A 72,089-nucleotide genomic window follows, 5' to 3' on the forward strand; every position below is an offset into this window, starting at 1 on the left:
AGGCTAATAAGAAAGATATTTCTACTAAAACTAAGCCAGGAGCCAGGCGCCAGTGGCTCACACCTGTAATCCTAACCACTCAGGAGACCGATCTTGAGGATCGTGGTTCAAAACCAGCCCAGGTAGCAAAGTCCGTGAGACTCTTATCTTCAATAAACAGCTAGAAAACCAGAAGTGGTGCTGGGGCTCAAGAGGTAGAGAGCAGTCACCTTGAGCTAAAGAGCACAGGGACAGTGCCCAAGCCCAGAATTCAAGCTCCACAACCGGAAAGAAAGAAAGGAGAAAAAAAAAAAACTAAGCCGGGGCATTAGGAGGCAAAAGAGAATGAGTTTGCTTTTAAAATGTCAGCAATTTGCGCACATGACATCACAAAATACTGGCAGCACGGAATTGTGAAAGTAAAAATCTATCCAATACTGCATTTTGCTGGTGTCTGGGTCATTTTGCTGCATATCAAAGAAAGAGAATGTGCACTTTGGGAGTGGAGTGTATGAGAAAGATGTCCAGGCACTCTGATTAATTGACTTTCCCACTAATATCCATAAACTGTTGAGTGCTGGTGGCTCACACCTATAATCCTAGCTACTCAGGAAGCTGAGATTTGAGGATCACAATTTAGAATCAGCTTGAGAAGGCAACTAACAAATAAAAAACCAGAAATGGAGCTAAGCAAGAACATTCAGGGCCCAGAGTTCAAGCCCTAGAACTAACACAAAATTAATTAAATCATAACTTAATGCACATTGTAAGTGGAAGCAAAAGATATAAAACATTAAACCTGTTAATTCCCACTGTAACCTACTTTTTCAACCCAACATCAAGGCATCTCCAATTCCATCAGCAGCCATCAAAGCAGTGCTGAATATTGGCATTCATAAGGAGCATTCTAAGAGTTTTCATTTACTTTTTTTCCAAAGAGTTTAAGAAGTATTCATTATTTATACCAATGCTGCAGGGAATAAACTGAGCGAGAGTATGTAAGCCATTTAACCAAATCTACTGGACCCCAGAGGCCAGACAGAGGCTTCATCAGGCCTATCTGATACAAACATCTCCTAGGCTGGCATGTGGCGGGGCCTTGGGACCCCAAGGCTAGGTATAACTCACAGTCACACCACAGATTTCTAACCAAAATTGTTTGGATGGCCCAAAATTGCCCATAAACGATACAGCGTCTAAATATTAAGGTACAGTAATATTTTAGAAGTAGTCCTTTATAGAAGAAAACTCAAAATTCTGATTTTCCTATATTTCTTTTTTAAGTCCTTTTTCTACTGCCTGCAGCTAACTGCTTTGTTGCAGAACAGCTTAAAACAAAAACAAAAACAAAAGCAAAGCAATCTGTAGCTACTAGGTTGGTGGCTCAAGCCTATAATCCTAGCTATTTGGGAGATAATGATCAGGGAATCATGAGTTGAGCCCTGCCTGGGAAAATAGAAGCCATCTCAACCTATGGCTTGAGAATAGTGTTTTGTGCCTATTAAACCAGCTACAAGGGAAGCACAATGGCTTGGTAGAGTGGCGTGCACTCAACATCCCCAGTGACACAGGTAAGAACAAGTAGGAACAAGATATTACCTTCTAGATAACTAATGCAAAAGGGACCAACCAGGGCCATGGCCTAAGTGGTAGAATGCCTGTTTATCCCTGAGTTTGATCCTCAGTACTGCCAGCAAAAGCTTAATATGAAACTTCAATTTCCCTCTACTTGCAGGTGAGTAAGAGTTCCTGTGCAATTTCACTGCAAAGGACCAGACACTGGCAAAAGTGTCTGCGCATAGGCCTACCCACTGACAGATCAGGAAAAAGCACATCACTCTCAGACACATAATCCATGGCAATCTAGTAAACCTGGCCCGTGACATGCACACAGTACAGGACACCCAGCCAGCAGCGTATGCCATTCAAGTCACTAGGAACTTAGCAGGCCTACCCTTCACAAAAGCCCAGTCCACTGGGGATCTCCTACCCCATTTCCCCCATCCCATCCCTACACACAGCACCAGTGACTCACGACTAAGACATTTTCCACTATACCCAAGGCAATGATAGCACAAGAATCCAGAACAGGATTTACCTTCCTGAAGTCTGTGAGACTTTTGGCACCATTTCTGGCAGCTCTGAGAAGACTTTTCACAGCTATGCTATCTATTTCATGGTAAAAAACTAAGCACAGCCTAGAGCAATCCTGAGAGAGGATTTAGAAGGCAAACATGAGCAGCCGTCAGCAAACACCTTCTTAAAAGAGTGTTTCAAGCCTGAAGCGCCTACAGATTGACAAGTGCGGTTGTGCCTTCTGCTCAAGCAGATGTTTTCCTCGGCATTACCTCCTTGTAATACATGATCACTTGGTTCTACATGCAGGGGCCAGAATGCACCAACCAAGCTGGCTCCCTCTGCCTCTGTGCTTTAACAGGCTGGAAGTAGGTGCCCATGTGGTGATCCTGTATGTCTGTGACCTTCAGTGTTAGCGGTGGTACAACTTACTCCATGACCTGGTGTGCAGCAGCAGATGGCCTTGAAATTCAAGTTCAAATAGTAGAGTCACACAGAACACCGGTCTGCTTACAGAACACTCAAGAATAAAAGCTGGCATGTGAATTCTGGTTACAGCCCCAAGAGCCTGGTCTGAGCTGCCAGATGTGACCTGCACAGAAGGGCTGCATTGACCTTTAACCCCATCTCTTGGATATTCAGAGAGGCCCAACAAATTCCACGTTGGCTAAGTCTGCTAACTGGTATTACCATGCAGTCGACATACATAGAACTGTGTCTCTGCTGAGGGGCCTGAGCAGTGTCCACACTGCACTGTGAAGAGGAACAGGCATGGCCCATTTAGGCTGCCCGGGGCTGACATAGATCAAGACCTAATCCCTTACCCCTACTGCCTGGCATAGGGAGCAGGGTGGTCCCTACCTTGTTTAGGGCCCACTGAGAAGTGTGGGTGATGAAATGGCAGGAGAGACAAGCTACGTGGGAGGCTGAGAGCTGAGGATCAAGGTCCAAAACCAGCCTGGTGGAGATGAACTGTGAGACTCTCCTCTCCAAGTAACTACCAAAAAACCAGAAGTATAGCTTGGCTCAAGTAGTAGAGTACCAGCCTTGAGCAAAAAAGCTAAGGAAGACCTCCCAGGCCTTTACTTTAAGCCTAAGTATCCCTACCTACACACACACACACACACACACACACACTCAATTCTAAATTCTAGACACATTTTAAAATAGGTCCATAGGTCCCCACTGAGAGAGAAACTCCCTACAGGGGTCTAAGCATCCTCTTTCTCTCTTACACTGGGTTGGCATGTCTTAGTGTTCAGATCACTTTATTTCTGCTCAAGTCTACACAATTCCTTCGACTCTGTTTATGGATGCTTGTGTGCCATTTGCTTGTGTCCCCTGGAAGTAAAAAATCTAGAAGAAAATGAGTAGTTGAAGTCACACAGTCCTTACATTTCCCTAATGTAGGTAATCTTAAAACAAACAGTCTCAAGCTCCTGTTCTTAAGCGGGGAGGTTAGAGAAAGGGAAGGTCAGAGAGACCTTAGAAATTAATCCATGGATTCACAGTAACTGTGAAAACCAAGGGCCAATGTTATTTCCAAACATAAGACAGGATCAGCACCTCTGGAGGTCAGGCACATACATGTGTGCGGCTTGTCCCATGCACACTTGTGTGGGCCATTTTGCACACCGGGGGCTCTCAACCAAGATTTGGAATGGGGCCGGGGTATGTGTGAACTATGATGTGGGTCAAGAGAGGCCCAGTAATCCTTCACACCCATGTGACTCCCTGCCTTGCCCCTTTCTCCTTGTAAAGAAACATACTTAATTTTATAGGTCTACAGATAATTCCCACCTCGGCTAAAAAGTAAAAAGAGAGAGCCTTCAGACTACCCTTTTGCCAGGGAAGTGCAGCTGGAGGCTAGGCTGACCTACAAAGCTCCGCTACCTGGGCTCTGAAAGCTGGAGGATACTGGGCTCCATGTGTTCAGGCAGAAAGTAGTTCTGTCTCAAGTATCCCTCTGCCCACACAGTACTGAATTCACCTTCATCAAAGGCCTTTGTGCTTTTATCCCTTTTTGTGTGTGTGTGCCCATTTGGGGGCTTGAATTCAGGGCCTGGACATGTTCCTAAGCTTTTTTGTTCCAGGTTAACACTCTACCACTTGAGCCACAACTCCATTTGTGGCTTTTTTTTTTTTTTTTTGGTAGTTAATTGAAGCTAAGAGTCTCATAGACCTTCTGCCTAAGCTGGGTTTGCACCTCAATTCTCAGATCTCAGGCTCCTGAGTAGCTAGGATTACAGGGGTGAGCCACCCACCCAGTCTGGACTAGGCTGTTGCATTCTAGCCACCACACCTTCACTTCTGGCCAAAAAAAAATTTTTTTTAATAAATAAACAATAAACATCTCCTGGTATGTCATACCTCCTGGAGAAACTAATTCACAGTAAAGGAAATAGAACACACTTGGCCTCCTGGCACAATGACAAAATATACATCAACAAAATGTCGGCTTTCTACAGTTTACATCACTCACACCCCTCACACTAGAAGGACCTACAAATTACAGCTGTTGATGTTTTCATATAACCTAAACTTTCACTCTACAGAACTCCGACTTGTCTAAATGTATTTATACTCTCCGTCAGGGAGGGCTCATTATGAACACCGGTTGTTTAAACAGTAACCAGATTGTTTGGGGCTGTAGTGGCTGGGTCAGGACGGGTTTGCTGTCTGTGGTGCACTCTCTAGAACCCACAGGGTGAAAGGAACCAAAGAAACTGGTAAAATGAAAATCGAGACATAAGAAAAGGTCTTTGTGAAATGTAAACAAGCCCAAATTGTGGGGCTGGTTTTCTGGACCCTGGAGGAACCACACAGTAACGAGATGTCAAAGAATAACCCACCCTCAGAAACCCAACTACTCTGATACTGGAGCCCAGAGTAGCCTTCTACAAGATTCTATTGTGCCCCAGCCCCTGAACCACTTGGTTGGAATTCAGGGTATTCTTTGAGAGGCTTTTCTGACATTCCCTTCACCTATGCAGTGCTTGGGAAACAGTATTTTCAGCCTAGGGAAGTGGGGCTTTCCCCCAGCAAGCGCAGAAGGGCCTCAGACACCAAGAAGGAGCAAAAGATACAGTAGAAACTTTAAGGCAGAAAGCTGAGGGCCGGGAAACTGAAAGGGTGCTGAACTGTCTCCAGGAGAAGAAATTGCAAAGTAAGATGTATTATCAAGAGGAAAAAAAATAAATGGTTCATGCCTTAATCCTAGCTACTCAGGTGGCTAAGATCTGAGGATCACATTTTGAAGCCAACCCACTTAAAATCTTATCACCTATTAACCAGCAAAAAAAAGCTAGAGCTGTGGCTCTTAAGTGAAAAAGTTTAGGAACAGTGGCCCAACTGTGGGCTCAAGCTCCAGTACTGGCAGGAGGTGCTGGGGGGCAGAAGAAAGATGGGGAGATTGAAAAAGTAGTGGGGAGGGAGAGAGAGAGAGAGAGAGAGAGAGAGAGAGAGAGAGAGAGAGAGAGAGAGAGAGAGAGAGAGAGAGATGAGAGGTGAGAGAGAGATTGAGGGGGGGAAATCACAGTAAAAGAAAAGAAATCTTGACATAATGCTAACCTTCCACCTCTTGAGAACAGCATGGATCTATCATCTCCCCAGAGGATGCTGGTCTCTGTCTTTAACCTGTGCTCATGCTAGGATGAAGGTTGTTGCCTTGAAGTGTAAACTGATGTATGAACAGACTATACCTATTTTAATAAGTAGCAGACTTTTGGCCAATCAGAAGTCACCAACTAGTTAGTATTCAAACAAGACAGGCATGATGCAACCCATTTGGGATGTCTCTGGTCTTGTTTTCTGTATGTTACTTCCTTTTCTCTGGTTATAAGTATATATACTACCTGGTTATTCTGACCCATTTTTAGTCTAGTAGGATACCTGACTCAAGAATGGATATAAAACTTGTTGAGATGTGGAAAATGGGGTTAGTTGTTAGCTCAGTCGTAGAGTGCTTGCCTAGCATGCACAGGGTTCCAGGCAGAATTTCTAGCACCTCTCATAAACAGTGTTTTGTTTTGTTTTGTTTAATTTTTGGCAAAAGTAGATTTATTGTAATTTTATTTTTCAGAGATATTTAGAAATAATTCACAGGAAGATATATATAGGTCATTCAGAAATACTACACCATTTTATATAAGGGTCTTGAAAACCTGCAGGTTTATGAGGTAGGGTTCAAGAACAAGCCTCTTTGGACACACCCATAGCATGGTCTATATACTTTAAAACACAAAACAGAAAATTAGGTTAAAGCCCAAACTCTGCTTGTATCCACTAGCTTAGCTAAACTGTCTGGGAATCCCTTTCCTCATTAGAGAGGCATGGCTGACACTTTTGTGACAATCTTGCAGAGCACCAACAATGATTCAGAAGTGTGCCCTCTGGCTGCCTGATCAGAAAAGGGAACAGAAAACAGATAGCAGGTCCAAAGCAGAACTGGTAAATACAAGCAATTTAATTCTTCTAGTAAATTGTGATGGTCTACTTAGATACATTTACAAAAAAAAAAAGTTCATGATTATATAGATTATATTTCGAGAGGGAAGTCCAATAATGTCAACTACCCTTTACCATAGTAAATCATATACGTGACATTTTTAAGTATTCTATGGCTTTCAGTATACAGATCCATGGCTTATATAAAATGATTTTCCTCTGATGAGTAGTCATTACAATTTCCTCTCAATAGTTAGAAACCACAGGCATTTTCATTCGTAATACCAGTTATCACATAGTTTCTGGAAAAAAAAACTTTAAAGGCAATTAAAATACATAGGTCAAAAGAAAGTGCTAAAAAGAGTATTAAATATTTATAGGTAGAATGGGTACAACTAGCAGGAGGTATTACTTTGAGCTCCTCTTGCTTTTGACAGGCTCATAGTAAATTACAGGATTTTCACTAATCCTCAAATAAACAGTGTAAATACTGTTCTTACCTCAGAAATTGCCTGCTGGCTATTAAGGGGTATTCTTAAGGAAGAATTGACAGTATGTCAACTGTCAGCCTTTGATAGGCCTCTAGGTAAATTCCCCACAAAATGAAAGTATTTGATGGGAAGGAAAATCAAAAGAAAAACAAAAGATGACTGATTAGGACATCATCAAATAATGTGGTAACACCCAGATGTCTAAAGATGGGTAGGTTTCTAAACTTGAATAACACACAAAGAACCACTACCCACAGGCAAGTACTGTGCAGGAGTTTACTTTAATGTATAGCACGTTTAACACTTTGGACCATTATAAATAGCTTTATTTATTTACTTTATTATTTTGGTGCTAGTATTGGGGCTTCAACTAAGGACTGGGCATTTAGTGTCTCTTAGCTTTTTCACTCAAGACTGGTATCTACCACTTGAGCCAAAGCTCTACTTCCAGTTCTTTTGTGGTTAATTGGAGATAAGAGTCTTGTGGGCTTGCCTGACTAGGCTTGCTTTGAACTGTGATCCTTAGATCTGACCCCCTGAATAGTTAGGATATCCAATGTAAGCCACTACCGAGTATACTGATAATCAGTGTTCTTAAAGTCTGTGCATTCCCTATGGCACCACACTCCTCTCCATAAATGGTAACTATTATCACTTTCTATCTAGTTGCTCAAACACCAGGAACTATCTAGCTCCCTCTTGCCCTAACTCTTCATGGTCAATAAATCAGTCACCAGAAGACAAGTCCTAAATCCTACTCTAAGAGCAGCCATCTTGCTCACTGCTGAGATTCTCCTCTGACCCCCTATCCAAGGCCCACTTCTATGTGTATGTATAGCCCATTTGTTTGCATGAAGTTAGAGAAAAGCAGGAGATCCTTCAAGAGAAAAACTGAGCTTTGTTGCTCCTTTACTTAAAACCTTTCAGACCACCTCCCACGCACTCCAACCAATGCTTTGAATCCTCCCCACCACTAAAAGGGTCTGTCTCCTCTCTCAGGGAGGCCTCACCTCTTACCAGACAGTGACCCTCACTCTACTGCCAACCTTGGTCCATCCAAGTTCTTTCTTGCCCTGAAATGCAGACATGTCTATTTATTGTGGTTTCCCCAAGGCTTCATCTCTAGGTCAGTTTCCTTACAGTAGCCATCTTCTCAGACAGGCCTTCTGTGCCACTTCTCAAAAGTGTCCCCACCCACCACACTCTACCACAATTCTTCCCATTACAGTTTTGCTACCAGCTAAAAATCCCTCTTTATGTATGTGTTACTTTGTGTGCGCGTGTGTGAATGTGAGTGCACGTGTATGTCAGAGTTTGAACTCAGGGCCTGGCTACTGTTCCTTAGCTTTTTCGCTCAAGACTGGCATTCTACTACTTGAACGACAGCTCTTCTTCCAACTTTTGGCTGGAAACTGGAGATAAAATTTTGATGGACTTTTGCACCTAGCCTTGCTTTGAACTGAGATCCTCAGATACCAGCCTCCTGAGTAGCTAGAATACAAGTATAAGCCACCAGCACCTGCCTCATATGTGTTACATTTTTACTGTCCATCCCCACTAAGTGTCTGATTCCTTGTATTTCCTAAGAAATGATATCACAGTCACCCATGGTTTTGATGTGGGGTTTGTTCCTTTCAAAGCTCATATTGAGGTTTGATCAGCATGTGTAACATGGCTGAAAGGTAGATGGCCTTCAAAAGAGGGCTAATGCTTATCTTGAGGGACTGGATTCACTATCTTTAGAGCAGGTTCTTATAAAGCTAGTTTATGACTTGGTGTTTTTCCTTTTCCAAACATGTTTTGCTCTCCTACTATTTTGCCGTATGTTGAAATAGCACAATGCCATCACAAGCCAAGCAAATACATGTGCTATGCTCTTAGACTTACTAAGACTCCACAGCCAAGAGCCAAAGTAAATTTCTTTTCCTTATAAATCATCCAGTGTCAAGTATTCTGTTATAGGAACAAGAAAATGGACTAGGACCCAAACTACAAAGGATTTAGAAAAGAGGTAAAGAAGCACAGGACTGGAAAATACAGCAAAGACCATCACTGGACATGTATTGCTGTGTGTGTGTGTGTGTGTGTGTGTGTGTGTGTGTGTGTGTGTGTGTGTGAGAGAGAGAGAGAGAGAGAGAGAGAGAGAGAGAAAGAGAGAGAGAAGGGAGAGAGAGGAGGGAGAGAGAAGGGGAGGGAGGGAGAACTGGGGTATGAACTCAGGGTCTCTAGTTTTTGCTTTTTCACTCAAGGCTGGTACTATACCACTTGAGCCATACCTCCACTTGCAGTTTTTTGTTGGTTTAACTGGAGATGAGTCTTTTGAGTTTATCTGCCCAGACTAGCTTTGAACTATGATCTTCAGACCTCAGGCTCCTGAGTAGCTAGAATTACAGGAGTGAGCAATCGGTATCTAGCTTATTACTGATTTTGAACCTAACTTCAAAAAATACTTGCAAACAGGACGGGAGGAGAATTTATATCTATTACATAAGCAAATTGCACTACTTTGACACTATCTTAAATCACCTAAAAGTAGACAAAACATTGGAAGAAGTATAGTTTATCTGACCATTGATGCTTTTATTTAATGACTTGGAAGACACTGAGCATTTCTGAAAGAAGGATATACAATTCCTGGAAGTTAGCGAAGGCTCCTGCCTCCTGGGTGCTTCCTCCCTCCCAGCCTCTAGGGCCTTGAGACAAGCAGCAGAAAATGTCAGCAGCTGCCACTTCAAATGTATCAGGCCCACATGGTGAGGCCATGAGCTTCACTTCTGAAACAGAGTTTATGAGAAGGAAGGCTGGGCCCCACCTGTGAGGAGCAGAACTAACCTGACTCCTGCCTACTGTCGGTGACATGCAGGGTGGGAGATACTCTGGGGTGTTACCCAGTCCACAGGGGCTGTGGCACAGGCATTTCAGAATGACATAAATAAGCCCATCAAGAGTCAGGGCAAGCCAGGAACCTGTGGCTCATGCTTGGAATCCTAGCTACTAAGGAATTTGAGATCTGAGCATCCAGATCCTAGCCTAGCCAGGAAACCTGGTGAGACTCTTATTTCCAGTTAGCCACCAAAAGAAGGCAAACATGGAGGTGTGGTTCAAGTGGTAGAGTATTACTCTTGTATGAAAAATCTAATCAAGAGCTGAAGGCCCTGAGTTCACCTAGTACCAGCACCCAAAAAAGTTGTGGGTTTTTTTTTGTTTGTTTGTTTTGTTAAAGTCAGGACACGCTCACCTATAGCCTCTGGATGTGTTGGCATGTCTGAAGACAGACTGTCTACCATGAGGAGCCAGAAAAGGAGTTCTGCTTCTTGGGTCAAACTCTGATGGCTGAGGCTACCCAGTTATGATCATTACTCCTTGAAGGCTCTAGCCTGACACCTGTGAGGGTCCCACTCCAGTACAGGGAGCCTCTTGTGGGAGCACACTAGTCCAAGCACTGGTGTCCATTGGCCATTAGCCACTAAGGTCAAGGAGGTCCTTCTGGATCCGAAGTTCCCAAGGCCATTTTGTGAAAAATAGGCCCCATCTGGTATCCATAGCAACAGAAAGTCAAGACTGGGTTTAATGATCATGATTAAGATTTACTTAGGGAATAAAAGCAGAAAGAACACAAAGGGCCAGCTAGTTGTAAATGGGAGGGAGAGGGGCCATGGGCTGTTTGAGGGTCTCTAGCTTTTGTTTATAGCTGTTCCAGACGATCTTAAAATTATCAGGTTGGGGAGAGTCAACCTCAACACACCCTGGTCTTCGATGCAATTGGTAAAGCATTTCCTCTTCTCTGGGGCCAGATCAGCAATCACATGAGCTTTTGCTTTTCTAAACTCCATGTTTGTTTTTGTAGTCACTGCCAAACTAAATCAATTCAGCTTGTGGCAACTTTAAAGAATCATGACTTGCGCAAACAGTCTCCGTCTTTGACTCCTTTCCAAGGACGTCGCGCAACATTTATATAAGTTTCACATGCCTGGTGATCAAATCCTCTAATTACTCAAATCTGTGTCACAGAACTGCAAATTACAGACTTCTAAGATGACAGATTTCTATTAGGTGATATGCTTGGCTAAAGTTCTTTCTTTTATTCAAATAGGAGAGCAACACTAAACTTTTCTTGCAACAGCAGGTTCCATGTATGAATAGCTCTTTTCATCTTTAGCTACAACAAAATCACTCACACACACACACACACACACACACACACACACACACACACACACACACACACACACACACGACCGAAGGCCTGAGTGTTGTCCCTTAGCTTTTTCTGCTCATGGCTAGTATTCTACCACTTGAGCCATAGCTCCACTTCCAGCTTTTTGCTAGTTAATTGAAGATTAGAGCCTCACATACTTTTCTGCCTATGCTGGCTTTGAACCATGATCTGTAAGCATGAGCCACCAGCATACCAGCTCCTAGCTGGACCTTTCAGTCCAACAGCAATGATTATGAGGTCTAAATCATTCCTAACAGCCTTCTGGGGTGACTGAGTAAAGCATTTGCTACCAAAAAAAAGCTTTTGTGGCTCTGTGTGGATGGACCAGAAATCAAACAAGCAAACAAACAAAAAGACAGAAAGAACCAAGTAGGCTCAGGGAGGCCTAGCCTCTGACCCAAACAGCAAGAGCACAAGAACATCACCTCTGATCTCTCAACTAAGCAACTCAACTCTTACTGCACAGATGACTTCCTCCTGCAGAGCCTGTGAATGGTTCTGTGAAGCCCTGGCTCTCCTATCCTTCAGAATCCTGCCTCTAATCCTGCCGCTCAGTCCTTCCCTGGGATGAATATGGCTAAAAAGTAGACCCGCTAAGCTGGGGAATGTGACTCAGTGGTAGAGTGCCTATCTAGCATGCACAAGGCCCTGAGTTTCTATCCGCAGCACCAAAAAAACAAAACAAACAAAATAAATGAGGAATGGTACTCTTTTCTGCTCCAGAAAGATCACTTAATTCTGGGGTCAATCTGAAATCTTTATTCCATATCAGCCTGGAGCCTGCTGGATCTGACCTAGGGAAAGTGCCCAGAGCTGGCCCCAAATCGCTTCTACCCTAAGACAAGGATGACACAGCCACAGGGTGACAGGGAGAGATGGGAGTGAGAGGAGATATCTACAGAGCAGTAATATATGTCTTTTGAACAAAATATTTCCACCACAGATGCCCAAACACTACTCCTGGGCTGCTGACTTTGTCACCCCTGGGTTTGCACAGATCAGCACTTAATCATAGCTGTTGCTGATTCTGTCACCCTTGGGTCTGCACAAAGCTGCCCCTACACCCAGCTGCCCTGACTCTCAGATTTCTCCCCAAAAGGTGCCCAGGCAAGGCAGGCACTAACCTTTGAGCACGTGTCTGTAAGTACACATCTATATCTCTGTGAATGTGTGTCTTTGTGTGCATGCCTATGTGTGTCTACATCTGTGGTTGTGGAAAAAAAGGAAGGGCCAGCTAGATCAAGGGATGCTGAAGCAATGTAGGTCTAAACACAGGAATTGTTTTTGCAATTTGCTTCATTTTTACTAAAAAAAAAAAATACCTAACTGTTACATTCTTTTCTTATGTTTGCTTTGGTGCACTTAAAATCCATTATCTACCAACTATGAAATAAAAGCAAACCCAGTGTCTGGTAAGATGGATGTGTTTTCCTGGCCTCAGTCTCGTCTACAAAATGGACCTCATCGGAGGGCCACCAACAGGAGGGTGAGTCAGAAAATGCAGTCTCACTCAACAAAGAGCTCTGGCCACAGACATTCAAGCACAAGAGAGAAAAATCCAAGAGCAAGGATGCCAGGAAGTCACTGGAGGGAGCAGTGGAATGAACTCACAATATGCACCTTCAAGAAAACTGCCCATGCTTCACAAATAGGCAATGTCGCACTGCTAAGAAGACAAGGCATGGCTCCTTTAGAGCCCAAAATTTTAACAACCACTTTTGCCTGAGTGGATGCCTATGGGAACCCTGGTCTGAGGAGGAAAACATAAAATACAGATTCTGGGTAAGATTACAGGAAGATAAATATCAAATAATCCTTAGATAATATCATGGAATGACTATAAATTTTCCATATAGGAATGACTATGTCATCAGGGAGACAAAGTCATCAATCTTAGAAGCTAGATAAACAGCAATTTGGGGTGAGGAAGCATTAAGATGTCAATGTTTTTTCAAAGTGCTCAAGAAAATATGTCTGGTGCTGGAGTCCTATGACTGTAATCCAAGCCACTCAAGAGGCTGAGATCTGAGAATTGGGATTCAAAGCCAGCCTGGGCAAAAATCGTTTTATGAGATTTTTATCTCCAGATAACACCAGCATCTGGCTGACTTCCATCTGGCTGGAAGTCAACCAGATACTAGTGGCTCATCCAAGTACTCTTAGCTCCTCAAGAGGCTGAGATCTGAGGATCAGATCTCAGGAAAGTCTATGAGACACTTATCTCCAATTAACCACCAAAATTAACCACTTAAACTGTGGTTCAAGTAGTAGGGTGCTAGCTTTGAAGGAGGAAAAAAAACAAAACCTTAGGGACAGAGCCCAGGTCCTGAGTTCAAGTTCCAAGATAGGAACCAAAACAAACAAACAACGAAACAAAAACAGCTGAAGTGGAGGTGTAGCTCAACTGATAGAGCACCCACATTGAGGGAACATGCCAAGTAAGAACAAGAGGCCCTGACTTCAAGCTCCAGTACCAGCACCAAAAACAAACAATAAAAATTTTTTAAAAAGGAAAAGAATTAATAAAATGTATAGCTTGGGGGGGGGGGCAAAGAAAACCAATGCAATATTTTAATAATAGTTTAGTCTGAGTATATAGTATTTTTTGTTGATCTGCCTACCAACTCTTTTACATTTGAAATTTTTCTCCATCAAAAGATAGACATTCAGGAACCCACATCCTCAAAATAACAAGGAATGACAGGAGTACATTTAGTTAAGTCTGGGCCTGGAGAAAGGCACTCACAGAACTCCAAATCAGTGTGGCTTCACATCTCTTAACTTCTCTAACTATGGACCCATGTGGGACTCAACTGAGGGTCCCTAAGAGATCCTCAAGCCTTGTTACCATTCATCCTCACCTGGCTTCAGTCACTTTCAGCCTAACTCTACCTTCCCAAGCTAAGCTCAGAATACCCAAGACTGGGTGATTTGCAATGAATAAAACTTAACTTTGGCTCAGGGTTCTGGAGGATAGAAAGGTAAAAGCACAGCATCACCAACAGTCCAACGCCTTCTCCCCATGGTAGAAGGAGAAAGGAAGAGAGGGACAGCAAGAACTTTCAGCCTCAAACCTGTATATCCGCATTAATGTTATCATACCTACAGGAGACCTAACAGACTCTGAACCTCACATATTTCCCAAGTAACCTTGCCTAGCTCCCTTGCCAGAGAGACCTTGTAACTGGCATTTACAGATAGAAGACGGCACTTTGGCAGGTAAACAAATGCACAGAGCCACAAGGAAAATGGCAGACCTAGGAATTCAATCTGAGTTGTTCATAGTGCAGGCATGTGGCAGGTGCAGGTGGCTCAAGTCTGTAATCCTAGGGTCTTAGCCAGCCCATGCAGGAAAGTCCATGAGACTCTTATCTCCAATTAACCACCAAAAAAAAAACTGAAGTGGAGGTCTGGCTCAAGTGGTAGAGCACCAGCCTTTACCTGAAGAAGGTAAGGAACAACTGTGCCCAGGCTCTGAGTTCAACTCATAGTATTAGAGCATGTTGCACACACTTTTGCATGCAGAGGCACACACCCACACCAAAAAGAAGAACAGAAAGGCAAGGGAGACGTCTATCAAGTTGCAGTAGGAAACAGAAACAGATGAACTCTAACCAAATCCCAAGGTTCCAACTTTGGAAACATTTCCAGCAGGCACACTTGGGAGGGGCCAAGGGTCACCCACCTGAGATGGCTGTCCTCTGGGCTGCTATATGTCACACTAGTTTCCTTGATGAGAAACAGGGCATTGGGGGCGGGGTGTACACAGCTCTCATCCACAGGACAAGGAATGGCCCATGTGTTTGTAATTAGGAGTCAGCCAGCTCTGGCAAGCAGAAGAGATCTGTAAGGCCTCTTGCCAGGAGTAATTTCTTTTCTGCCTAAATAAGGCCTCTCCTCACTCAGTGACCAGTGACCAGCACTGCCCACAGGGCAGCCCAGCTCTGGCTTCAAGGAAATGGAGGAAAAAGGGAGCTCTGAGTTTCAATCATGTTCGCTGAGTCAGGCCACATGGCTAAGACCCACAGAGTTTTCTTTGTAGCCTCAAGGAAGCCAGTGATAAATAACATGTGTCGTTCAGACTGGGGGGAAGGGGCAACACACGCACACGCACACACACGCACATGCGTGTGCACACACACACACAAACACATTTCCTCCACTGGCAATGAGTGTATAATACACAGAAGCCCTGAAAACAACGCTGTCCTCCCCTGACACACAAGGAAACCTAAGTAACCAGAGAGAGGACTTGTGATTAGTAATAAAGTAAAACTCATGCAAGGCCCCTTCCCCCACTCAAGAGCAGATGTGGCTGGTGCCAGGCATGCCGTGTAAGGAGAAGCCACTTCAGGAAGCACAGGCAAGCTGTGGTCAGTCTCCCCCTGGACACCCAAAGTGCTGGAGTCACATGAATATCAAACGGGCTGGGTGACCCATCTTCTGGCTTCCCAGAATAAAAACACAAACCAGATAATGAATTCCTGAACCTTGACATCTTCAAGATCTGGATGGTTGCACAGTCTCAGGGGTTTACAAAGAGTTTTGTTTTTTGTTTTTTTTTACAAAAATACCTGGCCTAAGACCTGGGCAGGAGGAGAAAAGGGCCTGGGCAGAACTCTCTCAACTTCCGTATTTTGTTGGAGTATCCTGGGGGAACAGAGTACTTACTCATCAAGAGAACAGAGGCATCAGCTAATGTTAAGTTCACAGGACTTATTTTTCTGCATTGGTTTTACCCAAAAGAAAGAAATAATTCTTTTTTTTTAAATAAGATTTTATTGTGAAAATACTATACAGAAAGGTTACAATTACGTGAGCAAGGTAATGATTACATTTCTTACCAAGCATTTGAGAAATGCGATCAGTCATTTAGCTGAAAAATGGGAGGAGGGAAAGACCATGGAGAAGCCTCAATTTAACAAGCCGCAGAGGGAATCCTCAGCCCTTCTTCCATCTTCTCAAACTGCTGACTCGAATAAACTCACTAATTGTCACAAGGACAAGAGGAGATGGTCCTTCCAGGAGCAAATAAACCAATATAAAGCTTTATTGCTGATTTAAATTAGCCTTGATCCAGCACAACTTCCAAGCCTGCTTCCTAATGGCTCTTTACCACCATCCTAATGGGGCTGGGCTCAGGAGGGCTCATGGTAGCTCTGACCCCTAGCTGCTGGTCAAACAGCTGCTTTATGGATAGGAAATGTCTGTGTCTTACTATACATGTCACATGGTTTTGTGATTAACAGCCCAAGAACCTGGCTTTAAATCCCAACTCATTCACAGCTACCAGGGACATGTCTAAGAAGCACAATTATTAATCCTAAATCAGTTTTTTCAAAAATTGAGAAAGCACTAGAAAGCATGATGAAGAAACAAAAATATATGTCATGCTTTTAACTCAGACAAAACTACCATTGAAATATTAGTACATTTCTTTCTGACTTCCTAAATAATATATACACTCTACATATTGACACAAACACTATTTGTTACTAGATTAGAGTCATTTAGCATGTTGGGCCTTTCATTATTAATAATAACATACTGGCCTAAGAGCATGGCTTAGTGGTAGTGTGCTTGCCTAGCATGCATGAAGCTCTGGGTTCAATTCCTCAGTACCACATAAATGGAAAAATCCAGAAGTGGCACTGTGGCTAAAGTGGTAGAGCACTAGCCTTGAGCAAAAGAAGCTCAGAGGCAGTGCTCAGGACCTGAGTTCAAGCCCCAGAACTGTCAAAAAATAAGTAAATAAAAAATAATAACATACTATTGTATTAATAATATATTACAACTCCCTGGAACTATACACTTCCTCCACATAGTGAAAAACATCCCATGCATTTGGCCCACTTTCTGGTTTTTAATAAGCACTTAGTATATATCTTGGTTGAACAGGCAAAAATTATATTATAAAAAAATTTCCCTAAGCCGCGCACCGATGGCTCACGCCTGTAATCCTAGCTACTCAGGAGGCTGAGATCTGAGGATCACGGTTCAAAGTCAGCCCGGGCACTAAAGTCAGTGAGACTCATCTCCAATAAACCACTAGAAAACCAGAAGTGGCACTGTGGCTCAAGCAGTAGAGCACTCTTGAGCTAAAGAGCGCAGGGACAGCGCCCAAGCCCAGAGTTCAAGCCCCATGACCAACCAAAACAAAAAACAACAACGACAACAAAATTGCCATATCCTTATACATAAATATCACATCAAGAAGGTTTTGCTAAATCACTACTTACTTAATATAGGGTGTGTGCATGTACGTATGTGCACATGTGTATGCATGCACTCAGGGCCTCAACCCTCTTTCTTGACTTACTCAACAAGATTGGATTTCTACCACTTGAGCCACACCTTCATTTGATCTTTGTGCTTGTTAATTGGAGATAGGACTCTCCTAGATTTGTCTGCCTGGTATGATAATAGAACCATGATCTTTAGACCTCAAACTCCTAAGCAGCTAGGGTTACAGGTATGATCAACCAGTGTCCAGTGAAAAGGTGATATTTTCAGATAAACAAAATATATTTTTGAATAACTTTCAAAATGTACTAAAGAATTCCCTGTTATTCAGCACTTGGATTATTTCTAACTGTGCATCAAATAAAACCACCAGTAACAGCCTTATGTGTAAATTTTTCTCTTTTCTCAGGAAAGAGTCCTAGAAGTGAATATCCTAGGCTACAAAGGTTGCAAGATAACTTTTGTATTCATTGCTAAGAATATAAACTATTTTTCATTTCCTTAAGTGTTGGTCAGCTTGTCATCACTGTGGCAAAATATCTTTAATACGCATTTTTTTAAAGAAGATTTTGCTCAGAACTTCTGATTCCAGTGCACAGTCTCTTGCTCACAATGTGCTAGGCCTGTAGCAGCCAAGTTTATTATGACAGGAGTCCACGGTGAAGGAAGATGCTGACCTTATAATGGCTAGGAAGTACAAAGCAGGCAGAGACATGGGTTCCAGAATTCCCTTCAGGGGCACATCCCCAATGATCAAACTTCCTCCTCTTAAGGTCCTAACTTCCTCTTAAGGACCATCCCCTTCTCAATAGTTCCATTGTCTGCGAACTAAGACCCTAACATATAAGAGCTAGGGAAACATTTACATTCCAAACTAGTGAAGCATGGTGGTTGAAACCTAAATTCTAGCACTACTGAAGATGAAGCAGGATTTGGAGTTCAAGGCCAGCCTAGGCTTCATCATGCATAATACCTTGCATAACAATATGCAAGGTTAACAATACTGAAACTTTTAAATTTACTTACCATCTATAAGCATTTTTCAGGAAATTCATTTGTCTCATTCCTCTTCTATTCATATTCATCATTTTGGAGCAGGAGCATATATATTTAGCACTGTAGCTCCCACTCCCTTCCTGGTCGTGGGGCTTGAACTCAGGGCCTGGGCTCTGTCCCTGAGCTCTTTTGCTCAAGCAGTCTACCGCTACAACTCCACATCTGGTTTTTGAGTGGCTCAGTGGAGATAAGAGTCTCACAGGGACTTTTCTGACTGTGCTGGCTTTGAACTCAGATCTCAGCCTCATGAATAACTAAGATTACAGGTATAAGCCACTGGCGCCCAACCTGCTTTGTAGCTTTTTAACATACATATACATATACATGCACGCGCGTGCGAACACGCACACATACACACACACACACTTCACACTTTGGCTTGAACCCAGGACCTGTACCTTGAACTATTTTGCTCAAGGTTGGTGATCTACCACCAGCTCGAGTTCCGGCTTTTGGATGGCTAATTGGAGATAATAATCTCATGGACCTTCCATTTGGGCTGGCCTCAAACCACAATTTTCAGACTCAGCTTCCTGAGCAGCTAGTCTTTCAGGCATGACACACCAGTATATATATTTTAAAACATAATAGATATCTTCTTTTACCACATATCATACTCAAAACTTTACTTACTATACCTTTGTTTTTTCCTATGCTCCTGTAAGATCTTAGCGGATCATTTTTGTCCAAAGACACTCAACAAGTCCCTCTGAGATACTGATTGAGGTGATTTGAAAAGTTGGGCACTTTGGGAAAATCTGGTATCTTTAAAACATTTTGTCTTCCAGAGAACATATTACTGCACTTCAAGGTTTATATTATCCTAACATCCTTTCATATTGGTTGGTAAAGTGTTCAGGTTACTTCAGCTGCACCTATGTATGTTTTGATAGTGTGGTGATATTGTTTATGGTTCTTTGTTCTTTGTTATGGGATCCCCTGCTCCCACCACATCTTTCCATTATAGTCACATGCACAAGAGATTTTTCCAAAGTATTTCATCTAAATTCATCAATGAATCCACATATTAACTCTAAATGGTTTTAAAGTACATAGTGCCTTAAAAGCAGTAACAGCATCTTATCCAACTGAAGTTCTCCCTGTGTTTCAACTTCATTTCCTGTATTCTTAAAGACTCACAGAGCAATCTCATGCAAGGATGTTTAATTGACTGCAAAATTAATAGGAATATTTAGGCTGTATGACTAATGTTTATTTTTAGACATAGATATTAACTAATTAATCATAGCTAATTAAAATGCTATCTTGCTAGGTGTCGGTAACTCATGACTATAATCCTAGCTATTCAGGAGGCTGAGATCATGGTTTGAAGGTAGTCCGGGCAGGAAAGTCCATGAAACTCGTTATCTCTACTTAACCACCAGAAAACCAGAAGTGGCACTGTGGTTCAAAGTGGTAGACTGCTAGCTTTAAATAAGGGGGGGGAGGGGGGGAAGAGGTAAGAAAGAAGCTTAAGAAAAAACACTCAGGCCCTGAGTTCAAGCCTCATGACCAACAATAATAGCAATAACACACACAAAATATGTTATCCTACCTCTAGTGGTGTCCTTAAAGTTTAATAGGTATTTTATTATCTCTGTATTTCAAATGTCTAAGTGACTTCAGTCATCTAAAGGATCTGGTGCCTCAAGTCTATAATCCTAGCCATTTGGGAGGCTAAGATCTGAGGATCTCAGTTAGAAGCCAGCCTGGACAGGAAAGTCCATGAGACTCTTCCCCAATTAGCCACCAAAAGATAGAAGTAGAGGTGTAGCTCAAGTGGTAGAGGCTATCCTTGAGTGAAAATTCCAAGCAAAAATGTGAGTCTCTGAGTTAAAGTCCCTTTTTACTCTCTCATTCTCTCTCTCACACATACACATGCATGAATACACCCCACAAAAAGTCAACATGAGGGAAAATTTAATTTTAAATGCCATCAGGTATAGTTTCATAAACATGAACTAGATACCATGATACTGTCATGTCTCCAAACAAATCCCTGTCCCCAAGGTTGAGTGACCTCGGCGTCTAGACACAGTGAGACAGACAAATGGGTACTCTGTATAAGAGATCTATGGATACATTGGTCAGTTATTAAACACAGGCATCCCTCAAGAGCCAGCCTTCTCAGGTGTAGTCAGTACTTCCAAACTGCATGAGACTAAGTGAGCTCTTAAATATTAACAGCAATCTGGGCGTCAACGGCTCACAGCTGTAATCCTAGCTACTCAGGAGGCTGAGATCTGAGGATGGCAGTTCATACCCAGCCTGGGCAGTAAAGTCTCTAAAACTCTTAGCTCCAATTAACCACCAAAAAAATACCCCCCGAAATGGAGCTGTGGCTCAAGTGGTAGAGCACTAGCCTTGAGCAAAAACTCTTAGGGACAGCACCCAGGCCATGAGTTCAAGTCCCAGGACACACACACACACACACACACACATACACACACACACACACACACACACACACACACACACACACACACACACACACTTCAAGTAAAAATGAGAAAATGAAGACAGAGCTGTAGTCTGGAATGTAGGCCTATTATGCTTTCTTACCAAGGCACCATGGTTCACAGATGGCCAGCAGTTTCATTAATGGTGGCAGACCATTTAAAAGTTAGAAATCATAAAACAAGATACACTCTTAACAAATACTAAAATATACATATGTAGTACCACCAATGTATCAATGAAGATACTAGGCCCTTTCTATTTAGTAAAAATATCTGGTTGATATTTTGATATTTGTATTACTTCTTCATAAATCACCCACATTATATAATCTATTTCCTGGTTTGATTCTTTCAACAGTGAGGTATTCAAATGCATCTAGGAACCCAAATATGAAATATTGATCCATTCATTAGAAGTCAACAGGATTATTTTAAGAGGTTTTCTTCATTCTGTATTTTTCAGGTATTAAACTTGAGGAGCTTTTTCTTTCTTCTCATTCATACTACTTACAGATTGTGTAAAGTTATGCCTGTTTAAATAAGCACAACTTCCATGAGCAGGTTTGGGAAAACACAGCTCTCAATATTAAATACTGTTATTATTAGATAATCAGTCCTCAAACAGAAGACTTAATCTGTTGCCATATTAAGAGAAAAACAAATTTCAAATAAAGTCTGGCTCACACATTTAATCCTAGCTACTCAGTAGACTTCAGGTCTGTGGGATTGTGGTTCAAGACAAGCCCAGGCAGAAAGCCCCCAGACTCCATCTTCAAAATAATCAGCAAAGAAGGAAAGAAAGAAGGAAAGGAAGGAAGGAAGGAAGGAAGGAAAACCAAAATACAAAAAAAAAAAAAACAAAAACAGGTGGCAAGCAATCGAAGTGGTAGCAAGGCTCTAAATTCAAGCAAACTACCATACTGGCAAAAAAAAAAAAAAAAAAAAAAAAGGGGCTGGGAAGGTGGCTCAGTGGTAGAGCGCTTGCCTTGCACGCATGAGGCCCTGGGTTCGATTCCTCAGCACCATATAAGCAAAAAGAAAAAAAGCCGGAAGTGGCGCTGTGGCTCAAGTGGTAGAGCGCTAGCCTTGAGCTGAAGAGCTGAGGGACAGCGCCCAGGCCCAGAGTTCAGGCCCCACAACCGGACCCAAAAAAAAAAAAAAAAAAAAAAAGTTTTAAGGTTAAAGTAGCTTAGAAAAAGACATCAAACTTGTCTTAGAGAAGTGGAAGGAACTGACAGTTTAACAATATTCATTCTATGGTTTAAATTGTCTAAAAACTTTGTAAAATTGAACTGAGAACTGGTGGCTTATCCCCATATTCCTTGCTACTCAGGAGGCTGAGAGCTGAGGACTGCATTTGAAGTCAGTCCAAGCAGAAAAGTCTGTGAGAATCTTACCAGCAATTAACTAGAAAGTGGGGGGGAGGGGGGGAGGGGGGGGGGAGAAAGCCAGAAGTGGAGCTGAGGCTCAGTAGTAGAGTACTAATTTTGAGCAAAAAGCAATAAGAGCATGAGGCCTTGAGTTCAACCCCCAGTACCAGAACAAGAAAATATTGTATTATTACTTTTAAAATGTAAGCTTGTTGCCACTTCTATGGAATATAATGCAAGCATGAGGTTATGTTTGGGAGATGGATGGACCTAATGACTTCCTGAAAGGGACCAGTGGGGTATGGAAGGGAGTCAAGCAAGAACTTTGTGCTACTTGGACTTAAAAAATATCTCTGAAGCCGGGCGCTGGTGGCTCACGCCTGTAATCCTAGCTACTCAGGAGGCTGAGGTCTGAGGATCGCGGTTCAAAGCCAGCCCGGGCAGGAAAGACCGTGAGACTTCTATCTCCAATAAACCACCAGAAAACCGGAAGTGGTGCTGTAGCTCAAGTGGTAGAGCATTAGCCTTGAGCTGAAGAGCTGAGGGACAGCGCCCAGGCCCAGAGTTCAAGCCCCACAACCGACCAAAAAAAAAAAAAATCTCTGAATCTGAATACCAAATCCTGGTGGCTGTCCATCAGATCTCATTCCTAATTCCACAGAAGGTGTTTTAATAGTGACAGATAGCTATGTGCTTATCTTTACCCCTTTCAAAAAGGAGATGTGAGAACTGGAGACATGGGCCTACCCTAGCTGGAGAAGGAACTGTCTGCCACCCCGTTTAAAAGGTAAATGCAAACCATACTGTCTCTGGCCCAAGAAAAACAAAGATACACTAAGGACTCTCTCATTAAAGGGGTCTGAAGGTGTCCCATCCTGTTTAGACATGTATGCTGACCTATGGTGACCTTGACTATACAAAGCCATCACAGTGTTGACCTTGTAGAACTCAGGCTGAAAACAAAAATAATCTACATGAATCTTTCAGAGCCCAGATCAGTCAGCAGTCCAAAAACACCAGCCACTTTTCATTTACTGTCCCTCCAACGTGGGGGTAGGAAGCAGTGATGAAGGAAGAGGTAGGAAAGGGGAAGAAAGGGAGGAGAAGGAAGCAGGGGAGGTAATGTAAACATAATCATTTGCTAGAGAAGAAAACACAGATGTGTGTGCACACATGCACACAGGCACACATGTTAGTACTGGAGTTTGAACTAAGGATCTCACATTCCCACTGGGCTTTTTAAACTGATTAAGGTTGGTGCTCTACCACTAGAGGCACACCTCAATTTTCTGGCTTTTAGCTAGTTAATTAGAGATAACCCTAGGTCTCCTTGGGGCAGGCCGAAATTTTCTTAATAGAGACCCGGAAACACAACAAATCAAAGAAAGGTTGGACAAATGGGATTGCATGAAGTTGCAGAGCTTCTGCATGGCAAAGGACATAGCTAGCAAGATCAATAGAAAGCCCACGGATTGGGAGAAGATCTTCACTAGCCATACAACAGACAAGGGTCTCGTATCTAAAATATACTTGGAACTCAAAAAATTAAATCCCCCAACAACAAATCCTCAAAGAAACAACTGCCCAATAAATAAGTGGGCTAAAGACTTAAAGAGAAACTTCTCTGAAGAGGAAAGAAGGATGGCCAATAGACACATGAAGAAATGCTCAACCTCCCTAGCCATAAAAGAAATGCAAATCAAAACAACATTGAGATACCACCTCACTCCAGTTAGAATTGCTATAATCAAGAACTCCAACAACAACAGATGCTGGAGGGGATGTAGACAGAAGGGAACCTTACTGCATTGTTGGTGGGAGTGTAAACTTGTTCAACCACTTTGGAAAGCAGTATGGAGGTTCCTCAAAAGACTTCACATAGAGCTCCCCTATGACTCAGCAATCCCACTTTTGGGCATTTACCCAAAGATTTACAAACAAGACCACACTAAAGCTACCAGAACAACTATGTTTATTGTAATATTATTTACCATAGCTAAGATATGGAACCAACCCAGATGCCCCTCAGTAGATGAATGGATCAAGAAAATGTGGTATATATACACAATGGAATTCTATGCCTCCATCAGAAAGAATGACATTGCCCCATTTGTTAGGAAATGGAAAGACGTGGAAAAAATTATATTAAGTGAAGTAAGCCAGGCCCAAAGAAACATAGGTCCCATGGTTTCCCTTACTTGCAATATCTAGTATATGTATGAGTCAAGCAGAAAAGGTCAGATAATGTGATGTTAGGAAAATGAACCCTAAGATATGTATTTAAATGTTTTTTTCTTTCATGCATTTGTTTCTAACGCATTTATAAGATTATTTCTTTGTTGCTTTGTATGTCCCTCCCCCACAGTATATCCCCTGCTTTCACTGTATTTGATGTCGGTATAATCTGTGGAGGAGAAGGGGAAAAATAAGTCCTTTAAGGATACAGGTGGACCCGTTACAACAATGGGAAGTACAAGTTGTCATGTCGAAAACGAACTTTACAACTTTGTTGGGGGGGGGGGGGGCAGGGGGAGGCTGGGAAGGGATGTGAAGGATAAACAAAGGAGGAGGCTGCAATGCTTGATAAGAAATGTACTCATTATCTTGCTCATGTAATTGTAACCACTCTGTACAGTATGTTCACAATAAAAAATAAAAAAAAAGAATCTCATGGACTTTTCTGGCTAGGCTAGCTTCAAACTGTGACTCTCAGATCTTAGCCTCCTTAGAAGCTAGGATTATGAGTGTGAACTACTGTTGCCCAATACACAGATTATTATTATTATTATTATTATTATACCACCTGTTGGATACTAGGGCCCATTTGTAGAATCACTCAGACAAGAGAAAAGCTGGCTAGACGCCCTCTCTCATGGTCCATAGCCCAGTCTTAACTCAAAGAGATCTAGTATCCTTTGGCATGCACTGTGATATAATTGAAAGTCTTCCTCCAGGGACTTTTAGTAGGAAAGACTATCCAAAGTGATCTGATGGCTTGTTCAGAAGAAAGACTTCAGAGGCATAGCATAGTCTTTCCCAGGGAGAAGAATCCACATTTGGACATTTGCCTCAATGCATGAGCCAGAGTTCCAGCCCACCTTTCCCCACCACCTTCAACCTTCCTGATGGGACTTGCCTAGGGTTGTGGCCTTCTTAAAACTCAAGTTAGGCTTGGTCCCAGTGTTGGGAACTGGGCTTTACAGGAAGTGTTTGGATCATGGAGGCAGAGCACTCATGAATGGATGAATATCTTTTTCTCCTGAGTCCTGGCTCTCCTGGGAGCAGCTTAGTTACATTGTAACACAGACAACCTATACTGCAGGTATCTACTTACCCTTAGGCTTCCTGCCATTGTTGAAGCAGTATGAAAACCGTCACCAGATGTGGTCACCCATCATAGATTTCCCAGCCACCAGTACTATGAACCAAATAAACCATTTTCATTTTATCCTCCTCTTCCATTTTTTTTCCCTCCAATAGTGAATATCAAAACCAGAGTCTTGAAAAATGAACTACACAATGTTGCCCTCCAGCTCTTGGATTTTGTTTGAGGTAGAGGTGTGTGTGTGTGTGTGTGTGTGTGTGTGTGTGTGTGTGTGTGTGTGTGTGTGTGTGTGTGTGTGTGTGTGTCCATCCATCATCCATACTGGGGCTTGAACACGATTCAGGGCCTAAGCATGGTCCTTAGTTTTTTCTCTTACGCTGGTGCTCTACCACTGAAGCCACACCTCTACTTCTAGCTCTTTGGTGGTTACTTGCAAGATAAGAATCTCAAAGTCTTTCTTTCTCAATCCCACTTCAAAAACCAGTTCTGACATCTCAGCCTCTAGAGTAGCTAGGATAACAGGTATTGAGACATTGGTGCCCAGCTTTATTTTGTTTTTGAATTAAAGTCTGACTAATTTTTCTCAAGCTAATCTCAAACTCCTGCCACTACCTCCCAAGTGTCCAGTGTCTCACCATTGTAATTCTGGCTACTCAGGAGATTGAGATATGAGGATGAAGGTTCGAAGCTAAACTAGGAAGGAAAGACCAGGAGACTTTCCTCTGTGTGTGTGTGTGTGTGTGTGTGTGTGTGTGTGTGTGTGTGTGTGTGTGTGTGTGTGTGTGTGTGTGTGTGTGTGTGTGTGTGTGTGTGTGTCCAAGGGGGTGAGGGTGGTCATGGGGCTTGAACTCTGGGCCTAGGTGCTGCCCCTTAGCTCTTTTTTCTCAGGTTTAGTGCTCTGCCACTTTGAGCAAGAGTACCACTTCCAGTTTTCTGATTGTTATTTGGAGAGAAGAGTCTCACAGACTTTACTGCCCAGGCTGACTTTGAACCCTGATCAGCAGATCTCAGCCTCCTGAGTAACTAGGTTTACAGGCATGAGCCACCAGTGCCCAGCACTATTTCTTATCTCTAATTAACCATTAAAAAGCAAGAAATGGAGATGTGGCTCAAGTCACAGAGCCCCAGCCTTGAGTGGAAAAAAATTAAGGTACAGCACCCAGGCCCTTAGTTCAAGCCTCCGTATTGGCACAAAGCATAACAAAACAAATAAGAGGAAACCAGGTACACAGGCTCAGTGTGCACTCTGCCTAGACATGCAACAGCCTATTAGAGGAAGGGGGCTGATGGGCTGAAAGACAAGACTCGTGAGTGCTATTTTCAAAAGATGGAGAGAACCCATGCTTTCACTCAGCCCAGCCATCCATCCACATCAGGCTTCTATACCCAGCAATGCCTTGATCTACATGCTTCTCCTTTCCCAGCCACTCCAGCAGGGTGTCTATGTGGCATGCAGAGGGCATGGTGCTCACATTGATGCTCTAAGCTTTGACCCAACCCACTAAATGGCCCTCCTAATGAATGGCAGCCACATGCTTCCAGGTGCCCAGGCCCAAAGTCTGTAGCTCATTCTTGTATAACTCCATGTAAAGGAATTCAGAAGCTTGAGTTCTTTTATCTGAGTTTCTTTACATGGACACAACTAGTCTACACACATCTCTCTGTAACTCTCCTCGACAGATTGCAGACCTGAATAAGCCGACCCCTTGTTCTCCTCCTGTTCTCCCTCCAGCTTTCCCTTCAACAGCTCTGCACAGCCCGGTGTCCTTAGGACCCAACACACAGAACTGAGTCATCTGGACTGTTCAAAGTTTCCTCTATTACTGGAAGACAGCCAGAGTCCTGATCCAGCCTTGCTGGAGGGTCAGCTTGATCCAAGCTAGACAGATGCCCCTCATTGTGTGTTTAAAGTAGCTTGACACTGGGCACTGGTGGTTTGTGCCTATAATCCTAGCTACTATTTCCAATTTACCAGCAAAAAACAAAAGTAGAGCTGTGGCTCAAGTGGTAGAGCACCAACCTTAAGCAAAAAATGCCAAGGGACAATGTTCATCTCAGTACCGGGACACATACACAAGTACAAGCACACACGCACATGTGCATACACACACACACACACACACACACACACACACACACACACACACACACACACACACACACACACACACACACAGCTTTACCCCAGTCCAACTCTTTGAGAAAATCCAAAGCACAGGCAGGCAAGTGATTTCTAACCCCAAGCATCAGAAGCACCAGCTGAGGTCAAAGAAGGTCCAAGGAAAGTTCAGTGCAGAATGAGGCTGACCAGGGCTCAAAGTGTATCCATGCTTGAGTTCCCTCAGATGAATGCAAAGGACCTATGGAGGAGGATCCGGGGTTAAGACAAGGAGCATGGGGTACAGAAGCTCAAAGAGGGCATTCCTCTCAGTATCTCCTGGGAATCCACTTTTGGGTGAAGCCATATGGGGCCCGAGCACTGTGCTCCCTCTCCTCATTTCTTGGCTCCACAGTCACCTTAAAGGTCAACATCCCATCATTCAACCCTACCTCCTACAACCAGGTGACAGTTGCTGATTCTTAAAGCCAGCCTAGCTAGGACAATGAGTTGAGGGTTTGTTGTCATTGTTGTTTTTGGTGCTGGTACTGGGGCCTGAACTCAGGGCCTCCTACCCTCACATGGCTTTTTCACTCAAGGCTGCTAGTCTACCACTTGTGCAACAGCTTTTTGCTGCTTACAGCTAAAAGCCCACTCTGGCTTTGAACTAAGATTCTCAGACCTTAGCCTCCTGAGTAGCTAGAATTACAGGTGTGAACCACTGGGACCTGGCCAACAATTGTGTTTTGTGGCTTCTTTTCTCCAACTAGTGACAGAGCAAGTGTCAGTCCTTAAATCAGCCTGGCACAAGTCCATCTGAACTCTCTTTACCTCACACTCCATCTGAGACAGGAAAGACACAGTCTGAGGCCTGAGAATGGACAACAGGGACACATGCTCTGTCTCATGGTCACCATCAACCCAAACAGAGCTCCACCTTGCAATCACATACTACCATCCCACAGGAAAAACCTCTGTGCAATCAATTTCCAAGATCTTCTGAGGATGTGAATCCCCAAGGAAAGCACGTGAAATTTTAGCATGGGGCCTCAAGAAAAGCACATGCAATTTTATTTACTTATTTTCTGACAGAATTAGGGCTTGAACAGGGGCCTGGCTGCTGCCCCTTAGTTTTTCCACTCAAGGCTGTCCCTCTACCACTCAAGCCACAGCTCTACTTCTGGCTTTTTGCTGATTAACTGGAGACTTTTCATCTCTGGCTTTGAATTTTGATCCTCACATCTCAGCCGCCTGAACAGTTAGGATTTCCAAGCATGAACTGGCACCTGATGCACTTGTAATTTTAAACTTCCATAGGTCCTGAAAACATAGTCCACTGTATATATACAATCCACTGAAAAGGCCCATTTGCAAGTGAGCTAGCTGCAGATTCCCAAGGGCTCCAGATAAACAGAGCACCAATAAAACTTGATAGCATGGGCTCTGTTCAAGGGAGAACATTTTACAACTCAACCGAGGTCTCTTCCAGGAAATGATTGCTTTCCCAGTCTGGCCCAGGAAAGTGTCCAGCCTTATGTCTCTGGGCACAAATGTCACTATAAGATGGGGGGGGGGGGGGGAGGGGGCAGGGAAGAAGGGACTAAGGCCGGTGAACTTGCATCCCACAACATAACACAACACCATGGTGCAGGAACTGAGGATGATCAAAGAGAACCCTGCAATCTCACAGTTCCTGGGGTCCTATGGAAAGAGACAAAAATGGAAGTCTTGCTCCCCAACAATCCAAAGACCAGGCTCCCATCAGTTCCCAGCAGAGCTGTTGGTTAATTCAAAGATGTTCCTCACTCTCCAAACCTACCGCCACCCCCCAAAACATTCCTCCTCCATCTATCCTAAAGCAATGTCAGTGGCTTCTTTAAGACAACCTGGAATTTCCTCAGGATGGGAGCACTGGCTGTTAAGCTCCATCGCTCTCCCATCTACACACTCTCCCAGGCCCCAAACACACTCATTCAGAGCCCCAAGAGGAAGGAGGGCCACAATATGCTTCCAGCTACATCTTGGAACACAGTTCTACCTGATTCATCCCCTACCAGGAACATGTCCTCAGTATAAGGAGCTAAAGAATCATAAGGGCGGTGAAGCACCCCCTCCCAACATAGGAGAGGAATCCCCTAAGACCTCTTTCTCAAGAGGTCACTTCCTTTACCTGTTCCTCTTCTCCTCCAAAAGTATCCACTTAGCTTGTCAACACCAAAAGTTGCATTTCTGATCATCCCTCTTTTTTATCTATTTACTTTTGCTTCCTACCAGGCACCCTGAGCAACAATGTTCAGTTTCCACTGCTTTATAACAGCCAAACACCAGTGGCTCATGCTTGTAATCTTACTTACTCGGGAGGTTGAGATCTGAGGATTGTAGTCTAAAGCAACTTAGGCAGAAAAGTCCATGTGACTGTTATCTTCAACTAACTAGCAATATACCAGAAGTGAAGCTGTGGCTCAAGTAGTAGAGCACTATCCTTGAGCAGAAAGCTCAGGGATAGCTCCCAGGCATGGTGTGCGCATGCGCGTGCGAGCGTGTGTGTGTGTGTGTGTGTGTGTGTGTGTGTGTGTGTGTGTGTGTGTGTGTGTGTGTTACACTCAGGCACGGTGTGTGTGTGCGTGTGTATGTGTGTGTTACATTCAGGCACGGTGTGTGTGTGCGCGTGTGCGTGTGTATGCGTGTGCGTGTTTGGTTCACAAGTTGAACCAGTGGCTCATACCTGTAATCCTGTAATCTTAGCTACTCCAGTGGCTGAGATTTAAGGATTGAGATTCAAAGCTGGCTAGGGGAGGAAAATCCATAAGATTCTTATTTTCAGTTAACTATCAAAAAGCTGGAAATGGAGCAGTAGCACAAGCGGTAAAGCACTATCCTTGAGCAAAAAAGCTAAGGAACAGCCCCTAGGCTCTGAGTTCAAGCCCCAGGACTGACACTAGGAAGAAGAAATAGTAGAGGTAAAGGAGGAGGGGTGGAGGAAGAAGATGACAGAAGAGGGAAGAAGGAAGAAGGAAGAATCCTAGCAAGCCTTTGTGCAGTCTCCTTCTTTGCTGGTAGAGGGCCTGGCCTACAATACTTGTTGAAACTAAAGTGTATTTGTTTGGACTGTTTTACAAAGAAACCTCATTTGCTGATCAAGGCTGAAGTCCATGGGTGTTTACAAGGAACACTACTACATGGACAATGCTGCTGACTGTCACCCCTATTGCCTGCCCTGCCCTTCCTGTGCTATCCCCCACCACTTTGCCCTCACCCCTGAACATGTCTTGCTTCCTGGTATTTATTTTGTTATGTTTAACAAAATGAATTACACCATTGTACTTCTCCCCTAAGTAGGCTATCCTTTAGTCAGTTTGTTTGTATATGTATAAAATCCTGTATGTGTTGTCTTGTACGTATGTATGTATGTATTTTAGATCTAGCTTCCACATATGAAAAAAAAGTGCTATTTGTCTTTCTGAGCCTGACTTACTAAACACATACTTTTTTTTCTAGGGCTGTCTATTTCTCTGCAAATGACATAATGTTTTTCTTTCTGTGGATGAGTAAAATTACATTGTTTATATATAGCACATCTGCTTGATCTACTACTCATCCATTGTAGGGCATCTGGGCTATTTCCATACCTTGTCTATTGTAAATAGTTCAGCAAAGAACATAGATGTCTTTATCATATCTTGACTTGCAATACTCTAGATAAATGCCCAGGAATGGATATTGCTGGATCATAGAATAGTTCTATGTTTAATTTTCTGAAGAATCTCCAAACTATCTTCCGAAATGGTTGCACTAGTTTACATTCTCACTAAGAGTACAATAGGATTCCCTATCCCCTATATACCGGCCAGCATTTGATATTGTTTGTATTCATAATAATGGCTAATCTTACTGGTTGTGATGGGATTTCAATGTTGTTTTGATTTGCATTTCCTTTATGGCTAGGAAAGTAGAGTATTTCCTCATGTGTTTATTGGCCATTCTTACTTCTGAAAAGTCTTTATTTCGCTCATTTCCCCATTTATTGTTTTATTATTTTCTTGGGGCGGGGGGAGCAGTTAGCTTCTTGAGCTTCTTGTACATTCTAGATATTAGGCCCTTGTCAGAAGTATAGCTGATAAAGATCTCTCAATCTGCAGATGGTCTTTTTTAGTTTAGTAACTACATCCTTTGCTATGCAAAATCTTTTTAGTTTGACGCAATCCCATTTGTTGAATCTCTTACTTGCTGAGACCCTGGAAGTCTACTCACAAAGTTCTTGCTTATGCCAGTAAGTTCTAATGTTTGTCCTATTTCCTTTCTGTAGTAGTTTCAAAGTTTCAGGTCTGATGCTGAGGTATTTGATCCATTTTGAGTTGATATTAATTAGTGCAATATGACAGACAGGGATCCAATTTCAGTCTTCTACATATGGGTGTCCAATTTTCCCAAAACCATTTGCTGGAGAAGTTGCCACTTTTCCAACATATATTTTTAGCTCCTTTATCAAATGACTGCAAATATCTAGATTTATTTCTGGGTCTTCCAGCTATTTCCACTGGTCTTTGAGCCCATTTTTATACCAGTACCAAGCTGTTTTTGTTATTATAGTTCTGTAGTTCAAGTTTGAGGTATGGAATTGTGATATTGTGATACCTCTGTATTGCTTTTTTTGCCTACAATTTCTTTGGCTATTCAAGGTCTTTTATGATTCCACGTGAATATTTGGATTATTTTATCTATCTTGTTGAAAAATGACACGGATGGGTATTACACTGATTTTGTAGATTACCTTTGGCAATATGGACATTTTCATTATATTAATTCTGCCAATCCATAAACCTGAGAGGTCTTTCTATTTCCTGATATCTTCTTTAATTTCTTTCTTCAGAGTTTTATTTTTTTCCCTATAAGATCCTTCATGTCCTTGGTCAGGTTTATTCCTACTTTGCCCGGGGGAGAGGTGGAAGGGGTGGGGGTCGGGGGGAGAGGGTTGGTCATGGGTCTTGAATTCATGGCCTGGGTGCTGTCCCTGAGCTCTTTTGCTCAAGGCTAGTGCTCTACCACTTTGAGCCATAGTGCCACTTCAGTTTTTTAGTGGTTAATTGGAGATAAGGGTGTCACTGATTTTCCTGCTCAGGCTGGTTTTGAACTGTAATTCTCAGATCTCAGCCTCCTAAGTAGCTAGGATCATAGGCCTGAGCTGCCAGTGCACAGCTCCTACTTTTTTTTTTTTGAGGCTATTATAGATGGAATTGTTTCCCTGATTTCTCTTTCTGCTCATTGTTGGTAAACAGAAAAGCTACTGGTTTTTGTGGGTTAAGTTTGTGTCCTACTACTTTGCCACTTATTAATCAGCTCTAGAAGCTTGGAGGTGGAGTCTCTAGGGTCCTTAAGTATAGAATTATGTTATTTGACTTCCTTCATCAGGCGTCCTCGTGAAAGTGACATCATCTTTAAACCCTACATGGCAATCCCGGACACACCGTCGTGATGCCCAGGGAAGACAGGGAGACCTGGAAGTCCAACTACTTCCTTAAGATCATCCAACTTCTGGATGATTATCCAAAATGCTTCACTGTGGGAGCAGACAATGTGGGGTCCAAGCAAATGCAGCAGTTCCACATGTCCCTCCGAGGGAAGGCTGTGGTGCTGATGGACAAGAACACCATGATGCGCAAGGCCATCCGAGGGCACCTGGAAAACAACCCAGCTCTGGAGAAACTGCTGCCTCGTATCCGCGGGAATGTGGGCTTTGTGTTCACCAAGGAGGACCTTACTGAGATGAGAGACATGCTGCTGGTCAATCAAGTACCTGCTGCTGCCCGTGCTGGTGCCACTGCCCCATGTGAAGTCACTGTGCCAGCTCAAAACACTGGTCTGGGGCCCAAGAAGACTTCCTTCTTCCAGGCTCTGGGCATCACCACCAAGCTCTCCAGGGGCACCATTGAAATTCTGAGTGATGTGCAGCTGATAAAGACCGGAGACAAAGTGGGAGCCAGTGAAGCCACACTGCTGAACATGCTGAACATCTCTCCCTTCTCCTTTGGGCTGATCATCCAGCAGGTGTTTGACAATGGCAGCATCTACAACCCCGAAGTGCTTGACATCACTGAGGATGCTCTGCATTCTCGCTTCCTGGAGGGTGTGCGCAACGTAGCCAGTGTCTGTCTGCAGACCCCGTGCCTCATTCTATCATCAATGGGTACAAGCAGGTCCTGGCTTTGTCTGTGGAGACTGACTACACTTTCCCGCTTGCTGAAAAGGTCAAGGCCTTCTTGGCTGATCCATCTGCCTTTGTGGCTGCTGCTCCTGTGGCTGCTGCCACCACTGCTGCTTCTGCTGCTGCCACGGCTTCAGCCAAGGCTGAAGCCAAGAGTCGAAGGAATCAGATGAGGATATGGGATTCAGTCTTTTTGACTAATTTCCCAGAAGCAGTCAACTCAGATTTATTTGCAAAACAAAATAAAGGCTTACTACTTTCTCTTAAAAAAAAAATTGTTATCTGCAAATAAGGATAGCTTTATTTCTTTAGATCCCCTTTTATTTTTTCTCTCATCTTACTGCTCTGGCTAGGAATTTCATTATTATACTGAAGAGAAGAGTGGACATCCTTGTCTTGCTTCTGATTTTAGAGGAAATGGTTTCAGTTTTTCACCATTTAGTATGATGTTGGCTGTTTGTCTGTCATAGATAGCCTTGATTATGTTGAGGTATATTCCTTTTACTCCTAGCTTCTCCAGAGCTTTTATCATAAGTGGATGTTGCATTTTGTCAAAGGCTTTTTCACATCTATTAAGATGGTCATGTGACTCATATTACATTTATTGATTTATGTATATTGCAACTCTTTTCTTTATATATACATTACTAAATCTTACCTTAAAGATTACAGCCTGGCCACGTGCCAGTGGATCACAGGTATCATCTTAATTACTTTACACAATAGTCAGAGATAAGGAGGATCAAGGTTTAAGGCCAGCTCAGACGTGGGATCCAATTTCCACTAGTAGCTGGGCATGGTGATGTAAATCACACAATGTCAGAAAGTATCTATAAGAGGATTGTGATCCAGGCCAGCCTGGGAGGAAAAGCAATATTCTATTTCAAAAATAACAAGGATAGAAAGAGCTCAAGAAGTCAAGCAACTATATAGCAAAGCTCCAAGTTCATATACAGTATCAAGCTGGGTGCTGGTGGCTCACACTTGTAATCCTAGCTCTTCAGAAGGCTGAGATCTGAGAAGCAAGGTTCAAAGCCATCCTGAGTAAACAATTAGAGAGCTAATCTCCAAATAATCAGCAAAAAAGTGGAAGTGTGGCTCAAGTGGTCAAGTGTCAGCCTTGAGCAAAATAAAAAAGCCAAGCAAAAGCACAGGGCCCTGAGTTTAGTACCAACACAAAAAAAGCAAAACAAACAAAAAACTAAACAACAACAAAAGACAAAAACTATCACCAAAAAAAATTTTTAAGACAAAAAAGCATTTCTACACCGTTTCTTGGTCTTAAAAATCCAGGTAAAAGATGGGCACCAATAGCTCACCCCAGTAATCCTAGCTACTAAGGAGACTGAGATCTGAGGATCATGGTTCAAAGCCAGCCTGGGCAGGAAAATCCATGAGACTCTCATCTCCAATTAATCACCAGAAAACAGGAAGTGGCACTGTGGCTCAAGTGGTAGAGTGCTCACCTTGAGCTGAAGAACTCAGGGACAGAGTCCAGGCCCAGAGTTCAAGCCCCACAACTGACAACAAAACAAACAAAAAAATCCATGTAAAAAATCACATGGTAATAACAAAAATTATAACAATAAATTAAATCTGCAAATATCATAAGCAGAAACTTCACTTTACAACAGAAGGAAGGTTCCTATATGAAAACAACCCCATCTCTTTGCAGTAAGAGATCTTAAAGGGTTGGGGGAGGGGTGAGTCAATTACAAGGTTGGCTTTTATTCTCAAAACCACATCTCATAAATTTTCCATTTCCCAGTTGTCTCATTTTCAAGATATTTAAAGTGTTTTAGAAAAAGAAGAAAAATTCCAGTTGTACACCAAAACTGTATCTTAAGGCATGGGGAAGGGGGGTTCCTTAAATAAATTAACACACATTTAGTAGGTAAGAATAGAGTATATTTTAATCACTATGGTAGTTTCTCTTAATTTTCCCCAGACTTTGCGTTTCAACTCCAAGGGAAAAGTAAAAGACTAATAGATATCAATGAACATGCCACGTGCCCACAAGTTCTAACTGGAACATATAAAAGAAAAATTATAGTTTTCATTGTCAAACTGCCACTTTAAATACATATTTTTAGTTAAAAAAGAGAAATTACACACATTTTCCCTCTACCCTCACAAAACTGGTTTCATTTTTGCATGTTGATGTCTAACTTTTACTGCCTTGTTCCAGGAGTCTATTTGGGGATTTATAGTTTAATAGGCAGTTAAAATCATGGCCATATTCCTTAACTTGGCATACCTATGGGACAGTTTCCTGCTTTGGATTCTGAAGGATGTATTTATTACAACTTACACACACACACACACACACACACACGCGCGCGCGCGCGCGCGCGCACGTACGCACGTACGCACGCACGCACAATCAAAAATAACATTGCAGAACTAGGGACCAGTGGCTTGTGCCTGTAATCCTAGCTACTCAGGAGGCTGAAATTTGAGGATCATGGTCCAAAGCCAGCCCAGGTATTAAAGTCTGTGAGATTCTTATCTTTGATTAACCATAGGAGGAGGAGGAGGAGGAGGAAGAGGAAGGGGAAGAGGAAGAGGAAGGGGAAGAGGAAGAGGAAGGGGAAGAGGAAGAGGTGGTGGTGGAGGGAGGGAGGGAAGGAGGGAGGGAGAGAGGGAGGGAGGGAGGGAGGGAGGGAGGGAGGGAGGGAGGGAGGGAGGGAGGGAGGAAGGAAGGAAGGAAGGAAGGAAGGAAGGAAGGGAAGGGAGGGAGGGAGGGAGGGAGGGAGGGAGGGAGGGAGGAAGGAAAGAAAGAAAGAAAGAAAGAAAGAAAGAAAGAAAGAAAGAAAGAAAGAAAGAAAGAAAGAAAGAAAGAAAGAAAGAAAGAAAGAAAGAAAGAAAGAAAGAAAGAAAGAAAGAAAGAAAGAAAGAAAAGGAAGGAAGGAAAGAAAGAAGGAAAATAAGAAAGCCAAAAGTGGAGGTAGGTGCTCAAGTGGTAGAATACCAATTTCAAGCAGAAAAAACTAAGGGATAGCCCCTTGGCCCTGAGTTCGAACTCCAGAACGGACACAAAACAAAACCCAGCAAGACACAGCAAGACATCCAAACCACCAGGTTTGTTTGAGACTGGGTTATCCTAAAGGCTGAGAGGCCAGGCCAAGACCAGCACCAGCTCTGACCTGCAACCCTTAGGCTGCAGTCCTACAAGGCCATCTTTGTCCCGGATGTGGAGAAGTGAGCTACAGCAGTCCTCTGCTCCCAGCCCATCTGCAAAATCTCCGTGACTCTTAGACAAGCACAAGAGAGACACAGAAACACTAAGATCAAAACAAAGAGCCTTGCCCCTCAGGACTCTGCTTCTCATTCATTTATTTTATGATGCTGGAGGTGGAGCCCAGAGCCTCAGGCATGCTGGACAAGCCTTGTCCGTAAGCCACAGCTGTAGCCCTCTTTTGTGCCTCAAAACAGGGCAGGACAGAACCAAACTTCCACCTGCCACACAAACACCCCTATGCACCAGCAGGCTTCAGTTCTTTCCAGAAGGGAAGGACCACACTCCTGGTGACACGGACCCCAAAGCATAGCCAGCAGACTCCACTACAGCCTAAAAATGCTGTCTCTCCTGTCAGTCCCTTTAAAACAAGCAAAGCAGGCAATGTGTGTCTAAGCATTTAGCCCTCACAGACGTTAGGAATTCTGTGAAACCCAGCATTCATAAAAGCCAGGGCTGCCAGAATTAGTCTTAAAAACAAAGAACAAGAGAAGCATTTCTCAGTATACAGCAGATGAATGCTTCAGCAGAAACTTCAGTGAAGGTTGCTTTATAAACTCTAAAAGGAAACTGGACAAACTTCATTTTGTGAGTGGACAGCAAACCCTAATAACTAAAACCTGGGCAAAGAGGCAAAAGTGACATTACAATAAAGTACAGGGTGCACACACCGCACAAGGTGCAGGGCCCTCTGCTGCTGACCTGTTTCATGGTGGTCATTTGGATGTGGAATAAGAAGCCTTAGCAATTAAATCCCTCATAAGGACAGGAGACTCACCGCTCTGCAGGACAGGGTTACAGTTGTAGTGATCTTCTGTTTTGTGTTTTATTTTTGGGTGGTGCTAGGGTTAGAACTTCGAGGGCCGGGTTTGCTAGACAGATGCTCTACTGCTTCCTGACCCATGCTTTCACCTCTTTTTTGTTTTGTTGTTTTTGAGATGGGAATCTCAGTTTTCTTCAAGGGAAGCCTGGATCATGATTCTCCTATTTACGCTTCATGCTGTAGCCAGAAAGAGAGGTGCATGCCACCATATTTAGTTTTGTCTAGGGAGCTTTTTCTGCCTGGACTGGCCTAAAACTGGGATAACAGGCTGGGATAATTGGCTGAGATGGAGATCTACTGAACCTTTTCACTTGGGCTGGCCTCAAATCACAATCATCCAGATCTATCTCCCAGTAGGTATAATTATAGAAATGAGCCATTGGTGGCTGTCTATTGGTAGTTCTTAAATTCCTGGGTATGTGTAGTTGTCCTAGGAAGACAAGATGGCAGGCATGGGAGATGGGGTGAGTAATGTTGAATTTATTTTCCTTATCAAAACACTCTCCTCTTCTAAACCAGAGTACTGATGCTTGTACTCCTAGCTACTCAGGAGGCTGAGATTTGAGGACTACAGTTTGAGGCCAGCCTGTATAGGAAAATCTGTGTCTCTTCTCTCCAACAAACTCCCCCAAAAAATTGAAAATGGAGCTGTGGCTCAAGTGTTAGAGTGCTGGCCTTGAGCAAAAAAGCTAAGGGACAGCATTCAGGTCCTGAGTTCAAGCCGTAGGACCACCACACACATCCTCATCATTTCCTATGGTATTCACAACAGATTCCTGGTATCCGATGGTACCAGATCAATGTGTAGTGTGGGTGTGGGAGAGTATCAGTCTGGTGCAATGTGTATAATGTGTGTAGTGTATATGATCAGTATACTGGGTATGTGATGGTTTGTATACATGCACCGTGTGTGTGTGGTGTGTATGGTATGTGGTGTGAATGTGTATATGTGATGAGTATATTGTACATGCATGTGTCCTGTGTGGTATGTATGCAGAGAATGTCTGGGTATGTAGTGTATAAAGGTAGTGTGAGTGTGTAGTGTGTGTTGTGGATGTGTTTTGGTTAATGTGTGTTGATGTCTGTGAGCATGTTAGTTAAGTGTGTTTATCCTGTGAAAGGTGGCTTGTGTGGACCACTGCAAAAGCCAGGACCAGTTTTCTCAGAGGACGCCACAGACTACCTGGACATTATGATCTATTTAATGCAATTTCTCTTTCTCTTTTGGACACAATACTAAAAGTGTACTCTCCTTTATTCATAATTGTGTTTCTTTCAAATGGCTTTGGTGATTTGGCCACACCCACATCATGATGGCTGAGAGGCCCCATGGCACCTGCCAAGATGTGCCAGCCTGTCCTCAACATTTAAGACACCCACTGCCCACCAAAGTGCCCAGGATTTTCATGAACATTCCTGAATGGGTCCAGCCATCCTGAAGGTGAGGTGGCAGGCATGGGTAATAAATAATGGTACTTTCATGGTAGCATATAGAAATTAGAAAAGATATGTCTACTGTAAAACCCACTGGCTGCACTTGTGTAACCTCATTAAAATGACCCAACAGCCCAGGGTAACATGATCACATTCTTCCTCGTTTTTCTAGTTTTGTCCTTTTATGAATGAGGGGAGCCAGAGCTCCACAGCTCACTGAAAGCCCATGGATTCCACACAGCAGGCCCAGAACAAAAACACACTTCTGCATACCCTACACCCATCCACCACCTAAACTGCCTCTGGGAGTCACTTTCTCATGGGAAAAAAAAATCTTCATGGGTGACAATTTCCCTCCAGTTTTTATAACAACCTGCCCCTATTTTTCAGACCTGGCCTACACAAAAGGCTGGGTCGCAAAGGGGAACCTACTTGGGGCTGGGATGGGCCCAACAAGCAGTCAGCCTATTCCATAGACGTCACAGTCATTGCCCTATATTCTTTTTTGTGTGGGGGTGGGGGGGTGGGGGTGGGGGGGGAGTCAGCTGTGGGCCTGAACACTGGGCCTGGGTGCTGTCCCTCAGCTCTTCAGCTCAAGGCTAGCGCTCTATCACTTGAGCCACAGCACCACTTCCGGCTTTTTCTGCTTATGTGGTGCTAAGGAATTGAACCCAGGGCTTTATGCATGCAAGGCAAGCACTCTACCACTGAGCCACCTTCCCAGCCCCAATTGCCCTATATTCTTCTTGTTATTTTGTGCCATTATTGGGGCATGAACTCAAGGCCTAGATACTGTCTCTCTTAGCTTTTTCCACTCAAGACTGGTGCTCTCCACTTCTGGCTTTTTAGTGGTTAATTGAAGATAAGAATCTTACAGACTTTCTTGCTTGAGCTGGCTTTGAACCCAGATCCTCGTTTCTTAACCTCCTGAGTAGCTAGATTACAGGCATGAGCCACTGGCACCCAGCTCCTTTATACTCCTAACAGTTAGCATTTGCTACAAACAGGGAGTAAGAAAGGTAAACATGATAATAATCAAAATTATTAAAGAGGTTAATGACTAGGATGCTTCTACTATACCTCTATCCACTCATCTAGGTAAGTGCTCAGAAGCCTGGTGCTCCTGAACCCAAGCTGATATGCTCAGCTTAAGAGTCAATAGATTCTCCATTTTATTGTATTTCATGCAGTATTGATAAGCTGGAACAGCTCCTTAAATACAACATAGCAAATAATGTTCATCCACAGACAGAACAAAGCCTAAGCAGGCATTATCCCCTGGGTCTGATCACCCATCTCCAACCATTTGCCAATTTGCTGAAGGTTTCCAGCTCACAGATGCTCCCTCTAACCTGTCTATAAGACACAACAGAATGCAGACGAGTCTGCACAAATGACCTGGGATTTTATGGCTTAGTTAACATATTTAGTCCCTCCTTTCTAGGTCAAGAGAAAGATTTCCTGGAGCGCAAACAAAAACTTTTTAAAACTTACAGTGATCCTTTTAAAAAAAAATAAAAATAAACTACATATTTCTTCAGGGCCACATCCACACTTTAAAAGCTCTTCCATGAAGCAAATGTTAATAAAATGTGTAGGCCTCCAAATGTCACTTCAGCCAAATTCCCACATGACAGACTAACTGACAAAGCTGAGGTCCTAGCCACAGACTGGCACAGGCCTGAAGCTAGTCCAGAGATTAATTGGGGTGGGATGGGGAAAGTGCTTCAGTGGCAGAGGCCTTGCCTAATAGGTACAAGGCCCTGGGTTTGATCCCTAGCACTGCAAAAATTCAATTTTAAAAAGCATTGTTTTATTTTTTTTAAAAAGCTTTCAAAAATATATTATTGTAAAATGAATCCCACTCTTTAGTGCTTTACTCAAAGTGATGACAATAAAATCTAAATAGCAGGTGAGTTACAAAATGCCAGGTTATGGATAAGCCTGCAAATGTCTATTTCCATGAAGGGCTAGTGCTCAGAGACATTGTCAAGGGCTCCTAGACAGTCTCCCTCTCCTCTGGCACTCATGAGGCTCATAAATGCAATCCTGACCATGGTCCCTGGGCACTCCTGCACTGTTCTGAATGCTCTCAGATAGTGGTCAGCCCACTCTTTTGGACATCAGCCTCATGGGCTCCTTTATCCCCACAGGATTTCCTCTTCTGTTTATGGTGCTTCACATGCTTGTGCATTTCCTGCACATTCTGTGTGTGGCCCTAATAGCCACCCTGAGAAGCATCTGAGTTTACATTTTCCAAAGGGAAAACCTTCCAAACATCTTCCAAAACAGAGACCTTTCCCAGACAGTGAGGGTCAGGGAGGACGTAGACCTCTGATGGACCGCCCCTCTGGCCCTGCCACCTGCTCTGGGACTCAGAGCCAAGTTGCTGCTACAGAGGCCTCTGGCTGCAATGTCTGTATGCATAAAAGAAGAAAGATAGAGAAAAGATAAAGACAAGAAGTAGCAAGAGCAAGGCTTTTCAAAAGCCATGGACACAGTGGTCTCTTTTTATCCATAAGGGATACCTTCCAAGGCCCCTGAAATGCCCGAACCAGCAGATAGTTACTGGACTCCATGTGGACTATGTCTTCCTGTACACAAATACATAGGATCAGATTTCATTTATATTAGGTATAGTATGAGATAAATAGTAATTAGTAATAAAATAGAACAGATAAATAGTAAATAGATAAACAGATAGATAAATAGTAACCAGTAATAGAACAATTAGAACAAGACTGTGTAAAAACAGTTACTTAACACTTATAAATTATTTACCCTTGTAATTTTCCATTTAATATTTTTAGACTGTGGTTGACTAGAACAACTGAAACCACACACACACACACAAAAAAAAAAAAACCTGCAGACAGGGAGAACAGCAGTAGTAGGAATTACCAAAACATATTCATATTCTCATTTCTCTGTCTCTGTCTCTGTCTCTCTCTCTCTGTCTCTCTCTCTCTCTCTCTCTCTCACACACACACACACACACACACACACAACACACACACACAACACACACACACACACACACACACAGAGTCTTCCACCCTCCCTCTCCCAATTTTTTTGTTTGAACTCAGGTATTTGAACTTCCTACTGAGCAGGCACTTTATGGCTTTAGCCACATATCCAGACTACTTTTTTCCTTTAGAATCTCAAGGTTATGCCCCAGGCCAGCCTCAGACCTTGATCCTCCTGCCTGTACCTCCCACAGAGCTGAGATCACAGATATAAATCAACAGGCTCATCTTTAATAAGATGGGAATCTCACTGACTGGATGCCTAAGCTGACCACAAATCACAAAATTATCCCCCAAGTTCTGCCTCTCAAATAACTGGGATTACAGGTATGAGCCTCCATGTCCAGTCATAAACATAATTCTTGGTCCCCCAAGTACATGATTATCTATTTTTAATACTGCTGTAAATTAGATTACAATGAGTGTACTTAATAAAAAAGCTAGTGCATACATGCCAGTCTCTGCATGTATATTATCTCCTTTAATCCCCCAAATGACAGCATTACTACACTGTAAACAGTTGAGAAAACTAAAGCAAGCCAGCAGCCCAGACATAGTCACTGCACAGTAGCCCCTAGTGTAGTGACACCTCACATTGTACACCAGCTTCTCAGGCCAGAGAGAGGCAGATCTGACTCCACCTGGGCTGGCCTACTCTACCCACTGGCATGTCAGGGGCAGAACAGAGATCAAGTCCCACCTCTAACTACCTACAACTTCTTTGAAACCCCCAAATGGACAGCTTTCCAGTCTGTCAATCCAAAGCACTAATTATCTTTTTGTTGTGGTTGCTATTCTGGTATTGGAGCTTAAACTGAGGGCCTCATTCTCTCCTTTGGCTTTTTGTTCAAGGTTGATGCTCTACCAATTGAGCCACAGCTCCACTTCTGGTTTTTTGCTGATTAATTGGAGATAAGACTCTCATGGACTTCCTAGTCTGGCTTTGAACCACAATCCTCAGACCTCAGCCTTCTAAGTAGCTAGTATTAAATTAAGCACTCGTTATCTTAATTCAGCTGGGTAAGGATTTGAACCATGGCCCATGGTAATGGAATGAACAATGTTCCACGGTAACCAAAGAGACAAGACCTCAGCAGCTGGAGGGAAGCCAGGGAGACATGGCAGGATTTCTGCCATCTAAAGCCTCTTTCAGACATAAGTCTTGGGTGCACCATCCAGACAGAAAAGCCAAAAATGTCACCTCATTCTCTCTACAGTAGGCAACTCCCTGAGAGAAAGCATGGGACACCCCCAATGATAGGTACCTGAATGCCCCTATTCATGATGCCTCTCAGATTAGCAGGGGGTGGGTTTGACATTTCTATTTATGCCCACATTCATGTGCTGGGAGGATCTGAATTTATTTATTTATTTATTTGTTGGCCATGGGGTCTGAACTCTGGGCCTGGGCCTCAGCTCTTCAGCTCAAGGCTAGTGCTCTACCACTTGAGCCACAGCGCCACTTCCAGCTTTTTCTGCTTATGTGGTGCTGAGGAATCGAACCCAGGGCCTCAAGCCTGCAAGGTAAGCACTCTACCACTGAGCCACCTTCCCAGCCCATGGATGTGAACTTTAAAAGAACTCATCATAGGAAATGGAAATGCATGCAAAGCAGAGGGGAATGAATGGAACAACCATGGTACACAGATACCCCAGAAGGCTATGCAAGCCTGCAAAGGAAAACCTCATGGTTGACACAGCACCTAGAGGGTATCCAGGAACCTTGCACAACTCCTAAGCAGTAGTTTCCAAGTTCACACAGGTCCAGTTCACAAAGGCCAAGGTTAATGAGGATTGGACAAGTATCAATGCCCCCTTCTGGAACAGGCCAGGTGTACCAGCTTGAAAATGTGTCAAAATAGTTGACTTTTTCTGTACTTACTTCCTGAGAAATGCTTTTCTGCTCCTCCTAATATATCTCTGTGTCTAGATTAGAGGCTGGGCAAGGGTGGGACCAGTGATTACTGATCTCAATCTTATTTCATTGGGAGAAAATAGATATCCGCTAAAAAGCTGTGACCCCCCCCCCCCCCATTACTTCCCACCAGCTTGCTCACACTGGAAATGATGTCTTAAGCCAGCACTAGTGGCTCAAACCCATAATCCTAGCTACTAAGGAGGCTGAGATCTGAGGACTGGGGTTTGAAGCTAGCCAAGGCAGGAAAGTCCAATTAACCACAAAAAAGCCATAAGTGAAGATATGGCTGAAATGGCAGAGCAACCAGCCTTGAGTAAAATAGTCAACTGAGCGTATGAGGCCCTGAGTTCAAGCCCTAGTACCAGCATACGTGCACACACATACACACAAAGACAACAACTGAGTAGCCTGTGGAGCAAGTTGCTGGCAGAAAGTAGGCACCAGAAACATAATTTGCAGGCCCCAAACTGGCTACTACCCCTGAGTGCCCAGCCCTAGATTTCTTTCTCATTAAAAAGGTCAATCTTCCAAAATGTATCCAAATAGACTTTGTCAGTTAGAGGTACTTTTCAGTTCTGTTTTTTTAAAATCTCAATTCCAAGCCAACCAACCCAGTGATATATCCAGCTGCTTCTAGGCCAGGCCGCCAGGTCGGGCTGTCTGCACATCTCCCCTCTGATCGCCACTTCCCTGCAGACCAGGCCTTTCAACAGCCACTCTCTGGCACTGAAGGCCTTCCAGAAACTCCCCCTCTTAAGCCCTTTTTCATTCCTGGAGCAGGCGGCTGTAACAGCTCCACACGTTTCAGCAAGCTGCCAAGCCAACAGCATAAATCAGAGTATGTTTTAGTGTTTCAGGCCAAAGGAAATGGTTCTCCAGTTAGGTTCCCTACCGTTTCTTAAAGTGATTATTTTGATTTAAACCATTGCCTGGTGGCAAGACTGCTGGCTACTAGCTTTAGTTCGTTTGTCCTGGAAGCTGGGAGTACAAAGAAACTCTGTTTGCTGGCTCCCAGGGGCTCCTCCAGGCAGCACTGAGGTGGGCTGTGAGAGCCTGCCCCCTCCACAGACCAGAGCTTGTTCCTTGCCCCAGAGAAGCTGCCAGCCCCAAAGACATCGCCTGCTTCCTGCCAAATGCTGTCATATAAGCTGCTGTGCTTGAAATGGTCAAACTATCTGCAGAATATCAGGATCTCTCCACATCTAGAAAAAACACACGTTTGGAAGGAACATAACTCAGTCCATAACAAGATGCATTTTTAAGGTAGACAGGACCATCTCAGCTGCCATGGAAAACCCCAGGCCCTACTGCCTCATTTCTATCCACTCCCTGGGCCATATTGATTTCTGCTACCAGAACCTATGCAGTTGAGAAGATTGGAAAGAAACCTAGAAGAACTCAGGTGAATTCATTGAGCATTAGGGAAGTGTTTTCTAATTATTTTACACCATCTTCAGTATATACAAAATAGAGGAGGCCTGCCCTGGGTCTTTGAATGTTCCTGTAGCACAGGGAGGGAGAAGGGGAAAGGGAAGGAGAAAGATGGAAGGGGGAAGGAGAAAAATGGAAGGGAGAAGGAGAAAGATGAAAGGGGGAGAAGGAGAAAGATGAAAGGGGGAAGAGGAAAGGAATGGGGGAAGGGGAAGGGGAAGGGGAAGGATGCCCATGTGTCCTTATTTAAAGCAACCATTCCATGGTCTGCAAAATTTTGCTAATATAGCTGGGCACCATTGGCAAGAGCTGAGATCTGAGGATAAAGATTCGAAACCAGCCCGTTAACCAACAAAAAGCCAGAAGGAGAGCTGTGCCTCAAGTGGAAGCACACTAGTTTTGAGCAAAAGTCTTAAGGACAATATCCAGATCCAAGTTCAAACCCCAGTACTGGCATGTTAAAAAAAAAAAAAAACTGCTACATAAGCAAAAAGTACTCACAACACAGTCCAAAATAACAAATAGAAGCAAAAATAGGGACCTTTGAGCCATCTGCTCAGGACAGTATCTTAAGACTTTGCTCTTCCTCCAGGCCTGGAAGGTATCCTCCCCACCTTAAGATGCTAAAGGCAGACTACAGATGTTGTCTCAAGAAGTATCCTTCACCCACTGACACAAGAACCCAGGTGGAACTCCTTCCAGCATTGCTCCCACCCCCACCAGGCTGGGATAGCAAAGGTCATTGAGGGGGAGGGGAGCGGAGCGCCTTTCTCAGTGTGCATCATTTAAAGCTGCTGTAAGCAGCCAGTGTACAAGCCTATACCTTCTCCTAAATCCCAGATTCCTCTCTGAACTGATTGGTGAGATACTTGACCCAGCAAACCATCACTATGAAATGCTTCCTTAGAACTAGACTAACACAGAAACCAAGCTAGGCAGTCCAGGGGCTCCCCAAAAGGTATGCTTTGTGCACAGAGCCCCCATTCTCATATCATCTGGCTCATTATAGGTTTAAATCAACTCTACTAGGGTTTAATTTGTACATAATAGTGTACCAACCTTAAGGGACCATTATCATAAATTCTGACCCATGCATACTCCAAAGTAACCATAATCACAATCCCCTGAGAAGCACTGAGTAGAAGAAGAAATCACAAAGACTGTTATGCTCAGGGCGGTGGAGGGGAATCCCGGTGCGGGGGAGCGGCCTGAGGTATAGGCAGCTATCAGAAATGGAACACTGCCCTCCGAGAATACCACTTGGAAGGAAGGATTATGACAGCCCACCAGTATAGTGTGAAGATGGGGCCCAGTTGGGGCCTTCCGTTCTCCACCTGGATGACCTTGAGAATTTAAGTCTAGTGGTTGCATCTTAAAAGTTAAGAGCCTCTTGAGTAGCCAAAGAGCTCAGGGATAGTACCCAGGCCCTAAGTTCAAGCCCATGAACAAAAAAATTAAGAGCCATATGCTCTGGGCTGTAGCTCAGTAGTAGAGGAATGCCTAGCATCTGTGAAGCCCTGGATCTGACTCCCAGTACTAGGGGATAGGGAGGGAGAGAGACAAAAAACACATAAAGATGTTGTATAGTAGATTTTAGGTTAGCTAATGTCTAAAATTGTCCACCCTCTACCAATATGTTAAGTCCAGTCCTGAAAGCAGAACTACGCAGAGGTAATAATATAGGTTAAGTGAGACAATGAGATGGAGTTTTAATCCCCAGAGAGCTGGAGGCTTCATGGAAAAGGAAGAAAGACAGGAATCCCTCTACTACATGAGGATACATTAAGAAAGCAACAATCTTCAAAAACCAGGAGAGTCCCCAAAAGGAAATAAATCTGCCCAAACCTTGAGCTTGAAGCCTCCAGAACTGGGAATAGTAGATCTTTGGGTTTTTTTGTTGTGGCTGCCTAGCTGACTAAAACAGATTTCTGCAAAGAACAAAATGGTTCCAAGGGAAATCTCAGGTGAAACCTCACCATCCAGTACTGACTCAATATAGTGCCCAGAAGTTTCTCATTTTGAGTACTGCATCACCTCAGTCCCTCTCAGTCATGTTTGCCCTCTGCTACAGCCCCCAGTCCCCTTTTGAATTCGGAGCACTGGAGAAGACACTAGGAAAGCCACTGGGCTAAAGCATCTTTACTGCTACAGTGCCTCCTCAGAAGAAGGGGATCCAAATATCCAGGTCTTCAGGAACAGGGATATGCCTCCAGAACTTAGCTGTCCAAGTGCAGAAAGACATGTGAAAACACAGAAAGTGCTCTTTGGGTACGAAGATACTCACAGGACACAATACAGAGACACTGTGGGACAGAGCAGAGGGCATTGAAAGATGAAGTGATGCTATGTGCCAAGATCCAGAGGTGCAAACAGTGTGGGGGGGAGGGGAAGGTTGGGAACAGGAAGAGGGAGGGTAAATCCAAGGGCAGAATCTGAGCATGAAGTGTGTGTGTGGCCCCATCCTTCCCAAAGCACAATTCAGAGGAGGAATGGGATAGCCAATTTCTGGTATCCGCAATGAGCCAGCTATGCCAACACCTGCAAGCCACTGAGGAGCTAGCCCCATCCACGCAGAACTCTGAACTCTCAGGGGGACCTCCTCCTTTCATGCTGAACCTCATTAGGTCCTTACACCCATGCTGACCTCAGGCTTGGCAGTGTAGTGATGATCCTTTGACAAGATCTGTTACTATAAAGTACACTCAAAGTCCCTACATAGATTATGCACTGAAAAAAATGGGAATTTCCACTTGCAAGTCACACAGAGGCACAAGTACTCCCCTGGAAAAGGTACCCACATACACGCACCAGTACCCCCACTTCCCATAAAGAGGGACTCCAGGATGCTGAGGGAGACAGTGCTGAGGTCGGCTTCTATTCCAACAATTTTGTCTCCCCAAAGTCAGGCTGAATAGATAGGCCTCATCTGTAGCTCTCCTCCGGGGGCTGTTTTTCTCATTTCCTGAAGGAATATACTGGCGATGGGGCTGCGGGTGGGAGGCTCCAGCTAAGAAAGCCCATCCAGCACAGGGCCAGCCTTGCTCTCCCCCCTCTCCGGAGGTGCTGGCAAGCAGGAAGACATCCTTCACATCCTCACTGTCACCAAACACGACACTCCCCACAGCTCAAGTTCACTTGATTGGGCTCAAGTCTGTCTTTGATCTTGAAAGAAACACTCACTAGACTCACTGTCCAGGATAGAAGGGCACAGAAGGCTGCTTTGCAGAGCTCCACGGGCGGTGTGCATCCCCCACCCCAACAGTGGAAATCAACTCTGAATGGAAAACAGATGGGACTGTTCACCAAAAAAAAAGTTATTTATATTGTGGAATCTTTCAGAGCAAGCAGAGACTTGAAGAGGTTTATCACCTGGGGCATAAGGCTCATGATACTTGAGTCCCTTCTTGCAGGAAAGGGACGGATGTGTTTTATGGAAAATAAAGACAAGGAAATACGTCAGTTTAGATGATATTGTTTGATTTCTCTTTCTACTAATGTATGTGTGCCAGTTCCAATCCATCAAGGAAAAAAGTCACTCAGTGATGCAGCAAAGAACGCTTTTCCAGAGAACCTTCCAAGGCCAAGATTAAGAGCTAATTGTTCAATGCATTAAAGGAAGGAGAGGGGCCATTACCGAACTGATCACTTTGTAGAGATAATAGATATAATGGGCCTCAAGTCAGTGCCATTCATTTTTTGAGCAATCACTCCGGTCAAAGCTATAACTTTTTAAAATTTTTCATTTATTTATTTTTGTGCTAGAACTGGGGCTTGAACTCAGGATGCTGATCCTTAGCTTTTTCACTGAAGTCTGGCACTCTACCCGTGAGCCACAGCTCTACTTCCAGCTTTCATTTTTTTCCTGGTTAATTGCAGAAAAGGAGTCAAATAAACTTTTCTGCTCCCACTGGCTTCAATCTAAGATTCTCAAATCTCAGTCTCCTGAGTAGCTAGAACTACAGCCATGAGCCACCAGTTGCAATATTTGTATCGGCAGTTGGATACAGGGTGGGTAAGATTTGCTACACTACTCCCCTAGCCTTGAGATAGGGTTGTGCTACACTACTTCCTAGCCTTGAGATAGGGATTTCTTCTTTATCTTTTTTCCCATTAAAATATATTTATGCTAATGCAGATGGTTCATACCTGTAATCTTAGCTACTCAGGAGACTGAGATCTAAGAATCACATTTTGAAGCTACATAGGCAGGAAAGTATGAGACAATTAAGCACCAAAAAAGCTGGAAGTGGAACCACAGCTCAAGTGGTAGAGCCTTGAGTAAAAAAGCTCAAGCACGGTGCCCAGGCCCTGAGTTCAAGGCCCAGGACCAGCACACAAAATAAAATTGTTCTCTTTCAGCAGTTGTACAAAGGGGTTTCATTTCACCATATCAGTTTATAAATACAAAGTATCTTGATCAATGTCACCCTTCCCATCATTCTTCCCATCTCTTCCAACCCAGCACATCCCTTCAAGTTGCATGGTCCCATTTTCATATACTTCTGGCCATAAACAAAATGCAAGTCAAAACAACACTGAGATTCTACCTCACCCAGTAAGAATAGTCATCATCAAATGCTAGCAAGAACATAACAAAAAGAGTATACTATTATAATTTGGGGAGGAATGTAAATTAGTTCCACCATTGTGGAAGGCAGTTTGGAGATTCCTCAAAACAACTAACCATAGAACTATCCTACAGTCCAATGAGACCATTCTTGGGCATTTATCCAAAAGATTACATGTCAGAACATGATTTTTAAAAAAAGAACACTTGCTGCTCTATTCATCATAGCCAAATTATGAAAATAGCCTACACACCTTACAATGAATGAATGGATCAAGAAAATGTGATAGGGGCTGGGAAGGTGGCTCAGTGGTAGAGCGCTTGCCTTGCATGCATGAGGCCCTGGGTTCAATTCCCCAGCACCATATAAGCAAAAAGAAAAAAGCCGGAAAGTGGCGCTGTGGCTCAAGTGGTAGAGCGCTAGCCTTGAGCTGAAGAGCTGAGGGACAGAGCCTAGGCCCAGAATTCAGGCCCCATGATCGGACCCCCCCCCAAAAAAAAGAAAATGTGATATATATATATATGTATATATAATCATATACTGCATATATACATATATGTACTTTTGTATACATATATATGTGGTATATACATACACATATATGTATGTACACCCACACAATAAGATGCAGATAACTTTGTAACAATTTAGATAATACATGAAGGAAACACTCTTCAATATTTTGTGTCCAAAGACTTTTTGCCAGTATTGGAATGAAAACTCAAGGCCTCACTTATGTTAGGCAGGCGGATGCTCCAACTTACTGAATCACTCCCTAGACCTTTTGGCTTTTGTTTTTGTTTGTTTGTTTGTTTTAAATACAGATTCACATTGATGTCCAGGGTGGCTAGGACCTCAATTCTCCTATGTATGCTCTCCACAGAGCTGGGACAACAGGCACACGTATCTAGCTTTTTTTTTAATTGGTTGAGATGAGATCTTAAGAATTTTTTTGCCTGGACTAGCCTTGAACCACCATCCTCCCAATCTCAAGTACCTAGGATTTTCAGATATGAAACACACTACCCAGCACCAAAGAGTTTTAAAGCAATTACAGCTTCTAAAATATGTCCTTTTCTGGGACAATGAACATTCTTTTTTTAATTGTTATTATAAAGGTGATGTACAGAGGGGTTACAGTTACATAATTCAGGTTACATAATTCATATTTCTTTTGGGGCAGTGTCATCCCTTCACTCACTCTTTTTTTCCCTCCAATCCCCACCCACAAGTTGTATAGTTCATTTTCAACATAGTATCTAGTGAGTACCACTGCTGAATCAGCATTCTTAACACTGAATCTGTGATACTTGCAGGAAATAGCCACAGACCTCATGTGTCCATCAGATCAAATGTCATCTCTCCCTTCTACATATCCGACACCATTTTGAAAGTGATACTGCTATAAGCAGATCCCCTTAGCCAGTATCCTACACGACCAAAATCCATATAACAGGGTGTGATTTCAGGAGTCATAGGAAATGTTCCTATTTCACATGTTCTCCTCTTTACACTGATTTCCTCCTCACAGCCTGCTAGGGTATAGATACTGGGTCCTCAGAAGGTGCCTGTGTACAAAGGTTTGGTCCTCAAGGTGCCACTGTGAGTGGGTAAGGGAGATATGGGGTCACTGGAAATACCTTAGAAGTGATTTGGCCTCTGGGTCTTGCTCTTTGATTTCTGAATCATAGCATGAATGGTTTCCTCCACCACATGCTCCTGCCAAGCCATGTCATTCTTGCCACACATCCAAAAACCATGGGTCCACTTGATTTAGACTGGAAACTCCAGAACCATTTTTTTCTTTATAAAGTTAACTTTCTCAGGTATTTCAGTACAGTAATGGGAAGCTAACTAATATACATCCCAATGACAAGACACTCAAGATTCCCAGCCTTTACCTGATTTCAATAGGGAGAATCCAAGGGCAGGAAAGGATAGCAAAAAGAAAAAGAAAAAGAAAAAAAAAAAAAAAACAGAAAAACAAAGGGACCCAGGAGGCAGACATAAACTAAGACAAGAAAAACATGAGAAAAACAACCTCTGCCAGTGGGAACTAACACCTGCAGGGAAGCCAACTTGAAATAGCTGTTTGCTGGAGCACAAGCCCCTTTTCCCTCTCCCCCAGCTCTGCATGACTATATGAATAGGGAACCAGGATCTCCAGTGCCAAGGCTGCTTTCCTAAGGATGCTCTCTTCTAGGATATCACTATAGAATATTTCACCTGTTGCTTCAAAGAAGTCACCCTTCCTTCCAGACTTTCTTTTATACCATGCAGTTATATGTGAACACATTCTTCTGAGTATCACATGTGGAAAAGGTTAAAGTCACTTTGGCCAGGACCTCTCTACTCACTGCCATTTGGTACCAGGCTGTTTGGACAATGTGAACAAGGTGGCTGTGTGTGTGTGTGTGTGTGTGTGTGTGTGTGTGTGTGCGCGCGCGCGCGCGCGCGCGTGCGTGCAATGTGGACAAGGTGGCTGTGTGTGTGTGTATGTGCGCGTGCGTGCAATGTGGACAAGGTGGCTGTGTGTGTGTGTGTGTATGTGCGTGTGTGCGTGTGTGTGTGTGTGTGTGTGTGTTGGGACTTGAACCAGGGCCTAGGCAATATCCCTTAGCTGCTGTGATTAAGTTACAGCTCATTAAGTGGGAGAAGAAGAAGGACTACAGGGAGGAGTCCACTCTAACCACAAAGGCCCTTAAAAGGAGGATGCAGGAGCTTAAGAAAACATGATGTGATGATAAAGCTGACTTCAAGAAAGACACTATCTGGATGACTCTGAAGCAGAAGTCACTCTAGAAGATGGAGGAGGCAAGAAAATGGATTAATTTCTAGAGCCTCCAGAAGAATGTGTTCTGAACCCATTCTAGACCTCTGGCCCCAAGAACTGTACAAGGAAGTACTTACATAGTTTTAAGTAATTAGGTTTTGGTATACTTTACAGTGGCCACAGGAAACTAATACACCTAGTAAAAGTAACTATTTTCCTAATTGTACTCTATATTGACATATTCCTTTCTTTTTTTTATTGTGAAAATACTGTACAGAGGGGTTACAATTACACGGGCAAGATAATGAGTACACTTCTTATCAAGCATTGTAGCCTCCTCCTTTGTTTCCCCTTCCCATCCCTTCCCATACCCCCCCACCCCCCTTACCCAAACCTTCCCCCCCCCCAAAGTTGTAAAGTTTGTTTTTCGACATAATGACTTGCACATCTCATTGTTGCAATGAGTCCACCTGTATCCCTATTTAAACGATTTGTTTTTTCCCTTCCCCTCCACAAATTATACCAACATCAAATACAGTGAAAGCAGGGGTTATACTGTGGGGGAGGGACATACAAAGCAACAAAGAAATCATCTTATAAATGTGTTAGAAACAATCGCGTGAAAGAAAAAAACATTTGAATACATATCTTAGGGTTCACTTCCCTAACATCAACTTATCTGACCTTTTCTGCTTGTCTCAGACATATACTAGTCATTGCAAATAAGGGAAACCATGGGACCTATGTTTCTTTGGGCCTTACTTCACTTAATATAATTTTTTCCAAGTCTTTCCATTTCCTAACAAATGGGGCAATGTCATTCTTTCTGATGGAGGCATAGAATTCCATTGTGTATATATACCACATTTTCCTGATCCATTCATCTACTGAGGGGCATCTGGGTTGGTTCCATATCTTAGCTATGGTAAATAATGCTGCAATAAACATAGTTGTGCTGGTAGCTTTAGTGTGGTCTTGTTTGTGAACATTTGGGTAAATGCCCAAAAGTGGGATTGCTGGGTCATAGGGGAGCTCTATGTGGAGTCTTTTGAGAAACCTCCATACTGCTTTCCAAAGTGGTTGAACAAGTTTACACTCCCACCAACAATGCAGTAGGGTTCCCTTCTGTCCATATCCCCTCCAGAATCTGTTGTTATTAGAGTTCTTGATTATAGCCATTCTAACTGGGGTGAGGTGGTATCTCAATGTTGTTTTGATTTGCATTTCTTTTATGATATATTCCTTTCTGAACATTCCTTTTTAAATTTGTTTTGCCCATTCTCAAGGGCTTCTATTAAGATTTATCTATCTTTTCCATTATAGCATTTGTGACATATTTAGGAATTATTTTCCTACTTTAAAGTGATGGTTAATCTTCACTGTCAGCTTGATTGGATTGAAAGATGTCTAGGAGATTAGTAAAGCATACCTCTGGGTGTGTTGGTACAGGTATTTCCAGAGATGATTAGAACAACAGACTCTTACCTAATGAACAGATTAATCCCTTGATGGATTCATACACAATATGATGGCATCATAGAGAGGTAAAAAGTAGGAGGTGAGTGGGGCCTAGCTGCAGGAAGTAGGTCAGTGGGACCCTGTCCTTGTCCTCATTAATTCCTATTTTCCTTTTCTCTGCTTCCTGTCTGCCATGTGAACTGCTCTGCTTTGCCCCCACCCCCCACCCCCGCCCCATGATGGACTCTTATCTCTGAAACTGTGAACCAAGTTGTTTTTTTCTCAAGTATTTTATTCACAGCATCTTAAAGTCACCAATATATTCAACTTCTCAATGAGATTCTCATCTATTTCTCCAGGAAGGAATGGTACAAAGCACCTGACTAATATAATTTTGTCACAGAATACAATGGAGGGATGCTAAAAATTGACTTCAGATATCCCCATCCGCTGGAAAGCACCTTCATCACTGAGTAAATTCCCATTATTATCTGGATGAGCTTAAATACTATCTACTCTGTTCTATATATTTGTTTATTTAATTACTACAACACAGTTTGATATTGGGTGGAGCAATTATGAGTGATTTTCTTTCCGAAATTATCTTGGGTTTTCTTCTCACTTTTCACATCTACAGATTTCTGAAATAGTAGTGGATTTCTATAAAGTAACAATCTATTGGGGTATAAATGAAAAATGCATTAAATTTGTATGTAAATTTCTAACCATAGCAATTGTCTGTCCAAACTTTCTGATCTTCTTTCAAGTCATTAATTCAATGAAGTCAAAGGTATGCTCGGCACATTTCTGCTGAGGTTATTCCTGGATAGCTGAATGGTATTGTTGTCATTGGAAACAGGATTTCTTTCCCAGTATTTGTTCTCTACTTTATAATAAAAATGTCAATTATGCTAAGCTCAAGTGGCTCACACCTGTGATCCTAGCTACTAACGAGGCTAAGATTGAGAGGTTTATGGTTCAAGCCAGCCAGGACAGAAAAGTATGCAAGACACCATCTTCAGTCAGGCAATCTATAGGTGACTACACCTATCACAGAAGCAACAATGGGAACCCTAAAGTAGGCTATTCACAGCCTAGGCACTAGCCCATATCCTAAATCTAACCAAAAAAACAAAAACAAGAACAAAACAAAACAAAAAACAAGGCTTGAGATGTGAATCAATGGTAGATTATCGAATAATAAGTAAGAGTCTCTGAGTTCAAACCCCAGTATCACCAAAAGAAAAAGGAAAATGTTTGTCCATGGTTCCTGAATCCAGTCAGTGCACCACATTTCTAAACGGTTTCTAAGAGTTTCAGTTGAGTCCCTTACATTTTGTATATAGAGCAGATTGAAGCCACTGCAATTAATACTAATTTCATCATTTTAAAAATGTACACCTGGGCCAGGTGCTGGTGGCTCACGCCTGTAATCCTAGCCACTGGGGAGACTGAGATCTGAGGATCACAGTTCAAAGCCAGCCCAGGCAGGAATTACCTATGAAACTCTTATCTCCAATAAACTACCAGAAAACTGGAAGTGGCGCTGTGGCTCAAGTGGTAGAGTGCTCACCTTGAACTGAAGAGCTAAGGGACAGCACCCAGGACAGAACCCAGAGTTCAAGCCGCACAATCAGGGGGAAAAAAAATTTTTTTACGCCTGGGACTTAGTGTAAAGCTCAGCAACAGAGTATAAAAGTCCATGGGTTCAAACCCAGCATCACAATAATGATGATATTAAAATTAAAATATGTACATGACATTTGCTTCACTTTCCTCCCCCTTGGAGACCTTCTGCCTATCAAATAACTCACTTGGGCCATTTTTTGTGCTGGTACTAGATCACTCAAGGCCTCACACTATTGCTTTTCCACACAGAAATGGTGCTCTACCTACCACACATCCAGTTTCACTTGGCTGTTTTACTGACTCTCTATAACCTGTCGGTGTTTTTGATGCTAGTCTCCTAGTAGCAGCTGTTAGTGCTGTGAATCACTCCATCCCACGTGACACTGGGGGATTCATTCAAAATGTAATTCTGACAGGGGGAAGGAGGCTGCGGGTGACTCAGTGCTTGCCCATCATGTGTGAGGCCCCAAGTTCATCCCTAGCATTGAAGAGATGTATGTGTGTTTGAGTAGGAGGGAAGAAATACAATCCAAGAGAACTTTCCAGAAAGGGTGTGGTGTTCATAATTTTATATTTCCCCCACTTCAGGAAATTTAAAGCCGCACAAATAGAAATAAAGAATTCTGTAGAGAGGATGGGATTACAAATAAATAAAATAATTACATGATGGAAGTCAAAGTTGGACAGGAAAGGGGTACACAAACTAGGTTGAAAAGCTGTCCTTTAAAAAAAATCTCCAGGTACCAATGATTCATGCCCATAATCCTACTTACTCAGGAGGCTGAGATCTGAGAATCAAAACCAGTCAGTGCAGGAAAGTCTAAGTTTGTGTCCAAGTAGCCTCCCTCAAAAAAACAAAGCCAGAAGTATTGCTGTAGTTCAAGTGATAGAGCACCAGTACTTAGCAAAACAATAAGTAAGGGACTGAGTTCGTGGCACAGTAATAGAACCAAAAAAAAAAAAAAAAACCACTTTCCTCCAGGAAGAGAAGAAAAAAAAAGAAATATGGGGAACAATATTAGCCAGAATACTGTAGGATTTCCCTTCTGAAAGGAAGAACAAAGGGAAACGCCTTTGTCCCCTTACCACTGATCCACCATGTACTCAGCCAGACACAGTGGTTATCCTGGCTCACCTGCCACACATTACAAACATACCCTAACACTTGTAAAGATGCTTCTGCCCTTTCTCAGTCTCCCTCAATTTGAAACTCTATGTGAGCACTAACAAAGTGCTCACTGAGTACACAGCCAAATTAATTTCCCAGAGCAAAAGACCTAGTTGGGGCCCTGATCCCGAGCCCCCAAAATCAGACCTCCGCCAGGGGATGTCCAGACTAAGTTCAGAGGTCACAACTAACAGACCTCTTTCTAGGGTACCTCATCAGGTGGCCAGAGAACAGAAGAGACTAGAAGTACAATCGAAAAATTATTAGAAGAGCTGAGCAGCCTGTGAAAGGATAACACAACCCCTGAGGTCAAAGAGGTGACACAGTTATGGCCAAAGACAAAACCTGGGTTCAGGGAGGCAGCAGCCAGCATTGTAATGAAGTCTGGCAAACCTGCTTGCTGGGTGAGCAGCCCTAACCTCACCATTCAAGCCATCCCAGGGTTCTGGGCTCCCCAATAATAGAAATAAACAAGATGCTAGAGGTCACTCACATAATGTAAGAGGCCTAGGAAGAGTACTGATCAATAAAAAGTAAAACAAAATTTGAAAGGGAAGGTATTGTCTTTTGCCACAATTTGGACCTTGAATGTCCCCCACATGTTGGAAGACAGTCCCCAGCCCCTTACACTATCAGAAGGTGGAAGAATCGTTAGAAGGTGGGACCTGGTGGAAGGAAGTTAGGTCATTGGGGATGTAACCCAGAAGGGGATATTAGGACCCTAGTCCCTTCCAAACTGTACCTCTGCTTAGCTCCACCCTGATGTGCTGCCTCACCATCAGCTAAAAGCAATGGATCAACAGACCATGCCCTAAAAACCATAACACAAAAGAAACTTTTCTCCCTTATAAGCTGGTCATCTCAAATATGTTGTCATACTGATAGAAAACTGGCTACAACATTCTCATTCTATAAATATACAAGTAAATTAAACTGCACAAGTGTTATGGAATAAATCATGTTCCTCCAAATTCATACACTGGAATCTCTAAGTTCAAACCCCAGTACATCTAAAATCTAAATAAATGAAATTTTTTTAATGTTTTAAGAAAAAAAATCTCATTTCCCAGTACCCTAGAATGTATTTAGAGGGCCTCTAAAAAAAAGAGGTCGTATGGACAAGCCCCAACCAATATGACCAATGTCCTTAGAAGAAGATGAGATTAATATGGACACTGGTGGCTCACACCTGTTATCCTGGCTACCCCGGAAGCTAAGATCTGAGGACCGTGGTTCAAAGCCAGTCTGAGAAGAAAGGCTATGAGATTCCTACATCCAGGTAAGCAGCAAAAAGTAGGAAGCAGAGGTGTGGTTCAAGAAATAGTGTGTGCCAATCTTGAGGAGAGAAAGTCAAATGAGAGTGTGAGGCTCTGAGTTCAAGCCTAGTAGTGGGAAGGAGAAGGAGGAGGAGGAGGAGAAGGAGAAAGAAAAAGAAGAAAAGAAGGAAAAAAGGGAGAAGAGATTAAGACAGACATAGACACACTCAAAGTGCCAACCAAGTTAGGACACAGTGGGAAGTTGGCACCTACAAACCAGAAGAGACCAATCCTACTGACACTTAAGACTTCCAGCCTCCAGAACACTGAGAAAAATGTGTGGCTTAAGTGCCCATTGTGGTGCGTATTGTTAGGATTGCCCCAGAACACTAAGGCAATGCTCTGGTCTGAGACATTACTTCCTAAAACAGCCCACAGCAACAGTGGTAAAGGCTACATTCAGGTGCTGCTTGAATATTCCACATGCTTCACACATACAAGCCACACTGTCACCAGAATCCCAATAGCTGCCACTTCATCATCCACAGCAAGCACAGGCGCAAATTCCACCATTCTTTTCTATATCACATGCCTAGCATCATCCTACAGGCAAAGGGGAGGGATCCGGCCTTGAGGCCCCAGGACCTATGCTCCTGCCGACCCCAAAATAACCCTCCACACCAGAGTACCAAGTGTACACAGTGGTGCAAAAGAAAGAGAACCAAACAGTGACCCCTGAACCTACTATCTGATTTCACAGCAGATCTTCCCCTCCTTTACCATCTTCTCTCTCATCATCCAACTGTGTGTCAAAGCTGTTTTAAAGTTCTACACATTGTCATAGAAGGTGTCAAGTAACACAGGTGGTATTCCCTTTTGCAGGAACCATCACTCCATAGCTGACCTTGACATGAGACTCTCTGACCCCTGGAGGCTGAGACAAGCCTTCCATTTGGAAATCTCTCCTAACCAAACTCTGAAGAAGATGGTGACCTGCACTCAGGAGCCACACTGATTGTCTGGAAGACTAATTTTAAAAGCCTTCCAAGTTGGGTATTGGTGGTCATGCCTATAATCCTAGCTACTCAGAAAGCTGAGATCTGAGGGTCTAGGTTTGAAGACAGCCCAGGCAGAATCCAAAAGACTCTTATTATCAATAAATAAAAATAAAAATGGGGCTGGGAAGGTGGCTCAGTGGTAAAGTGCGTTGCTTTGCATGCATGAGGCCCTGGGTTCAATTCCTCAGCACCACATAAGCAGAAAAGCTGGAAGTGGCGCCGTGGCTCAAGTGGTAGAGCACTAGCCTTGAGCTGAAGAGCTGAGAGACGATGCCCAGGCCCAGAGTTCAGCCACCCCTCCCTCCAAAAAAAAAAAAGGCTGGACATTTCTGGTTGTGAGACTCTCATCTCCAAGTAACCAACAAAAAGCCAGGAGTGGAGGAATGGCCGAGTAGTGGAACACCAGCCTTGAGCAAACAGCTGAGGTAGGACCCAGGCCCTGAATTCAAGCCCAGCAAACACAAAAATCCTTCCAGGAAGTCCTTTTCTGCAGCAGAAGACACACAGAGACCATGAAGAGAGGGCTGCTGTGAATACAGGTCTGCAGTCATTCCCTGGGTACTCCTGGGAAGAGGAAGTGACGAGGTAGCTCCCTTGCTGGACACAGACAGAGGAGGATGACACAGCCTCCTGTCATCTGGGCAGGCAGATAGAGCAAGCCACTTTCTCCTTGGGAGCTGACGCCCCTCCTCCACTGTGCCCTGCAGATCAGGCTCCTTGGGAGGGGCCAGGAGCAACAGGGCTGCCCTTGTTCCTTGCAGGTTCCACAATCTGGTTTTCATTGAATGGAGTTTTCAGTGCTCTCCCACCACATTTTTCTTTAATTATGATAAAAGAGAGTAACTTAATCAAGCATAAATCCTGTTGAAATGAACAGGAGAAAATAAGGGGGTTAACGTGGAGAAGGGGGAGGGTGGAAACGTGGCCCACAGGTCTTGTGGATTTAGGAGAGAGCCTGCAGGAGCTGCCAAACCAGCCATTAAAAACCAAGGCTGGTTCCCACCCAGAATCCAGTCTAGAAGCCTGCTACAAGAAGAAGAAACAAAGACCAGGCACCACCTGCTTGATTAAGGTGCCTAGGAACAAAGAAACAGTTCACCAAGCTGTCCCCACGGGCAGGACTCAAGTTCCTACAGACCCCTCTGTCCCACAATAAAGGCTGACCAGGGGAGGGATGCAGAGGTCATGCTTACATGTGTTCACATATATGTGCAGGCATGCTTACAGCAGCAAGCAGCAGAGGTTCTCAATGTATCTGATAGCCTAAAGCCAAAGGAGCAATAACTCCTGGGTTGGGGGAGGTGGCGGGGCTAGAAATACAGAATGCCAGCTGGGTGCTGGTGGCTCAGGCTTATAATCCTACCTACTCAGATGGCTGAGATTTGAAGGTTGAAGTTCAAAGCCAGCCTGGGGAAGAACAAGTGTATGAGATTCTTATCTCCAATTAACCAACAAAAAAGCTGGAAATGGAGCTGTGGCTCAAATGGTAAAGCACCAGTTTGAGCAAAAAAGCTAAAGGACACACACACACACACACACACACACACACACACACACACACACAATCACACAATCACACAATCACAATCCCAGGCCAGAACTACAGAATCAAATGCACTTGATAATGGAGAACAGAGCTAGGCTGGGAAATCTGTACTTAAGAAGACATCTGGTGTACAAGTCGTTATGTTGAAAAACGAACTTTACAACTTTGGTGGGGAGGGGGGCAGGATATGGGAAGGGATAGAAAGGGGAAACAAAGGAGGAAGCAACAATGCTTGATAAGAAATGCACTCATTACCTTGCCCATGTAATTGTAAGTCCTCTGTACAGTATTTTCATAATAAAAAAAGAAAACAAAAGAAGACATCTGGGACTGGGAAGGTGGCTCAGTAGTAGAGTGCATGCAAGAGGCCCTGGGTTCCATTCCTCAGCACCACATAAGCAGAAAAAAAAAAAAGTGGTGCTGTGGCTCAAGTGGTAGAGCGCTAGCCTTGAGCTGAAGAGCTGAGGGACAGTGCCCAGGCCCAGAGTTCAGGCCCACGACCGGAACCCCCCCCTCCAAAAAGAAAAAAAAAAAAAAAGAAGAAGACATCTCTCCCACCTCCTCCCCCAAAGAACCATCCAGTCTCAAGTTTAGAAATTGCTCTTACATCAGAGTATATATCTTCCATTCATAGAAGCAGAGTGTCGATTTAAAAGGTAAGACCACAATTGCATCTTTTCATTGAAGGAGTCATTTTGTGTGCTTACTATAAAGAGCTCTTAGCTCTCAGGGCCTCAACAGGCCACAGGAATCCTAAGTACGAATGCAAACCAGTGCATTTGGCCTCCATAAGGATGCTTCGAGTGTCTCAAGCTTCCAGATGAGAAAATTGGAGCACAAAAGGGCTCAGCCCCATAATCTACCAGAGGCAGGTCCAGGAGTCCAAGCTGGCATCTGGCTCTACACATCTGTCTAATCCACACACAGTGCCAGGTACTATACAGGATTCATTTCAGGTAAGCAGGACAGTTGTCCCTACTAGATAGTGATCTCTGAGAAAGGCCCTAGGGTCAGAGAGTTTTGAATCAAGGTAGGCCTGGACTAAAATCCAGGACTCTGAAATTCCTGGAGAGAACACACAATAAAGGCCCTAAGTTGTGTGTAACTTATCCCTTCCCAGAAGGAACATTTGGAAGTTTCTCCTTCACAGAACTCAGGAAGTTGAGAGTATTTTCTGGAATCTTCTCCTCTAGATTGAAGAGAACAGTGCCTCCCTTTGATAACAAAATGGTGTCAGAGCCACACAGAAATATGAATTTCCACTTGTAAAACCAACACCAAGAAAACCACACCAAGAGACTTTATCTCTAATTAACCACCAAAAAGCTGGAAGTAGAGGTGTAGTTCAAGTGGTAGAGCACCAGCCTTGAGCAAAACAGCCAAGGGACAGTGTCCAAGCCCTGAGTTCAAGCCCTAGTATATGCACCAAAAAATAGAGGAGAGGAGAGGAGAGGAGAGGAGAGGAGAGGAGAGGAGAGGAGAGGAGAGGAGAGGAGAGGAGAGGAGAGGAGAGGAGAGGAGAGGAAATACAGGGGAGAGGAAGAAAGGGGAGAGGACAGAAAACAGAAAGAAAGGAAGAGAGAGAAAGAGAGAGAGAGAGAAAAGATGCTCACAAAATGAGAGTATATATTTTCAAAGCATATGTTTGACAAAGGACTTCTAGGTGTGTTACAAAAACAATAGTGCAATGGGCTGTGTCTGCATCTCTTCTGAATCTCTATGTTGAATCTCTAGGCCACTATGAGATGGTATTGGGGGTGTGCCCTTTGGAAAGTAATTAGATTGAGAAATCATGTAGGAGTAATGGGAGTAATAGTCCTTATAAGAAGAGCACTAGCCTTAAGCTGAAGAGCTGAGGGACAGCGCTCAGGCCCAGAGTTCAGGAAAAAAAAAAAAAAAAAGACCGACCAAAAAAAAAAAAAAGACACCAGACAAGTGGGGCGCGCCGTGGCTCATGCCTGTAATCCTAGCTACTCAGGAAGCTGAGATCTGAGTATAACAGTTCAAAGCCAGCCTGGACAGAATAGTCCGTGAAACTCTTATCTCTAATAAACTACCAGAAAACCAGAAATGGCGCTGTAGCTCAAGTGGTAGAACACTAGCCTTGAGCTGAAGAGCTGAGGGACAGCGCTCAGGCCCAGAGTTCAAGCCCCATGAGTGACCCCCCCCCCCCAAAAAAAAGAGAGAGAGACCAGAGGCTGGGAAGGTGGCTCAGTGGTAGAGCGCTTGCCTTGCATGCATGAGGCCCTGGCTTCAATTACTCAGCACCACATAAGCAGAAAAGGCTGGAAATGGCGCTGTGGCTCAAGTGGTAGGGCGCTAGCCTTGAGCTGAAGATCTGACAGACAGTACCCAGGCCGAGTTTAGGCAGGCACCACGACTTGCAAATAAAAAGATGAGACCAGAGCTCCACCATTCAAAGACACAAGGAAGGCAGCCTTGCTGGCACTTTGATCTTGAATTTACAACCTCAGTATTGATGAGAAATAAATTTCTGTTGCTAAGCCATCTTATCTACAGTGTTTGTTTGGTTAGGACAGCCCAAGCTAACACGACCACTTACAACTAAATCATAAAAGATAAATTACTCAGTCAAATTATGATCCCAAGGATCTACACAGCAACTTTTCCTCTCCCACAAAAAACATATACACGGAAAATAGACAAATGAAAGTGTTTAACCTAATTAGCTACTTATGAGATGTAAATCAAAACAATGAAATATTTCATATCTTCTAGGATGGTTCTGATCAAGTATGTGTGTGTGAGAGGGAGAGGGAGAGGGAGAGACAGACAGACAGACAGACAGACAGAGGTGGGGAGAGGGAGATGGAGTGAGAGAGAGAGAGAGAGAGAGAGAGAGAGAGAGAGGGATGGAGGGAGGGAGGGAGGGAGGGAGGGAGGGAGGGAGGGAGAGAGGGGAAAAGGGAGAAGGAGAGGGAGAGGGACAGAGATGGGGAGAGATGGGGATACTGAGGACTGAAGTTAGGGCCTCAGGCTTAATAAGCAGGCACTCTACCACTTGAGCCACACCTCCAGCCTCAGAGCTAATTTTAAAAGATACAAAATAGCAAGGGGTAGATGTGGAGAAAGTGGAATCCTCATACACTGGGGATGGAACCCTTCTGACTCTTAAAACATAGAGTTAACATATGCCAAACAATTCCATTCCTAGGTAGTTTTTTGTAACATGTACTGAAATGTTAACAGACATGGTATTCTAACTGCCAAAAAGTGGAAAATCAAGTATCTACTTACTAATAAATAAACAAAATGTGCTATGTCAACACAAATGAAATAAGATTCAGCCACGAAGAGAATGAAGTGAGCATATGTTACAATATGGATGAAGCGGGAAACATGAAGCCAAGAAGGCAGGCACAAAGCCTGGATAGTGGTTCATGTCTCTAAGCCCAGCACTCCAAAGGCTGAGGCAGAGGGATCACAAGTTCAAGAGCAGCCTGCATTATATGATGTTTCCTGGCATACTTAGTTATGTTACTTATCTCAAAAAATTAAACCAAGAAGCTGGCCATCACAGACCACGTGTAGTATTTATGTGAAATGTGTAGAATAAGTAAAACCACAGAGACAAACGGGACATTACTGGTTGGTGAGGGCTTGGGCAAGATGAGAGAAAAGGGGTGATGAACACTAAGCATGCAGTTTCATTTTGGAGTGATGAAAATGGTCTAAAATTGATTGCCATTGGACTAGAAGCATGTGTTAGAGGACTAACCATTAGCAGAAAGGGCTGAGGAGAAGTAGAGTCTCTGAGTTCAAAACCTGGTACTCAAGAAAAAAAAAAAAGATTGACAGTTGTATACTTTAATGGTGAATTACATTCTACGTAGACTACCTCAAAGTGTAACAACTACTAGAACATGTAACAGTGATATACATAATCAGAGCATTCAGAAGATGGAAGCAGGAAGATTACCAGTTTGAGGCAAGCATGGGTTACACAGCCTGGCTCTGTCTCAAAAAATATTTTTTATTAATGTTAGAGCCAGGTGCCAGTGGTTCCCACCTTTAATCCGAGTTACTCAGGAGAACTGAGGGTCACAGCTCTGAGATAACCTAGGTTAGAAAGTCGAGAGACTCTTTTTTTTTTTTTTTTGTCGGTCATGGGGCTTGAACTCTGGGCCTGGGCGCTGTCCCTCAGTTCTTCAGCTCAAGGTGAGCACTCTACCACTTGAGCTATAGCACCACTTCCAGTTTTCTAGTGGTTGGAGATAGGAGTCTCATGGTCTTTCCTGCCTGGGCTGGCTATGAACCCCGATCCTCAGATCTCAGCCTCCTGAGTAGCTAGGATTACAGGCGTGAGCCATCAGCACCCCGAAGTCTAGAGACTCTGATCTCCAATTTATCATATATTTTTTTTTAAGCCAGAAGTAGAAGTTGGCTCAAGTGATAAGAATTCCAGCCTTGAGCAAAAAACTCATGGACAACACCCATGCCCTGAGTTCAAGCTCTAGGACCAGCACAAAAAAGAAAGGAGGGGAGGAAAGGAGAAGGGAAAGGAGGGGAGGGGAGGGGAGGGGAAGGGAGGGGAGGAGAGGAGAGGAGAGGAGAGGAGAGGTGAGGAGAGGAGAGGAGAAGAGAGGAGAGGAGAGGAGAGGAGAGGAGAGGAGAGGAGAGGAGAGGAGAGGAGAGGAGAGGAGAGGAGAGGAGAGGAGAGGAGAGGAGAGGAGAGGAGAGGAGAGGAGAGGAGAGGAGAGGAGAGGAGAGGAATCTAATTTCGAAATGGAAGGGAAGAGGAACAGACTCAGGCAACTATAAAAACTAGTGAATTCAGATAAAGATATAGATGAGCTGGTATGTTAGCTTTCTATGGCAGTGGCAAACTATTAACAACTTAAAAGTAGAAAAGGTTTATTTTGGCTCTGTTTCAGAAGGCTCAGTCCATTGTCACTTGGCCCTGTTGCACTGGACCTGCAGAGGTACAGTCCATCATGGTGGAGCATGTGGTGAAGGACTAATCCCCTCACGGAAGAGAGTGCGGGTAAGACAGAAAGAAGCTGGAGTTTCTCTCAGTGGCACAGTCCCCAAAACAGAACTTCCTTCCACTAGGCATCACCTCATTGTGTGTGTGTGTGTGTGTGTGTGTGTGTGTGTGTGTGTGTGAGAGAGAGAGAGAGAGAGAGAGAGAGAGAGAGAGGAGAACTGGTATTGGAGATTGAATTCAGGACAAGGATGCCCATCCCTTAGTTTTTTCACTCAAGGCTAGAACTCTACCATTTGAGTCACTCCTAACTTATGGCTTTGTGCTGGCTAATTGGAGACAGGGGTCTCATGGTCTTTTCTGCTCAGGTTAGCTTTGAACTATGACCCTTAGACCCCAGCCTCCTGAATAGCTAAGATTACAGGCATGAGCCACCAGCACTCAGCTTAGGCCTCATCTCTTAATGGTTTCCATCACCTCCCAATAGCATCAAAGGCAGGGGCCAAACACATGGTCTTGGAGTGACATTCCAGATCCAAGCTACAGCAGCAAGCATGAGAGATGAATCCTCAAACCCCTTAAAAATGCCAGGATCCCATCTCTATCCAGATGTACACATTAATGTCTTTCCTTATTTTTTTTTTGGGGGGGGGGGGGATCCGGTCGTGGGGCCTGAACTCTGGGCCTGGGCACTGTCCCTCAGCTCTTCAGCTCAAGGCTAGTGTTCTACCACTTGAGCCACAGTGGCACTTCCGGCTTTTTTCTTTTTGCTTATGTGGTGCTGAGGAATCGAACCCAGGGCCTCAGGCATGCAAGGCAAGCGCTCTACCACTGAGCCACCTTCCCAGCCTCCATGTCTTTTCCTTTAATACACATCTGTGTTCCTTAATTGTCTGACTCAACCTGAAAGACCCAGAACTCATGGTTAGATTGTCCAGGTTACAGAATGGTGCCCTGGGAAATGGATCTTTGTGTTTCTGACTGGATTTTAGACAGTCCAGGCCTGGTTCTTAAAATGAGCCATTACCCTAAGGACTCTAGGCCCACTCATCCTCCAGGAGGCCGTGAACCTGGGCCATGGATATCGGACCTCCCGACAGACAGGAAATAGGAACACTGTCAATGAACAGGGTGAAGGGATGAAAGGTCCAGTCCTGAAATTAAGAGCTACAGTCTTAATTATGTCTTAGACATGTTATAATTCTTCCTGCCAAAGTCTGCTGTCATAGATCAAAGTGTACGAAGGGCTTTGGGTTGTGAAAATCACATGAATCAAGATGTCTGCGGCATCTGTGGTGAGCTGACCACCTTGCCAGGGTGGTCTCACTCACAGCTCCTTTCCAAGCAGAGGTCCTGAGAATCTGCTTCCAAAGGACTTGAAGACGATGGCTGGGTTTCAGGCCAGGCTCATTTTAGACAACTCACTGTAAAAATAACCTGAGCACCTGAAGAGCAGATAAATCACATCTCAGTAAATTCAAACGTATTCTATGTTGTATTTATGTCACTGTTATACATCTTCCTTCTGTCTGCACTAAAAGGGAAGATCTTGAAGACAAAACTCTTTTAACAATATTTTAACCCAAAGCTTCTTTTGTTTCGGTGCCAGTCCTGGGGCTTGAATTTAAGACCTGGGTGCTGTCCCTGAGCTCCTTTTGCTCAAGGCTGGTGCTCTACCACTTGAGCCACAGCCCTATTACCTGCTTTTTTGGTAGCTGAATAGAGATATGAGTCTCACAGACTTTCCTGTCCAGCCTGGCTTTGAACCATGATCCTCAGAGCTCAGCCTCCAGAGTAGCTTGGATTACAAGTATGAACCAAGAGCATCTGGCTGTCACATAGTTTCTTGTTTGGGGGGATTTCTTTTGCTCAAGGCTGGTACTCTACCACTTGAGCCTCCTCCACTATCAGCTTTTTACTGTTTAATTGGAGATAAAAGTCTTAAACTCTCCTGCTTGAGCTAGCTTTGAACTGCTATCCTCAGATCTCAGCCTTCTGAGTAGCCCAGCTCCAAAGGTTTCTTAAGTGGGAATTTTTTCCTCAACAGCTGCCATATTCCCAGAGTTTTCTGTAATTTATAAAACTTTCAACATATAAGGTAATACTAAAATATTTTTCAATATAATTTTCAAATACAGTAACTCTTCATTCTAATAGTTTATAAACTTTCATGAGTTCTTTCACAGGACAAGGGGTAAACCACATGAAGGATATGGCTACTCTTAAACATACCAATCTACAATTTATACACCTGCAACCAGGAAGTGACACCTCAAAACAGCTCTCAGAGTAGGGACTCAGGAAATCAAATGACTCAACTGTGAAGCTGTATTTGCTTTTTCCTTTAACTGAAAAAGGAAGTACTTTTGTAACTATAGTTTGAATAACTACCTTCCAAGGAGTGTCCAGCCTATGGGATTACTAAGAGGGTGGGTAGGAATCCTTTAAGACATGCGCCTTAGTGGGAAAAAGAAGAAGGTTACTGAGGATGTGCCCTTCAAAGTGACACGGAAACCCTAAGATTTCCTTCTTCTCTTTCTTCCTGGCTACCAGTGTCTGAACATCCTCTTACACCATGAATTCCCATGATGCTCAGGTTCACTGCCATCCCCACAGACCAAGAGATGACAGACTGAACCTCTAAAGTCATAAGTCAAAGTAAGCCTTCTTTCTGTAAGTTGACTATCTTCAGTATTTTGTTACAATAACAGACATGGGGCTAATATGCTTTGATAGCATTTACTGTCTCCCTCTTTGAAAATTAAGATATAAAGTCAAAGAAGTGGTGATCTCATGTAAATACTAGATAGACAAGTGGCTGCCTGAGGCTAGGGGTCTGGGTAGGAGATGAGGAACAAGAATATGTTGGACACAAGCCTCAGACTGAGTTAGTGTTGCATTACACTGCATGGTGACTACAATGAATAGTATTATAGATTTCAATACCAGCTAACCAGCCACTTGAATCTTCTTCCTTGTAAGAGAGAGAGATAAATAGAAATGAAAACATAACATTTGTACCCTATAAATTATGCAATTATTATTTGCAAGTAAATAAATGGGGGCACTGTCTTTGTAGGAGTCAAACATGGAAGGAGGAGTTGCTTCTTTTTGTTGTTGTTGTTGTTGTTGTTATTGTTTTTATATTATTTTTCTGGATATAGAGCCTCACCAAAAAAAAAAAATCTATCTTCCTCTCTCTTGCCTCAGCTTCCTGAGTGCTGGGATTACAATTAATCACTATCATGCCTTGACTAATAGCTTCATCTTTAAAAAGCATACCAAGTCACCAAAAATTAAAAAAGCATACCAAGTAACCAAAGGCAATTAGGTAAATATAATCTAAGCAAGAAAAAAATAGCTTTCTATGGATTAATTCTTTACTACTCTTTAAAAAACTAGACCAGGGCAGAGATGACATTTCATTTTCAAAATATGGGCCATGACATAAGACCACCTGAACCAATAATGGCATAATGTATGAGACTCTCCTTTACCTTTTGATTAGACACATGGAAGGTGGATGCTGTAAAAAAAAAAAAAAAAAAAAACTTTGGGGGCTGGGAAGGTGGCTCAGTGGTAGAGGGCTTGCCTTGCATGCCTGAGGCCCTGGGTTCGATTCCTCAGCACCACATAAGCAGGGGAAAAAAGCAGGAAGTGGCACTGTGGCTCAAGTGGTAGAGCGCTAGCCTTGAGCTGAAGAGCTGAGGTACAGCGCCCAGGCCCAGAGTTCAGGCCCACGACCGGACCCCCTCCCCCCCCCAAAAAAAAAATCTTGTTTCTTTGGCAGTTGCCTGACCTGCCTAAGATGACTTATGAAAAAAGAGAAACTGTCTAATTTTAAAGTGGCTAACTATGTTTAATAGGATTCTACTTTAAAAAATGAAAGTAATATGAAAGACATTTCATTTTAACTGCTACACGGGGTATTTCTTTAACATGGGATGGCATCCAAATTTAGCAACACACATTGAAAAGGGGCCTTGGATCATGACATTTCAAGTTGAGATCAAGTTACAATAGTGGTGCTATGTGAAAATGCTTCACAATAAACTAGAAAGCAAGCCAGCTGCTTGCTTTAAAGAGTAATTTTCACTGTTGGCTCACACTTGTAATTCTAGCTACTCAGGAGGCTGGGATCTGAGGATTCCAATTCAAAGCTAACTTTTGCTGTAGAAAAGTCCATAAAACTCTTTATCTTTAACCAACAAAGGCCGAAAGTGGTAGTCTGGCTCACGTGAAGAACTCCAGTTAGAATGAAAAAATAAATAAATAAGCAAGAGCTTGAGGCCTTAAGTTCAAATTCCAATACTGGCATGAAAGAAAGAAGAAGGAAGGAAGGAAGGAGGAAGGAAGGGAGGGAGGGAGGAAGGAAGGAAGGAAGGAAGGAAGGAAGGAAGGAAGGAAGGAAGGAAGGAAGGAAGGAAGGAAGGAAGGAAGGAAGGGCGGAGAGAGAGAGAGAGAAAGAGAAGAAAGAAAGAAAGAGAAGAAAGAAAGAAAGAAAGAAAGAAAGAAAGAAAGAAAGAAAGAAAGAAAGAAGAAAGAAAGAAAGAAGAGAAAGAAAGAAAGAAAGAAAGGAAGAAAGAAAGGAAGAAAGAGAGAGAAGGCAGGGAGGGAGGGAGGGAGGAAGGCAGGCAGGCTGGGAGGGAGGGAGGGAAGGGAAAGAAGGAAGGAAAGAGGGAGGGAAAGAAAGAGGAAGGAAGGAAGGAAGGAAGGAAGGAAGGAAGGAAGGAAGGAAGGAAGGAAGGAAGGAAGGAAGGAAGTAGCAGAGCACACTTGTATTATGCCCTTGATGCTAGGGCAAAAAAAAAATCTAATTAGCTAACACTTTCATGGACTTAATTTTATTATAAAAATATGTATTAAAGAGTTGGAAGGCTAGAAAAGATAAACAGGCTCTACCCAGGGGTGGATCCTACTAGGAAGGCGTTGGAGGAACAAGGAAGATGAAAGAAGATGAATATGGTTAATGTAGATCGTTCGCATCTATAAAAATAGAATAATTTGCAGGGCGCCAGTGGCTCACCTCTGTAATCCTAACTACTCAGGAGGCTAAGCTCAAGGTTGGCCTGGGCAGGGAAAGTCCATGAGACTCTAATCTCCAATTAAACACCAGAAAACCAGAAGTGGCACTGTGGCTCAACTGGAAGAGTGCTAGCCTTGAGCTGAAGAGTTCATGGACAGTGCCCAGGCCCTGAGTTCAAACCCCACAACTACCCAAAAAAAAAGCAAAAGACAAAAAACCAAGGGCTTAATTCTTATAGTTCTGGAAGCTGGGAAGTCCAAGGTCAATGTGCCTATATTTGACAAGGGCCTTTATGGTGCATCACGCTATGAGAGCAAGAGAAGGGGAAGGAATGGGAGAGGAGGGGAAGGAATGGGAGGGGAAGGGAAGGAGGGAGGGGAGGGAAAGGGGGAGGGAGGAGATAGCTGTTTGCAGGAATATACAAATAAGTATATCTTTCCCATTAAAGAAATACAGAAAACAACCAAGTCTCTTGTTTATTTCTGCATTTTTCATTTTTTCCCTGTTCTTCATTCTCTTGAACTCAAGCCCCCCTTATAGTGCTTTGAAGGTAATGACAGAGGTGACAACAGGGGTCTGCAGGAGCTTAACCCTGAGAAGAACCTGCCTCAGTAGAGGATCTACAGCCCAAGTGAGTCTCTCTCTCCCCCCCCTTCCTCTCTCTCTCTCTCTCCCTCTCTCCTTTTATGTCTGTCCATCTTCCAACCACTTGATCCAGACATGAGCATATTCAAGATGCAACAGGGGTGGCTAAAGCCCAAGGGTTTGGGCTAGAAGACTGAAACCCAAGCTCCCAGAGAACTGGAAAAATACCAGAGAGATGAT

General features: G+C 43.4%; 1 long non-coding RNA gene and 1 pseudogene across 1 annotated transcript; one reads left to right on the forward strand and one right to left on the reverse strand.

Annotated features, from left to right (window-relative positions):
• The first annotated feature begins 33,225 nt into the window (after positions 1-33,225).
• LOC122113640 lies at positions 33,226-34,239 on the forward strand (annotated as a pseudogene).
• A 4,333-nt stretch (positions 34,240-38,572) lies between these two features.
• LOC122113642 lies at positions 38,573-46,203 on the reverse strand. Its single transcript, XR_006148458.1, has 3 exons — positions 46,191-46,203; positions 45,681-45,688; positions 38,573-38,648 (listed from the first exon to the last, which is right to left on the reverse strand). It is a non-coding gene; the product is annotated as an uncharacterized LOC122113642 (long non-coding RNA).
• Between the last annotated feature and the right edge of the window lie 25,886 nt (positions 46,204-72,089).

The sequence above is a fragment of the Dipodomys spectabilis genome, unplaced genomic scaffold, assembly GCF_019054845.1.
Source record: "Dipodomys spectabilis isolate Male_0828 unplaced genomic scaffold, ASM1905484v1 ptg000098l, whole genome shotgun sequence".
Taxonomy (NCBI): Eukaryota; Metazoa; Chordata; class Mammalia; order Rodentia; family Heteromyidae; genus Dipodomys; species Dipodomys spectabilis.